The sequence below is a fragment of the Camelus bactrianus genome, chromosome 7 (genome assembly GCF_048773025.1).
Source record: "Camelus bactrianus isolate YW-2024 breed Bactrian camel chromosome 7, ASM4877302v1, whole genome shotgun sequence".
Classification (NCBI taxonomy): domain Eukaryota; kingdom Metazoa; phylum Chordata; class Mammalia; order Artiodactyla; family Camelidae; genus Camelus; species Camelus bactrianus.
Window position 1 is genome coordinate 82,563,474 of NC_133545.1, and position 71,718 is coordinate 82,635,191.

At 41.5% G+C, this 71,718-nt stretch overlaps 3 protein-coding genes across 4 annotated transcripts; 1 reads left to right on the forward strand and 2 right to left on the reverse strand.

Moving 5' to 3' along the window:
* Nucleotides 1–22,926: 22,926 nt before the first annotated feature.
* C7H7orf25 (chromosome 7 C7orf25 homolog) lies at nt 22,927–25,716 on the reverse strand. 2 transcript variants are annotated; one of them, XM_074367701.1, is made up of 2 exons: nt 25,568–25,716; nt 22,927–24,574 (listed from the first exon to the last, which is right to left on the reverse strand). In XM_074367701.1, the coding sequence occupies exon 2, from the start codon at nt 24,551–24,553 to the stop codon at nt 23,282–23,284; it is 1,272 nt and encodes a 423-aa protein (XP_074223802.1). In that variant the 5' UTR covers nt 24,554–24,574; nt 25,568–25,716; the 3' UTR covers nt 22,927–23,281. The 2 variants fall into 2 exon arrangements, with proteins under 2 accessions (XP_074223802.1, XP_074223801.1); XM_074367700.1 differs by having other exon boundaries at nt 25,487–25,680.
* A 4,579-nt stretch (nt 25,717–30,295) lies between these two features.
* PSMA2 (proteasome 20S subunit alpha 2) lies at nt 30,296–40,257 on the reverse strand. Its single transcript, XM_010969556.3, has 8 exons — nt 40,144–40,257; nt 36,430–36,506; nt 35,567–35,699; nt 34,022–34,144; nt 33,199–33,280; nt 31,808–31,881; nt 30,653–30,710; nt 30,296–30,564 (listed from the first exon to the last, which is right to left on the reverse strand). Exons 1-8 carry the CDS (start codon nt 40,182–40,184, stop codon nt 30,448–30,450), a joined length of 705 nt encoding a protein of 234 aa, XP_010967858.1. The 5' UTR covers nt 40,185–40,257; the 3' UTR covers nt 30,296–30,447.
* A 115-nt stretch (nt 40,258–40,372) lies between these two features.
* MRPL32 (mitochondrial ribosomal protein L32) lies at nt 40,373–44,762 on the forward strand. The gene is made up of 3 exons (XM_010969555.3): nt 40,373–40,544; nt 42,046–42,224; nt 44,318–44,762. Exons 1-3 carry the CDS (start codon nt 40,415–40,417, stop codon nt 44,570–44,572), a joined length of 564 nt encoding a protein of 187 aa, XP_010967857.1. The 5' UTR covers nt 40,373–40,414; the 3' UTR covers nt 44,573–44,762.
* Nucleotides 44,763–71,718: the final 26,956 nt, after the last annotated feature.

The following is a 71,718-nucleotide window of genomic DNA, read 5'->3' on the forward strand; positions in this document are numbered from 1 at the left end:
ACCCAGGAAATTTTCACTCTTTGACTAAGCTGTTGAAAGGTTCCCTAGACACTCACCATTCAAAGTGTGGTCTACAAATCAACACCACTGGTACCAGCTGGGAGTTTGCAGAAATGAAGATGCCCCACACTGCACCAAACTACATTCCCACCAGCAGTGTAGGAGGGTTCCCTTTTCTCCACAGCCTCTCCAGCATTTGTCATTTGTGGACTTTTGAATGATGGCCATTCAGACTGGTGTGATGTGATACCTCATTGTAGTTTTGATTTGCATTTCTCTGATAATTAGCGCTATTGAGCATTTTTTCAGGTGCCTGTTGGCCATTTGTATGTCTCCATTGGAGAATTGCTTGGAAAACAGTACGAAGATTCCTCAAAAAAGTCTAAAAATGGACTTACCATATGATACAGCAATCCCACTTCTGGGCATATATTCAGAGAGAACTCTAATTCGAAAAGACACCTGCACCCCAGTGTTCACAGCAGCACTGTATAGAATAGCCAAGACGTGGAAGCCACCTAAATGGCCATCGACAGATGACTGGATAAAGAAGTTGTGGTACATTCACACAATAGAATACTACTCAGCGATAAAAAAGAATAAAATAATGCCATTTGCAGCAACATGGATGGACCTGAAGATCATCATTCTAAGTGAAGTAAGCCAGAAAGAGAAAGAAAAATACCATATAATATCACATATGTGGACTCAAACAAAAAAAATAGGACACTAATGAACTCATCTACAAAACAGAAGCAGACTCACAGATGTGGTGAACAATCTTATGGTTACCAGCGGAAAGGGGGTGGGAAGGGATAAATTTGGGAGTTTGATATTTGCAGATGTTATATATAAAAATAGATTAAAAATAAACAAGTTTCTTCTCTATAGCACAGGGAACTATATTCAATATCTTGTGGTAACCTTTAATGGAATGGAATGCGAAAACAAATGTATGTTTATATATGCATGACTGGGACATTGTGCTGTACACCGGATGCATTGTAACTGAGTATACTTCAATTTGAAAAAGGATTTGAGACTCGATTAGAGTAAAAAAATTAAAAATAAAAATATAAGATGCCCCATTCCATCCCCCGAGCTTTTGAATCAGAATGTGCATTTCAAGGAGATCCCCAGGAGACAGGTGTGAACACTGAAACACACAGCAGGTGTGTATGGATGGAAGAGACAACTTTGAATTGGCACGTACCTGGAAATTAAGTTGCATGGTTCTATTCTGTATCACCCTGGCCAGAAAAAGGCAAAATTGCAAAATCAGGCACACAAATCAGTGTAACCAGCTCTGCTTTGTTTTTATATCTGATTGCCACTTAAGCACCAGTGGCCCAGAACACATCAATTAGTTCTTTCTCCCTCTATTAAGTATTAAATGGTCTGCAAATGAGCTCCTAAGAGGATGCCACTTAAAGAGACCCTGTGGTCTTTTTGTGATGTGAGTCATTCTGCCCTTTATTGTTTCAACTTTGCAAGACAGATGTTTATTTAGATACGAATGTTAGGTGTACTGTGTAGTCATGTAAAAGGCAATCCTATAAGAGAAAGGTTATGTCCCCTTCAGCAAAAATATTCCAAGCACTATCACCTCCCCACCCGATCCACACATCCACATATCCACACGCACGCGCGTGCACACACACATCCACACACATCCACAGCACTGCTCCTTGCCTACCTGCCTTACAGGGTGTTGTCCGTGGCAGCTGTCAGAGCACTTGGCTCCCTCTGCAGGGATTCAGCAGGGGTATCTCCAAGGGGTAAGACCATGTTGTAGGCAAATGAATGACTTACAAACTCTTTCACAGAGGACTAGGGTGGCGTGGGAAATCTCATGGGTTAAAGGAAAGTTAAGGAGTAAATGCATACTATTTACTGTTCCTAAGACAAATTCGAAGGACACTGGAGCAGATAAGTGCTAAGATCCAGTCAAGATCCATCACTTTGTAACCTAAAGAAACATAACTAGTTGTTAGTTTTTATGGCTGAGTAGTATTCCATTGTATAAATATACCACATCTTCTTTATCCAGCCATCCATTGATGGACATTTAGGCCGTTTCCATGTCTTGGCTATTGTAAATAGTGCTGCTATGAACATTGGGGTGCAGGTGTCTTTTTGAAGTAGGGTTCCTTCTGGATATATGCCCAGGAGCAGGATTCCTGGGTCATATGGTAAGTCTATTTCTAGTCTTTTGAGGAATCTCCACACTGTTTTCCACAGTGGCTGCACCAAACTGCATTTCCACAAGCAGTGTAGGAGGGTCCCCTTTTCTCCAGTATTTTTCATTTGTGGAATTTTGAATGACGGCCAATCTGACTGATGTGAGGTGATAACTCATCGTAGTTTTGATTTGCATTTCTCTGATAATTAGTGATATTTAGCATTTTTTCATGTGCCTATTGATCATTTGTATTTCTTCCTTGGAGAATTGCTTGTTTAGGTCTTCTGCCCATTTTTGGATTGGGTTGTTTGATTTTTTCTTATTAAGTCGTATGAGCTGCTTATATATTCTGGAGATCAAGCCTTTATCTGTTTCATTTGCAAAAATTTTCTCCCATTCCGTAGGCTGTCGTTCTGTTTTACTTATGGTGTCCTTTGCTGTGCAGAAGCTTGTAAGTTTCATTAGGTCCCATTTGTTTATTCTTGCTTTTATTGCTATTGCTTGGGTAGACTGCCCTAGGAGAGCATTTTTGAGCTGTAACGCCATTTGCAGCAACATGAATGTTCCTGGAGAATGTCACTCTAAGTGAAGTAAGCCAGAAAGAGAAAGAAAAATACCATATGAGATCATTCATATGTGGAATCTAAAACAAACAAACAAACAAACAAAACATAAATACAAAACAGAAACAGACTCATAGACATAGAATACAAACTTGTGGTTGCCAAGGGGGCGGGGGGTGGGAAGGGACAGACTGGGATTTCAAACTGTAGAATAGATAAACAAGTTTATGCTGTATAGCACAGGGAAATATATACAATTTCTTGTGGTAGCTCACAGCGAAAAAAAATGTGACAATGAATGTATGTATGTTCATGTATAACTGAGAAACTGTGCTCTACACTGGAATTTAACACAACATTGTAAAATGATTATAACTCAATAAAAAAAAATGCTGGAAAAAAAGAAAAGAAAAAAAAAGAAACATAACTAGTAACAAAATGTGACAAAATGCTTACCCTCAACCATAATCTTACACAATCCCATTTTCCCCAAGATATCAGTGTAAAAAGAATTTTTCAAAGATAACCCACATCTCACTAAGGTGTGATGAAACAGATATTCGTACATATGTGTAATGGGGTCACAATATAATATAAAATTTTTATGAGTAATTGGACAATTTGTGTCACCATCTATAACAATATTTGTACCCTTTAATATAGAAATTCCACATCTTTAGCTTTTTCATACAGAAATAATTCCAAATTCATTTAAAAATCATATGCACTAACCTATTTATTATGGTGTTATTTATTAATCAGAAAAATGGTTAACAACCTAAATTTCCAAAACAGTGCATTTAAATATAATTATAATAACTATGTAACAACATAATGTTTATGACATCATGTCAGGTTAAGGAAAACCCGATATTGAAAACGTGTAAACGGTACTTTCTGAGATTTCATCAAGTGTAGAAAGAAAGCAAAATGCTCACAATAATCATATAGATGATGAGATGATCATTTATTTTTTGTCATTATTTTCTAAAAGTATTATGCAATTTGAATATGCTATTTTAAGACAAAAACAAGTCTTTCTGAAGGAATCTTAAACAGATTTCAGTGACCATTAAAGAAATTTCTTTAAGCGTTCATGTAACAACACTGCCTTAGGAACTTAACATTAAGAAAAAAAAAAGTCCTTGCCCTTAGTCGACTAAACCAAGAATACAGTGTAACATATGTGTACTTACCTCTGTAGTATACACATATATGTGTGTACATAGCTCTGTAGGGATCCAGTAGAGGAAGCTAATTCTGACTGTTAACAGTGAGCCTCAAAATATATTATCTGCTCATCGATGACATGACACACAAGAATGCTTCCAATTGCATTCATTTCGTCCTTTGTGATCTTTTTTTTTTTTTCTCAAAACGCACAAGAGTGCTGGTCACAAGCCTGATTTCATACACAGATGGTTACATAAGCAATCGTCTTAGTTCTTCCTCTGGGGATTTCTGTCAATGTGAGAAAAAGGGTCCAAGAACAGGAGCCTGGAAAGTTAGGAATCTCCGCAAGGGATTGGTGGAGACTAGAAAGATAAAACAGTTGCGGAAGAGGGTGCCTTCCCAGAGGGGAATAAACATGACCAAACAGGATCAAAGATGGCGCCATGTTGGAGACGCTCAGAAACCCATCGTGTTCTCCAGGGCTTTTTCATCTGGAAGTCGCCTTTCCAGACAAATTCTTATGAAATGGACTCTTGCCTGGTTTCATAAACTGAAGGCTTATTATATGCTTTGCCCCTAATTTGTCAGGAGATGAGAAGTGGAAAGGCATTTACCTTAACCAATTTAAAGACAGAAATTATTTTAGACCTTGATCTAATGGCGAAAACCGGACCAGTGAACAGCTCATCTGTTCCTTGTTTTAACTTCTTCCTCATTATGTGTTTTCACAGCGGCATGATGCTTGATTTAATCGGAAGTCTGGTATCTAATTACTATCAAGGGTTAAAACGATCACCCCCCCCCCATTTACTGCTTTAGGGTGTGGGGTAATAGTCTATGTTACCGTGTATCTGGTTCTGCACTAGGCTCTTTACAGGTTATCACTAGGCTAGAAAAGATCATCTATTTTCATCTCCGTAAAAATGCATTTGATGGATATCATTGATTCCATTTTACAGATTCAGAGACTGAGGCTCAGTGAGTTTAAATACCAGAACTTGGCTCAGGGCTAGGAAGCGGCTGACTTTTCTGTATGATCCAATCCTAAGCTATCCACATACTTGAGGAGGGGGACACTGTCACTGTTTTACAGAAGTATTCCAGCGAATGAACAGCAAAAGGATTGGAGTATCCTTATTTTGCAGCTGCTCACTATTAATGAATCTAGGCAATGAATGATCAGACAGATAATTTGCATCTAACCAACCCTGTAACTCTATAAACTCTCAACAGGTATTGCAGGCGATAGGAAAGCATGTGAAACAATACCACCGGAAGCCAGTAGCAAAATCAAAACTGTGGGAAATCCTCCGGGACGAAAAACCCAGTTTATTCAACAACAACACAACATATAAGAGACATAAAAGAAATATCAATGCATCACAATGTATGGACTATATCTCGATTGTGATTAAAACAAGCTACTAAAAAACTTACAAGACAATCAGGAAACCGTGAACACTGACTGTGTATTTGACACCCAGGAATATTAAGGACTCGATGTTAATTGCTTGGGTGGGATGTTAGTGGCACGATTCTCTGACCTTATAGAGGTACCTAATGAAATAGATCAAATGAGGTTTGGTCTGGATTTTGGTTCAGAGTAACACTAAAGAAAGTATAGTTGGAACAAGGTAATTGCAGGTGCCTATGAAATTCATGTACAAATACGGATCCGGTTCACTCTATTTTCTCTATATATGTTTGAAATTTTTAATAAGAGAGCTCGAGAACTACTATAAAATAGCGCCTTCTCCCCCTCCCACACTTGCCGACAAATGATGTTTCCTGATCCTGTAAAACAGAACATAACGCAGTCTGGAACTTACTGGCAAATTTAACTTTCTTGAGCTTCAAAGATGACCCGGGACACGCGGGCCACTCTGGCAATGTCTGCATTGTCTTCCTACGTATCTCTAAATTGACACTAACTTTCCTTGTGACGCGGGCCATGTCCAATGACCAGATTTGGTGGTCTTGTCAGAAGAGGGGTCACCCATTTGGTTAAAACCTGGTTCTGGTCCCGGCGCCGTGGCCGCGATTATGAGAAGGGAGAATAGATACGCAGAAAAGGCCTAAAGCGCCCCCGTGTGGCCAGTGCTGGTTAAAACAAGCCGCGCCTTTCTTAACGCCCCAAAGTAGCGGGGACCTCCTTTTCCCTTCCGATCTAAGACGTACAGCCAGAGATCTTGTAAGAGCGCTCCCTTTGCCAGGTCTGATACTCTCCTAAATGTTAATCCTGATCGCCCATCCTGATAGTGATCAAAAACAAATCACTTTTCTTTGGAAGAGAACAACTGAAGAATCTTCAATCATGGTATCTCTAAAAGGGTCGGCGATTCGGGGTGTTTATGGTCTTAGGCCTTCATCTTCTGCAAATGCCTTAGGTGATTTCCACTAAACTCTTCGGCATAGAAAAGGGTGTCGACACTTTGTTGTGCTTTGTAGTAAATTATTCCTGTGTCCAAACAGAAAGGGAAGAATCCTTAAAAAATTAAAACGTGAAGAAGTGGCTTTCTCTGAGAGGGCACTCCATCCTCAAAGTTAAACGGAGCAGGCTCAGGCGGCAGAGAGAGCGCGGCTTGGGACTAAGAAAGGGCAAGAGGGATGCACGGCTCTTGACTCGATCCCCAGGGCAGCTCCAGGGGGCCAGTGTTTCCATCTCTGTGTAGAGAGGCGGTGACTGGCCCGGGGACACGTGGCCAGCCCAGATTGATTTACCACAGCCATCTCCTTTCTGTTGCTCCTGCCTGGCGAGCGGGTTATGACCACCCTCAGCCTCCATTTCTTTTCCTGCAAAATCAGAGCATCTGGGCTAGACGATCGTAATGTTCAAAGGCTAACCCTTTAGCATTTCTCTAATGGATTCACTTAGTAAACACTGACAAGGTTAATACCACAATGAGAAGCGCTGGTACTGGGGGTGTGGGTTCCACCCAGGTCCCCCTTAGGGCTGTGGCACTGATTACCCCATTACTCAGTGTTGGAGGACGGTGAGTACAAAGATTCTTTGCTTGACCAAACTTTGATCAGGCTCCCAAACCTTCTCCTAAGCCCATCTGTGCACTTCCTTGCAAAATCCAGTTTTAGCAAGAATTTCTCACCCTTGATATCCCATCAGGTGCCTCAGCCTCCACCATCCGATCACCCTGGTCTGCCCCCAGCAAAGATCCTGTTCCGTTGGCTTAGCCAGAATCCCCCTCATTCCTGACACTTCCTCTCAGTCACTGTCCATCCTCCGGCCCCCACTCTGCTCCTTGGCTATAAATCCCCATTTGCCCTCACTGTATACGGAATTGGGCCTGGTTCTAGCCTGAGGTCTCTTCTCCCCTTTTGCAGCAATCGTGAATAAAATCTGCTTTGACACCTTGCTGTCCAGCCCTGACATGAGCATCTCCCCTCAAATTGCTCTGCGCCAAGGGGAGCCTCCGGCCCAAAGTGGTGTCCCTCTCTGGGAGCAGATGACACCAGGGACCCAAAGAAGGGCACAGGGACCCGGCCCCGATGTCCCACGTAGGGCATTTCTGAAGGGCTGCCCCTGTGCCAGGCTCCCCAGCCTCAGTTGTGAGTGCATCAGATTCTAACTAGTCCCTCTGCCCAATCCTACTTCCTTCACTCCCCGCAGTGTTGACCCCAAGGCACCACCCCTCCAAGGGACTGCCTCAGGCCCGGAAACTTCCATCTCAGAGGGAACCCATCAAAGGCAGCACCGAGGGCATGAAAGCCAGGCTACCGGGTCCAGGAGCCTGGGGTCTTAGACCTGTATCTCCCTGGCAGGGGTCTGCATCTCCCAAGTGGGAGTAATACTCGGGTGTGAAGTTTCTCGAAAGAATTAAATAGGACCACATTGTAAGGGGGCGAGCACAGGAAAAACAGCTCCATCCCTTTTTCGTTCTTACAGTATGAGGATTAGATGTTTGATGATGACAGTGATGATCATAATGATGGTGAATGGAAGTGAATGGCTGGGTGCTCCACCCCATCGGATTAACGATTTCTATGCTATCAAAATGAGATCTAACCCAGTGGTTCTCCAGTAGTGACGCATAGCAGGACCCCTGGGGAGATGGAGGGGCCCAGAGGAGTGAGGGAGCTGAGTGCAGAAATGCAGATACTCAGACCTACATGTCTCTCCCAGTGGGTGCAGACAGCCAGGGTGATGCGGGGGTCCCTGGACTACCCTTTGAGAAGATTGTCTCACGCACATGCCCTCCTCCGGCTGAGACCACCTGAGCCCACCTGCAGACTCAGCTGCCCCGAGGGTCTAATCCTGACCCTAATCCGAAGGCATCACACTGGTGTTTCCATACTGCCCGCCGACAGACAGCCTTGGGTTTCATTCTAGAAAGTGGGCTTCCACGTGATTCCCAGGCTACAGTAAAGAGAAAATGCCCTAGTTGACAACGTAGTTAAGGACCTTAACAGGGTGCAGTCACTCGAGAGTTCACCTATGCTCATTCTCTGAGATCCAGAAATCCCACTTCCGGGATGTGCCCCACGGAACTCTCCTGGGTCCGTTCTTAAGCACATCAGGATGTTTATTCCAGAGTTATTGGCAGTCATGGGAAGTTGGAGGTGACCTGGGGTCCAGCCCAGGAGAACAGAGAAGTAAATATGATGGATGCATTTAGAAGCGATAACCCAACGTGACTAACCGTATTCTTAAAAGAGCACTGAACGAAAACATTAGGAATGAAAACAAAAGCCTTCACATAATTTTGGTCATATTTCCTAGAAATTCATACACACGGCAGACAGCATAGCGGAGTTCACCAGGAGTCCCACGGACCATGAGAAGGGTGATGTGGGAGGGACCCGGTCTTATCAATAATGAGCTGCAAGATTAATATTTCCAATCATTGCCATGAAAAAAACCCCAAAGTTTGTCATTCTGGTCTGTTTCTCTCCTTCCCACCTTGTAACACTGGTTTCCAAACGATCTAGTACATCAAACATCGTCTAGAGAGGTGATGAGGAAAAGGGACGGCGGGGAGAAAAGAAAAATAATTGATTGGTTGATTAAAATAAACCAAGAAAAGGGTCCCACAGGGACCAAGATGAGAATGACTTGAGGAGTGTGATCAGCACTTATCTCTGTGTTCGTGGCTGGAAAGAAGAGATGGGAGGAAGGAGGGAAGACATAGTAGGGGTATTGGACCCCAGGATACTTGAATCCCGCCTCCAAGCAATGAGAGTTTACTTAACCTCCCTGAGCTGGTTTCTCCAGCAAGAATGGAGAAACACCCGCTGTGCACCGCCCTTGTGGTGGTTCAGGGCGCCGACTCTGGAAAGCATCTGGTACTTGGTAGGGGTCCAGCGTTAGTTACCATCTTTCTTCTTCTGAGCCTGGGCCACCGCCTCCTGCTTCCGGATCCTGGGTCCCTGTCTAGCCAACCTACCCAGCGAGACTCAGAACAGGCTCCTCCCAGCGTGGTCCATGGCCAGGGAGTAGGTGGGATTCAATGCACACAAATGATGTCTTCCGCCACCGCAGCAGGGTGACCTCTGCTGGGTGCCCCCGCGCCCCCGGCCATCCCACTGCTCTTTGCAACATAAATGACATGGGTGTCTCTTTCCAGGCTACCATTCAACCTGCATCAGAAGTATCTGGGGTGGTTTTATAAATGCAGATTCCTGGGTGTGGAGCCCAGGAATAAACATGTTTAGCCAACTTTCCAGATGATTTTTGATGTACTGTAGAGTTTGGCAACCAGTGTTAGAGATTGGGAAGGAGAAAAATAGACTAGAATTACAAACATTGGGGTTTTTTTCACCCAAATGTTTGAAAAATATTGATTTTGCAGCTCATTTTTTTTGCATTCTTTTTTATTAAGTATAATCGGTTACATTGTGTCAGTTTCTGGTGTACAGCATAATGTTTCAGTCATACATATACAAACATATGTTTGTTTTCATATTCTTTTTCATTATAGGTTACTACAATTTATTGAATATAGTTCCCCATGCTCTACAGTATAAACTCGCTGTTTTTCTATTTTATATATGCTAGTTAGTATCTGCAAATCTCAAACTCCCAGTTTATCCCTTCCTGCCCCCTTTCCCTGCTGGTAACCATAAGTTTGATAAGAAATAATTAAAATATTATATAAAAAGCAACACTGGTCCACAGTCCTTTATCTGAAAGTCTAAAGACCCACAAGCCCTTAAACCACATCAAAACACTCTCATGTGGCAAAAAAAAAAAAAAAAAAAAAAAAAAAAAGCAAGAACAAAAAAAACAAACCTGGACTGAACTGAGAAACTGTATTATATCCTTTACATTCCCGATTTAATGTGACTTTTTTATCTTTCACTGCTGAAATATTCATGTGTTTTTTTTAAAAAGAGCACTGCCCAGATGCCACTGGAGGATACAGAATATGAGCAATTACGCTTTTTCCTAAAATCCAAAATATTCTCAAATCCAAAACACATCGGACAGCCCTGATTGGAGGTGGGGTTGTGGGCTTGTACTAAGAAGATACCACATTGGTGTATAATTTGTCAGCTGGGCTGTATTACACCTTGATTGATCCTGGGTTCTCCCCATGCCTTTGGAAAGATCAGGGGCCCCATTATGGAAACAGTCACCTGGAGCTGTGCTTTGAGAAGCTCCTTCAACCCAGCGACCTTGTAGTGTGTGGATTCCCCTCCTTTGGTTTGCACACCTGTCGGTGACACCTGTGGGCTCACTTTTATTTTCCGCTGAGTCTCCGAGAGAATGTGGCCCATGAGAGCTTTCAAAACATTTTCCCAGAGCTTATCAACTGTCCTCAGCAGAAGGCACTTTCTATAAAGCCAATAGGAGAGCAACCCACTGCCCTCCGCCTTGGGCTTCTCAGACCCACAAAGCTAGAATGTCAGGTGGGGAGGGAGGCAGCAAACCTGAACACTGCTCTGTCTGCTCTCCGCCCCAAGGACCCTCGCTTTTCCCCGGTGGTAACACTCCTTATGGTCCATCCGTGCCCTGGGTTGGGGATTAGGCACGCTCAGCCCCTGGTCTGAGCACTAACTAGTAAAAACAATACAGATCAGTCCAAACGTGCCTTTTCAAAGGCAGGCCACCTCCCAAGCAGAATGGGGGAGAAAGAAGGCTAAGAAAGGAAGTAAATGACCAAACAGAAAAGAAAACAGACTCTAGTTAATCTGAAGAAAGACCATGTGAATGGAAGGGATGAAATGTTAGAAAAGCAGGGCAGGGTTCAGGATTTGCCTCCCATTCCCCTCAGGGGAGCAGTGGGAGCAGTTGCAAGTGCCCAGGTGTGGGACAGTCAGTCTCTGAATTTAAAAAAAAAGTTTCTTCTGTATAGTACAGGGAACTATGTTCAGTATCTTGCAATAACCTTTAATGAAATAAAATATGAAAATGATGTCCATCAACAGATGACTGGATAAAGAAGAGGTGGTATATTTATACAATGGAATACTATTCAGCCATAAAAATGACAACATAATGCCATTTGCAGCAACATGGATGTCCCTGGAGAATCTCATTCTAAGTGAAGTAAGCCAGAAAGAGAGAGAAAAATACTGTATGAGATCGGTCATATGTGAAATCTAAAAATAAAATAAATATGAAAACGAATATGTATGTATATACATGACTGGGACATTGTGTGTGCACCAGAAATTGACACATTGTAACTGACTATACTTCAGTTAAAAAAAAAAAAAAGACTAACACATGAGATTCTCTGTCGTTGTCATCTGGTGTGTTTTGATGGTGGTAATTCTGCCCAGGCTCTGGCCCTTGCCACAGAAGAGACTGAATTTACAGATTTATGGTATTGAGACCCAAACCCAAAGAGATGTGACAACCGCCCCTGGGGCCAAGCTGCCTTCTTTACTGCATCAGGAACCACCTACCTTGGTCGGATTTTTCAGTGCACTCCCCCGGGGGCCTTTCTCGAGGTCTTACTGTTTTATTTTTGTTTTTAAAGCTCTTTAATGGATTTCCCATCACCTTCAGGAGTACAATTCAAATTCCTTAGCATAGCTTGGGAGATCCTTCCAGATTTGCAACCCCCCTGTATTTTTTTATTCACTCATTTACATACAATATGAGCCAATCTTACCAACCTATGAGTATATGTGTATATACAGTGGGCCAGATATATTATGCAACTCACATACTGAGTTTCAATCTTTTTCATTGAAGTATAGTCAGTTTACGATGCCTGTTAACTATGAAATCTTGGTTAAAACAAAGAAAACAAGAGTATTTTCAGGACAGATTTGGATTTTCAAACACGGGATCTCTATTACTATTACAATGTTTTTAAATATGACAGGAATTTAGAAACTGACAGAGCCGTAGGAACCTATAATTAAGAGACTAAAGGAGAGGCATCTTTCCAGGGAGTTTCTGTATTAGGAAAAAAAAAAATCTAGCTAAGTCTTAGAAAAAACAAACCCTTGTCTAGATAGTCATCTCAAGTAAACAGGAGGTGTCACTTGGTGAAGTCTTACATTCTTGGTGAATTTCCTGACTTGAAGACACATTTTTATAATTCGTGAAGTGCCTATGTGTTTTTTAACTCAAAAATCTCTGGAGCATGTGTTCCCATCCTGCCTGGTTATACCTATATTCAGCAGAGCTGTCTTAGGAGCAGAGCGGTGTAGTGAGCAGGAATGATCGAGGAAAGCCCGCCCTTAGTTCCAGCCACCTGGCCAACGACTTTGTTGCTGTGGGTTTGTCACTGACCCGCCCACACCCCCAGCTTCCTCCCCTGAAAACTGAGCCGACAATACTGAACCCCTGAGCGCCTTGGCTGTACATCCCACATCTGTTCCAGGGAACCGTCTTCACTGGTGACCAGCGGTGTGGCCGTGACTTCTCTGTCCCTCTCCCTGAGAAGTGAACCAGGTCAGGGGAGCGTGGAGAGACCCTGGGGAGCAGATAGGACTCTGAACAAGCTTTGAGAAAATGCTTCAAAAAAAAAGAAAAAAGCACGGAAACAAGAAAAGCCGCAGAGGGTAATGATGTCATGTGACACAAGGGACTTTGACGGATGCAGAAGGAGAGACCGGAGAAAGGAAAAATGTCCTTGGAGGAATGTGTGTTCGGCTGCTTTCCCAAAGCCATGGGCAGTTGCAGGAATAAAGAGACAGCTTTTCACAAAGCAGTCCCCATCAAGCCCAGCGATGCTCTGGGGCAGGTCATGATGTTCGGGGACAACTGGGGTGGAGCAGTGGCCCGTGAAGCTCCCTGGTGAGGATCTTCAAGAGGCCCACTCAGAATGCCCAGTCTGGCTCCTGCCTCCTCTCCATGACTCCAAGGGACCGCGGGACCTGATGGGAGACTCGGGTTCACATGTAGCTTAAGATCTGGTGCCTGGTTCCTCAGACGCCCTACTCAAATACTGTGATCAGAAAGTTGCTGGTGGGGAGCTCCAGGATGTAGCGATGTATTTTCCCAGGTGCAGGATGGGATCAGAGCAAAGAGAAACATGAAACCTTTCCACAGAGCACACTGGGCTGCTCATGGCAGGGACATCTCCAACCAAAGGGTTAAAGGGTTGCTATTATGTCTGCAGGGCAAGACAGGGCCCCCAACACCCCCGGAGACCCCGGAGAGGGATCAGATGCACATCAGAGCCTGGGGACGTCCAATCATCTTTCAAAGGAAAAATAAAGTGCTCGTAAACCAAATTCCCTCACTCACATTTCCTGAATATCTAACCCAGATGGCTAATGGGTGAGCCACTTCACAGAGCCTGTCTTCATGGCTTTTGCCTTTCCTTTTGTTTATTTAAAGATGCCTGGAATAATCTTTCTGCAAGCAGTCTTCTCCGCCACAATCAACCGGATCAACTAACAACTTCACAGGCTGAGGGACGGAAGGATCGGTTTGAATAAATTATTTTTGGTAGAACAACAATTCTAAATTCATTTGAAATGAATTCGTAGGGATTTCTTTGAATGTGTGTGACAAAACAAACAGTCTGGGATGTTAGCTCCCTTTCCAGTAAAGTGAAAAATATTTAATAATCACAGGAACACTTATTTCCTAATATTACACATTTTATGGAAAATAGGTTGTTACTTTGAGGCAGGACCGCAATATTTCAGCCCTTTTTAATGGTCTTCTAAAATTTCAAGGGAAGAAAGCTAATAAAACTTTCAGAAATGTGCACCCACTGGTCCTTAGGGTGGTGGTGGAGTCTGTTTTCAGGAAAGCCCTTGTTTTATCTTTGGTTCAGCCTCATTATCACAGAGATAAAAGGCAGATACACTCTTGGCATCATCAAAAGGCTGATTCCCTCCAAAATTGTTCTGTTCCACAATGTAAAACATCTTCTCTGAAAAGGAAAAGGTAACTTGCTAAAGAAAAAAAAAAAAAACAGGGAAAAGGTACGTGTCTACAGAAAATAGACTTTCTTTTTTTTTCCCCCCCTATGGAGAAACTGGCCCTTTGCTCTGGGATGTCTGAAGGCAGGTTTCCGGTGCTGAAATGACTGGTACCCAAGATGCAGGTGTTTTCATGGGCGCTGGGATGCGGGAAGCTGATTCCCAGGCAACGTCTGTGGAGTCTGTCCCTTTTGTGATGATGACGTGGCATCTGAGATGAAAGAAAGTATCCAGAGGGATGGATGACCCAGAGGTGGACAGAGAGCATCCTTGAGGATGACACAGAGGCTCTTATTTTATGTATTTCTATAAAGCTTCCCTTTCTGTCCCTTGGATGCTGCTTCTTAAAGCCCAGTGTATCTCTGAGCCTGGACCATTGGGCCCCTTGGGTGAGAGAGGCCACCAGGTCCAACAAGGACCCAGGAAGGGTGCCAAGGGCAGGACACACAGGAGGATGGGCTCACTGCCCTGGGAGGGCGGCCCAGTTGCTGCCGCCAGGAAAATGCTCTGGGTGCTGGGAAGGGTCCAGACCCCAGGCGGCCTCAGGGATGTACCCAGGCAGGAGAAACTGCGAACTAGACTCAGGAAGAGGAGGGGATGGAGGGAGAGCTCAGAAGTCATGCCCCGTCTCCCTCCCTCACATCTCTGCCTCCCCGAAACATACTCACAGACAGGACAAATTTGGAGGGGGTACCCCTGCCCAGCTAAGGAAGGATGGAGGGGAAGGTGGGTGATTAATGAGTGTTGCACTGGCTAAAGTCACGGACGTTATAAAGGCAACACAATATTAATTATCAGTGGCCGGAGCAGGGTAATTCACGGCAGTGGTACCTCCAGCCCCCAGCTGATGCCTCGAGTGTTTCTACCTGGGCACTGGAATTGAGTTGCTCCCTGATTTGAATTTGAATTTTTTATTTCCTAATCACCGTGAACTCTTTAGAGAAGCTGATGTTTTCAGAGAGAATGAATTTATGCTCCAGTCTTTTAAAAAAAAAAATCATAGTCTTTTATCCTGTAGTTTGCCTTTCGGCAGCCAGACATCTTAGCTTGGATTTTGCTATGATTCTGAAGGAGGCAACTTTTATGTTCTATACTTTTCGACTGATAAAATTTCTTCAATACGACTTTGTTTCCTCCTTAATGAAAATTCTCTTCCTGAATGGAAAATTTATTCTCCATGTTGCTGGGTTTGCCTTAAGTCCCATCCCTGGCTAAGCACAGAGCATTTTCGTCATTTAAACCACTGTTTGGATAGATTTGAGCAAAGAAAAGCAAGGATGGTAAGAGAAATTACTTTGGAAATTTAACTATGTTAAATTATGGGTGGACGATTGTGTATTTCTGTTGATCAGTTACAGGAAAGTTTATTCCCCTTCCCGGGACGCATTCAAATACAAGCGCAAATCATGCAGGGAAAGTATGTTCCCCACATTCAGTACATCATGCAGTTTAAAAAGCTAAAGCTCTAAACATTCTTAGAAACAGTGAACTGTACATACATGTAAATTTTAAAATATGTGCAGTATATTGTGTATACATATTTGCATGCAATATATTGTATATGTGCAGTCAAATTATAACAATTCTACCTAATAAAACTGAAAAATGAAAAAAAAAAAAACCAAAAAAGAAAAAGATACATCACGCAAAGCAGAAAGAGTAAAAGGGCAGAGCTGAGACACCCAAGCACCGTCTTAAGAGGCAAAACTGAATTTACTTTCTGGTCCCCGCTCACACAGTGCCCGCTTGTTCTTCTTTTGTAGACTAAGATCACAAGAATCCTCAATGGAAGAAATGCCAAGAGGACTAGAATCTCACCAGATGGTGGCATTAATAATGGAGCAAACTAGACCTGATGACAAAGACATCACGTCTGAAAAATGGCACAAAGAATATAAATACTGTGAGATGGCTGCCCCTCCTCCACCTCCCAAATTCCACCTACTGCCAAAAACATTCATTTCTCTCACATTATTCACGGTAGAATACGGAACACAGAATCACGCATCACACCCCAGACTGGTCTGCTGGTGACCCTGTGTGATTCACTCCTTTCTGTCATACATGCCTTTAAATAATAAATTGATGGTTATTAAAATCACAGAATATTCAGCTGGAGATTATTTTATGCATATTACCACTTTGATTCAAAAAAGGATTTCAGGTGGTTTAGAAAGAGAGAAGAAAAGAGGGTAAACAAAGGCCAGGACTTGCCTGGAATCAGAACTGGAGTAAATCTTGAGGAATTAATGCCACGTAGGTCTCCTCGTCCCGTCTGGGTGGCTCCAGTGTGCGTGGCTGAGGAGGGGCTGCGTCATCGCTCCCACCGCCGTCCACCCCAAGGGCTCACGTGTGGTTGGAAAGAGGTGAAACTCAGAATGAGCTGACAGGTGGCAAGATGCATAGATGTGGTCAAATGGCCCTGAATCTGGGGACCAAGATCTGCTCGTACATCCTGGAGTCTCTGCTTTTGTTTTTGTTTAATTGGCGTGTAGTCGATTACAATGTAGTGTTAATTTCTAGTGTAGAGCATAGTGTTTCATATATATTCCTTTTCATATTCTTCTCCATCATAGGCTATTACAAGGTATTTTTTATTGAAGTGTAGTCAGTTTAACAATGTTGTGTTAATTTCTGGTGTACAGCATGACAGATCAGTCATACATATACATACATTATACGTTTTCATATTTTTCATTGTAAGTGACTACAAGATACTGAATATAGTTCCCCATGCTATACAGTAGGACCTTGTTGCTTATATATTTTATATACAGTTGTATCTATAAATTCAGTCTTTGAATTGTTTGTCATCCATGTTGAGACTTCCTTCCCAGGGACAATTCTCCTGCCCACAATAGTCCCAACCTCCCCACATCTCCACACCTCGCACCCCCTCAAAATACACAGACATATAGGAAAGATATCCCAACCCGTGTGCTCCCCATCACAGAAATTAAAATAACCCTCATTAAGGTGGTTAGGGTACCTAACACCTGTCCTGTCCTGGGAGGCACGTGGTCATGGAGTGTCATTCTCAGGGTCCTCTACTTGCCGAGTCTGACTCATTGCCAGAATCGTTACCAGGAGCCAAGGAAAGGGAATTCATTGTTTTAGGATGCAAACAAAAATCAGAAGGAATTGAAAGTCTCAAAATGAAGCCTAGTTGAGGTGCAAAATAATAGAGCGTCAAGTGATGCAGAAGAAAATGTTCCGGAAATGTGTGTGTGTGTGTAGCATGCGTAGTAAATACAAATGTATAAATTATTCCAAAAAGAAATTATCAGCATGAAAATGAAAAGAAATCATATGTAAAAAGTGTAGAAAGTATAAGCAGCAAGAACTGACGGTTACTTTATTTTGTTCCAGATTCTGCTTTAAATGCTGTACATATAGCGTCTTATTTCATTTTAATCCTTACTAACAAACGTATAAGATAGATACAAGTCTTATTTTTATAGATAAGGGAACTAAACTTGGAATTAACTGCCATAAAAAAATTCCTTTTCATGAGGAGGGTATAGCTTAAGTGGTAGAGCGCATGCTTAGCATGCACAAGGTCCTGGGTTCAATCCCCAATAACTTCTCCAAATATAAATAAATAAATAAACCCAATTACCTCTCCATAAGGAAAAAAAAAATTCGTTTTAGAGCTGAATACTGAGAGATATCTAGGTGAAATAGGGTGTCTGTAATTTATTTAAAAATATTTCAGAAAAAAAAAAACCTAAAGTAAATAGTGCAAAATAATAAAACTTTCTTTTTAAATCCAGGTGCTGGGTACACAAGTGCTTATCATCTATTCTGGTTGTTTCTTCTGTACTTTTGAAAATTGTCTTTATTGCTTCTCTCCTATTTTGTCTATTCTTCCTTTGGGGGACAAATAAACCTAAACATCCGTTAGAAATATTTTCTGGTACTTGTAATGAAAAGCCAGCTGCTGTGGCTTAACTCAATCGGGGTTTTAATTTTCTCTCAGCAGGGGGTCCCGAGGGAAGCTCCTGTCAGCAGGAAAGTCTGCGACGTCCCCTTGGACCTCCTCTCATCCTCAGAAAGTCATTTTATTCGGAGTGACGCAGTGGTGATTCCCCGACTCCACCGTTTCCTTACAGCAAACCTGGCCATCACCCATGTTAACTCAGGAAAATCGATGGAGGACGAGGCAGCATTAATAGACTCCCATCCGTGTCCCATGGGCAAGGACTTCAGCCCCTTCTGGATGAAAGCAAGGCTGGGAGAGCAAGGATTTGGGTGTGTCCGCCCCTGTCATCAGCTGTGACCTTTGTGGACCCCACTATTTGTCTGCGGGGTCTCAGCCCCTCGCATTTTCCATTCATTTTACTTTGAGGAATTCTGGGAAATGTACTAAGTTGTATGTTTCAGTTCAGATGTGTTTCTTTAGTTTTGTCTAATTGACTTTTCAAAAATTATTTTATTTTATTTTACTTTTTTGGGGGGAAAGGGTAATTAGGTTTATTTAGAGGGAGGTACCAGGGGTTGAACCCAGGACCTTGTGCGTGCTGAGTAAATACTCCACCACGGAGCTATACCCTCCCCCCGACTTTTTAAAAGTTTATTTCTGAACTTTTCATTTTAGTAAGCCATTTTCTATTATTAGAAGTCCTAATGGCTTGGTTTCCCTCCTTGTGGTTTCCACACTTCGACCTTCTTTAGACATCTTTTAACCGGGAAGTTATTTTCAATAACATGTAATAACCTATAATGAAAAATAATATATATATGTATAACTGAATCACTATGCTGTATGCCAGAAACTAACACATCATTGCAAGTCAACTAGAATTCAATAAAAAAAAAATTTTTTTTTTAGTTCTTTTATTTATGTGGAGATGGATTTCAGATTTCCATGATGGCGGGAGGCAGGGGGAGTGTGGGGTCCCTCCCCGCAGTTCACTCCCAGCCCTTCTCCCATTCTGGGAACGGAATCATTTACTGGAGCACCCAGGATGCCTGGCTGACCTCTGCCCTTGATCCTCTGGGGAACAAACTTCCCACCAGTGAGCTGTTCTCTGCGCGGGACAAGCTCTCCCATCACATGCCCAGCACTACTTCTGCCTGGGTGGGGAGCATCTGCCTAATTCTGGGCTTCAGCCCACTTGTCGCAGATACAAACCACATTTTAGCTACACGCAATGTTCTGTCTCAAGTGCCTCCGCCTACCTCTTTGATTCAGTCCTTTTTTTTCCCCCCCGAACATACACGGAGAACACATCCAAGACCCCAGTACTTATGACACTATCAGATTATTTGGCTCTTATCTTATAGTTCTTGAGAAACTTTGTGTTGCTGACTCACTAGAGGCTGGAAGGTTTCCTCGTGTTTTCACAGCGTCTCACTGAAAGATCACCCAAGCACGGCTCCGTTTTCCATCAGACTCCGTGGGGCTCGGGGAACTGAAGTGTCCCCAAACCCCAATGATGGATGCTTGCGTCTGTCAGGTGTCTGAGTGGCAGTACTTACCCAGGACCCATTTTTAGCCTAATTTCCCACTCCTGGGCCTTCCCCTTGATGCTACTATCCGAGAACAGGCTGGGCTTGGCTTCTCTCAAGCTCGTTTTCTTCCACTCAGAGCATTGCAGTCACATTTCCTTCCTGTCACCCTGGGCGATGTTTACAAGAGCCTCTCTCTCGGGGACCACGGCCATCCTGAGGTTCCGGCTTCACGCAGGGGTCCTGGGTTTACCTCTTTATCTCAAAGCGGGCAGTACGCCTCGGATTCTATCCAAGGATGGAGGCTCACCCCCAAGCCCCGGATGGATATTCAGGCTGGGGGCCTGATCTCTGCCTTTTGTGCTCTGGGAAAACTGATTCCCACAGGGTGACGTGTTCTCTGCCAGGGACCCATTTTACCCGAGATGTTTGTGTCTCTATCCTTAAACTGAAATTCTGAGGCAGCTTTCTTTTTTGGGGATATCTTGTTTTTAGTATCAGAGTTATGCTTATGCAAGATGAATTTGAAAGCATTCCTAATACAGACCTCTTATACAAATTAGGATGCAGCCCTGCGGCTCAAAGCCTTCACCCCACGGCCCTGCCCTCCGACAGGACCAGCTGAAGTTCTCATTTTGAGGCAGGGGAGGGCGAGTAAATGGAACACCACATCCTACTGTGTTAAATATTTCCACCCTACTCGCATGGTACTATTTTTTTTTTTTTCAATTGAGGTGAAATTCACAAGACATAAAATTGACTGGAAGTGAAAAATTCAGTGGCTTTAGTACATTCCTAATGTTTATAATTATCACTTGGATCTAGTTCCAAATCATTTTCATCACCCCAAGTTGTTCCAGGCAGAACTGGCATGATACTTATTTATTCATGTAACAAACATTTAGCAAGTGCCTGTCGTGTGGCAGACACAGCATGTCTATATAATTTAGAACAAGGGGACTGATATTTAAAAGTAAGCAAAAACTTGCTTAAGGACGTTAACTGGATCTGGACATTTTTTGGAGGTCATGAATTAACTATTTCAACAACCTTTTCAAAGATTGTCAGTTAAATAGGTTTTCTAGTTCTTTCATTCTAACTCATGTTCCTAAGACAATCATCTGTTTCACTGAGATTTCTAAACTTACAGAAATAGTATACAGCTATTGTATATTTCCCTATAATTAATCAATCTTCTCCAAAGCTGTTTTGATATCCTTTTCTGTCTTATACCTCTCTGGTTATGCTCTGTGTTTTTTTGTTTTGTTTTGTTTTGCAGGGGGGAGGTAATTAGATTTTTATTTATTTATTCTTAATGGAGGGACTGGGGATTGAACCCAGGACCTCGTGCATGCTAAGCACGTGCTCTACCATTGAGCTGTACCCTCCCCCCATTCTTTGTGGTTTTTATGCTTCCCTTGAGAATTCTTTTGATTAATTAATTAATTAAATTTATTTTTTAATTTAATGGAGGGACAGGGGGATTGAATGCAGGACCTTGTGCATGCCAAGCACGTGCTCTACCACTGAGCTATTTCCCTCTTATATAGATCACATTTATTCTCCATCCTTGTCTCTCATTTCGAAGTGATTCAACTTGGCTTAACTTTTAGTATCAGTTAAATTTTCTGTTTTGATTCCCCCAAATTATTCTGCTGTTTTTCAGTGCCATGCTGTGTCTGACACATTTCAGGCACTGGATAACCTCTGCCTTGAACGAATGCAGATATGGCCATGACCATGGTTCACCATGATGTTCTAGTCCGGGCCATCCTTACAGTCCCATCTTCCCTCCCTTAAATTCTTCCTCTACACGACATGTTCTTGTTTTCCTAAGAGATCTGATCATGAGCCATCCTTTCTGAAAAATTACCAATGGCTCTCTCTATCGTCCAAGTCTTCACTGAACTTGACTCATTTTTCTAGCTTCACCTCCGGTTTTACATCTTCAGTCTGTCCCTTCCCAACCCCACGTCCCGTGCACATTTTGTAAAACCTCATGCCCAAACCCCTCAAGTGTCACCTCCTCTGTGACTTCCTGACCCCACAGCAAGAATCACTCCCTTATGCTGTTCCCACAGTACTTTGAACATAATTCTTTTAGAAAAAAATTAGTACATTATATTTCAATTGTGTACCTCCATTTCAGACTAAGAAATCCTTAAAGAGCAATTACTCATCTTTTGTACAAATAACTGTTACAATAATCCTCGATACTTCATAGAACCGAGCACTTTAGTTCCTTAATGGGTGCTTGAGAAGGCTGAAGCCAAATTTCTAACACTAGACGTTTTCCGTTGCAGTGAAGCTAAGTCTACACCTCGAAATTGGAACCCCGATCACAGCCTTTTCCCCTAGGAAACGTGCTGAGTTAGTAATAGAATCCCTTGCAAGAGAAACACCCCATATGCTGAATTTCACATTTCATTTCAGTGTTTATGGGTCCCAGTAATCAAACTCACCTTCTCAACTAACATCATGGCTGGAAATTGAAGTTTCCTTACTCATAAAATAGGGGCTGGCACAAGTAGAAAAGTCAGTGTGTGGGTTCACAAAATCAGGTCCTAATACTGACTCCTACGCTTTGCACAATCCTTAAGCCTTAAGACTCAATTCCCAATCTTTTCAATGCAGAGAACACATTCTCTATTCTGCGAATTTGTCTTCGATGCAAATTAAGCACAACAGCACAATATGGACATATAAATTCCTTTCTAATTACAAGGGTCTCATGCAACAGGCATGGAACCTCCCTGCTACGATTTCACAGGACAGACGTAATGAGGTAACATGGCTGTTTCTTGTCACTTGCAAAATGAACAGGAAAAATAGTATTTGCAATCCGAATACTGGCAGTGTGAGGGTTGTTTATCCTTAAAAGTAAAATCTGAATTATTTTTATTTTTCAATATATTCAAATCAGTATTTAACCTTTAATGTTTTAGGTTTGTGGTAGTGTGACTGCTGTCTTTTCAAAACGGAGTATCTACAGATTCCCGGGGCTCCCATGATCAGATTCACTTTCTTTTTTTCTCTAATGTACGCTTTGTAAACATACCTACCAGGCTGCATGTGACACACAGCAATCAAATAAGCTTTTCATTAATAATGGCCATGATGATGGAATCAAAACTTAATGATAACCTATTAGCGCCCAGCCTCAACCCATATCAATTGATAGACCAACAGAATGAAAGACAAGCTTCAGAGTTTTCTCCAGATATTTAATGCAAGATGCAAAATCACCAGAGTCCAAGAAATGCGATTACCATTAGCTGGGCTGTTGCCCTAATGAAATCAAACACAAGTATTGGGAAACAGCTAAAAGCTTTAGACAGATGTATTTCTGTTCTTAATCGCCAAGTGTAGACAGTCCGATAAACAAGTCTACCACCTTTGCTTTTTCTCATTTCTGTTATGTATTTTGTAGATGATCAACTTTACTGGTTTAAGAGTTCTAAGTGTTATTTTTACTCTAGACTTTTTGTTTTTCCCCAATTAAGATGGGAAGCCCCAGCCTTTGGTATAAATAACTTATTTCCATGACAATACATAAAGGATATCATGCGTGTTCCTTGTCAGCTGTGCAGTCTTTTGGTAAGGGGGTGGCGAGAGCCTCTTTGCTCTCAGTAAGTGCTCGGGGCTGATGGATGAACACGCTAAACTTAACACCCTGGTTGTTGGCCGCTCTGACAAACCCACTATTGGCAGTCATCGTGATGGCTTTTAAGGTGTCTCCTGTGCCAAAGATCGTTAACGAGCGGCTATTGATTTTTGAACTGGCCACTAGTCTCAAGGCACGCTCAGAAGGCTGGTCGGGGACCACATTAATTCGCTTAATTAGCATCGTGGCCCTCTCTCTCTCCCCAGGTCCTCCTAAAGTATCTAGAATAGACTGGAAATCCTTGACGGCGGATTCACAAGCAAACAACTCCTTGTCCTTCATAAATGCCTCCAGCTGCGGGAGAACCTGCTCTCTCCTCTCTTGCTCTGCTTGTTCCGTGAGCACTTTTTCTTTGAAGATAAAGTGGCAGCCTCCGTAGCTGAGGGCAGAGACGTACGTAATTAGAGTCGTAATGTCCAGATTCACTCTCTTGCACACGTCGACCTTGATCTCCGTGGGAAACGCAACGCTGGCTAGGATGTTTTCCCGGTCGACTCTGGTCACCTGCAGGAGTTCGGGGCCCTCGTCATCGTCGGACTCACTGTCACTGGGCTGGAGTTCTTCAGGGTGATCTAACAGAGAGTTCACCGCCACGATGTCCCCTCTCACGGATATGCCCATTTCTCGCAGCTTCTCTGCCACGGGGCTGGAGACACTGTTGTAAAACGCAAAGATGATGTGAGGGTTGCTATACTGCACTGGCTGCTGGTGGCTGGCCTGGAGGAAGTCTTCTGCCTGCTCAATGACGCTCTTGTCACCATACTGACCCCTGCCCAGCCAGATGTTATGCAGAGCTTCAGCCTTTCGGCCGATGGCTTTCACCCAAGTGTGACCACCGTTTGCAACAACATCGACCACAAGGGTCTGCTTTTCTCCCAAGCTGTCTGTGTAACCAAAGACATGGAGAACGCTGACAACTTCCTCCAGGTTTTCTGCCGATTCCACGATGGCTCTTAGGTGTGTTAGGTTAGTGCTCTGTAAGTGGGACTCCTTAATAGCGACTTTCCCAGCTTCTACTTTCTGTAAGAATTTTAATTCTGCCTTCAGTTTGCTGCACAGCTTCGCCCCGCCTTCGATGCCACCTTTTCTTGATCTAGAAAGTGATTCTGCTCTCTTGATCAGTTCCTTGGCTATGGCAATTCGCTCACAGAGCATGGAGTGTGCAGACATGCTGACAGCATTATTCCTTTCCTAGGAAAACAAGAGCAATCAATGGTAATCAGTTCTTCACTCAGGATTTTAAAACTTCAATCTAACAACAAAGATTATGGAGGCTGGGATTCCGGGATCGTCTATGAACCTGGGATTCTGGAGTGACTCCTTCCTCTCAGAGCTAAGGAATGGATGACAGCTATACTTCTGAACTCCTCCTTATGTATGCTGGATTCTGACACACTTTAGACCTTCGTTTCTTCAGCCTGAAGGTCATGGGGCCCCAACATATTCCGGGTTAGGATAAAATGCGGGGCTTTGGCAATCTGCTACGTAAGAAAGTCCTGTATCAGAAGCCTTACTGTTTGGTTGGAGAGAAATTTTAGTAGAAGCCTCAGAAAATCAAGATGAAATGACGAAAATAAAAATACCCACACAAACTAGCTGGTTAACTAACTGCCCAAAGCAAGAGCATCTCTCTCTTAAATTGAACATTCCAAACCTTTCAGGCGTCTCCTTCAAACAGCTGCCTTGTGATTTCCCAGGGGCACAAGGCACACAAGACAAGAAATCAAGACTGCCTCGTTCCTGCGTTTGACGTCAACCCCGAATATTTCGAAAAGACCGAAGGAGCCCACCAACTTGGCGCCCGCTCCCACGCCGGGAGAAAAGCCCGGCGATGAAGTCCACGGGTGCAGCCCCCGGCGGCCTGGAGGTCGGCGGGGCCTCCCGGGCGGGCGGCGGGCGCTGCCCGGCCCCCCTGCACCGCCGGCCCCGCCAGGCCGGCTCGGGCTCGGGCAGCCCCGCGGCCGGCAGCGGGGTAGAGGCGCGGGCGGAGGGCGCTCGGAGGGCCGGCGCCCGCCACCCTCCCCGCCCGGCCGGCCCGGCCCCTCCCGACCTGGGAAGCGGCGGCCCGCTCCCTCCTCCCGCGCCCCCTCCGCGGCTCCTCACCGGCAGCGCCCAGGACCGCGAGCGCGAGCAGGAGCGGGCGGCCACGTGCGCGCAAGGCCGGGCCCGGCCCGGAAAGCTCACCGGGCAGCCCCCCACCCGACTCCGGCCTCCGCCGCGGCTCTGCCTGCGCGCGCCCCGCCGCCTCGGGCGCCTCCCGCGTCACGTGGCCCGGCGCCGGGTGACGCCGCGCCAGCGGTTCCCAGGCGGCAGCGCGACCGCCCGAGCGGGGCTGACGCCAGGCCGGCGGCCATGCTTGTTGAGGGCGCCCGGCTTCTCCCAGCCCCGCCCCGCCCCGCCCCGCCCCAGGGCGAGCCGGGGGGCGCGGGAAAGGGGCGGGGCGGGGCGGGGGCGGAGCTCGCGGGGCCCCGCCTCTGCCAGCGGGGCGCCACCGCTGGATCCCCAGGGCGCCGGGCCGTTGGAAACGCGCCCTAGCGCCTAATCACGGTCGGACTTTGCCTGGGGCGGGCGTCGGTGCGTTTTGGCGGAGAAAACCTCCCGGTTGCGCCCCCACTCGCCTGCCTGGGCCAAGTACACCGTTTTGCTATCAAGCTCAAACCTCTGCGGGAGTGCCAGGCGATGGTGGTAGTCCTAGGAAAATTCTGGATCATTTTAACGGAAGAGAAAACAGGCTGGAGAGGCTTGTCAGAGGTTACACAGCTCTGTGAGTGCTGGTACTGGGACTTCTGACCCCAAGTCAAAGCACTTGCCACTGCACCATCACGGGCTCGCCCTAGAGCGTGGTGGTACAGAGATGTGCTGCCTCTCCGGAAAGGCTGGGGAATTTGTTAGCCTAGTATAGTGTCCAGAGTCACCCAAAAGGCTAATTTTAAAAATCAAAGAGTACTTTAATTTAATATTAATCCTATGTATGCCCACTCCTTTGCTAAACTTTACTTAAATGACTAATGAAAAAGGAATAAACTCACAGAACTAAAAAGAACAAGAGGTTGACTGCACATGAGATACGCCAATACGTTTTTGGAAAACAAAGAGCAATAACACTTACTCATTCCTTACTATATGTCAGGCATTATTCTAAGTGCTTTTCACGTACTAATTTATTCAATCCTCTTAACCTAAAAGACTTATTTTAAAGGTAAGTCCACCAGAGAGAGGTAATTTGAACCCACGAAGCCTCTCTGCAGATCGAGTAGCATCAATGATTCACACAGCAGAACCCCAGAAAGGCTTTGGAACTACAGATGCCTGGAAGGGAGGCGAGCAGTGACGCAGGACTGAAGATGGACACTGCTTACAAGTTGTATAAGGAATAAACACTCAAGTCCTCACCCTCACAAAACTCTCACGGGTGGCAATCCTGCCCCACCCTTCACCACCTCTCCTCCAAACCCTTGTTTTTCTCCGCAGAAACACAGCACTTGAAAAGACCACAGAGAAGTGATTTCTAGACGCTAATATTCAGTGTCCCCCAGTGAGTAGGTCTGGGAGTCACTCACAAACACAGCACTTCCAAACATTTTTCTGTTTGGAATCTGAAGGAAACAAGGCGGAACAAAATTTTTTGTTTTTTGTTTCGTTTTATAGATATCTTTAGCATCCTCCGATAAGAGATATTTCAGCCATGAATCAAAGGATTTTTTTAAGGAGAGAGAACGGAGGATAGGAAAGAGTTCTTCAAAATTAAAAATGATATCCCAAATCTTAAAACATCAATAGAAAAGTAGGGAGAGTGGGTAAAATCTACTAGAAAGTAGAATAAAGAGACAGGTGAAAAATGTAGCAGAAACAAAAGGGTCCAGTATGCTATGCAATTAATAGTTTTAGAAACAAAAAGACAATGAAGAGGAAATTTCTCACAGTTATGCTAGAAACTGTTAAGATCTCAATTTCTACAGTCAAGGGCCTACTGAGTGCTCAGTACAACGAACATTAGTAAGAAACCCACAAAAAGGTACGTCATTGTGAGATTTCAGAACGCTGCAGGTGAAAGAAAAGATCCTAAGAGCTGCAGAGGGGAGAAAAGGTAAAAATAAAGGACTGGACACCCCATTTGCAACAGCATTAGGCTTCTCATCAGCAAGAGTTGGGTGAGAACTGGCAGATGACCTGCTGTGTGACCATGAGAACAACAACGTGCAGAGGGTTTTACAGTCCTGTTGCGGGGGAACTGGCAAGAATTAGTTGACAACTACAGAGAAAACAAAGCAAACAAAAAAATGAGCCAAGATCGTCTCCGGGAAAATTATTCAGGAAACGTAATCATAGTATACTTACATACACGTAGTGAAAACCTTTTAAACTGAACACTGTGATCTAATTAAACTGAAGCAGACGGAAATTGAGGGTGGTGTTAATAGTTCTAAATTCTCATCTTGCTGAATAAAATGTCTCCATGATGGCTAACCTTCAGGAATCCAGAGATAACTCTGTAAGCCTACGATCTGAAATACAAGGGGTGAGCACCTGATGGAATGCCTAAAAAAGAAGGGAGTGATGAAACTCGGGGACAAGGCCTTTGATGAAAGGTTAGAATTATCTTTTAAAACAGGCTCATGCTTTGGCAGCCAGGTATTGCTGGTTCTATAAGGTCCGTGAGGGCCGGGTCAAGTCAAGGGATTCGTCTGAACTGAAGTGACTGTGTGAGGCAATGCGACGTTAACACAAAACTACCAGACTGGGTTTTAGGAAATTAGAATTCTAAACCAAGCGAGTTACCGACTCTTACACGTTCTTGGGCAATTTACTGATTGTCAGTTTGTGTTTCTTTACAACAGGGCCTCAGGGATGGCCTGTGTTAGCCAGGAGACACCTGATGGAGAGATGACGTTAACAACAGAGCTGGCGGTTTGGGTCCATGAACGTAACTGAGCAACAGATGAGAACTCCTCTGACCGCCTGTGTCACCCGATCAGTGCCCAGTGAGTCAGCACCCGTAATTACAAAGATCAACATTAACTTTTCTTCCTTATTCCTCCTTCCTTTTCAACTCCTTCTTGCCCCAACCTTGGTGAATTTTAAACATTTCCGTGCTTCACTGCTAGTAACTGTTTTGCAAACTTAAATTCCTGGTCCAGTGAGGAACCAGAGGAGAAAGAACAAGTGTGGGGAAAGTTTTTAAGAGAATATACAAAAAACATTAAACCTAAAATGGAGAGGGGAATGTACATTAGGAGCATTGGAAAGAAGCTAGAATCCACAGGCAAGAAAAGACAGGAGTTTGGGAATGTTTTGGGATGCAGCCAACGGGGTGCTAGATCCAAAACTTGAGTTTCCCAAGAACTGGGACAAAGGGGAACAGCTTAATCTTAAGGTCAATGAAAAGAACAAACTGAGCACAAAGGGAGAAGTGTTCTGGGCAGCTTCAAATGAACGGGGTTTTGCATTTAATGAGGGAAGAGGCAGAGAACAGACTCTGGATACAGAACTGCTTTGGCTAATTTTTCCTTTTATTCTGTGGGACCTATTCCATTAGTACCCAGTTAAGAACCCTCACGTGCCTTCCTGCTGTCCTAAATATAAATGCCTTTACTCTTCCCTCTGATTTTGTAGACTTTGGGCATTCCTCTGGTTTCCAGATATTGACATTAGAGAGGGTCTCAGCAAATTCAAAGGAGCTAAAGCTTACGGAGCACCTGACCTTTCACCTTGCCAGGCCTTTCCCTTGCATTATCAGATTTAGGCCCTAGAAAGCCCCCTGAGATAGTGACCCTGTGCAGTCACTCAGCCAGTTCAGTGGGGGAGCCGAGACCTCACTCCGGAAACCATTCCTTTTATCTCTAAGTTCTGTTTCTAGGTGCTGGATTCACAACATACCAAGAGCCCATAAGGAGAGATGGTTATGATAAATGAGGCCCTAGAGACAAGCATCTTGAAAGAAGAGGTCAAGTTGGCCACTCCCATCTCTCGTAATAATGCTTCTGCCACTATAACGATAGGGTTGTTACAGGGATGGTGGGCAGACCTGGGAATCCCGACAAAAATGCTCCAAGATAAGGCTCTTTCCCCCTAAAGCTGGCTAAGTCTTAATCAAAATCTTTTGAGCTACGTTTAAATATCAGGAATGCCTCCTGTGTCTTCTTTGGTAAGAATAGCAATGTTCATACGCTCTACGTTCTGTGAGCAAGACTGACGACATGATTTCTCTTACCCTACTATGCCTTAAAAAAAAAAAAAAAAAACAAAGCAGCATGCCTTCATATATAATAAAAATAGAGTTGATACCCCATTATTTGCTTGCTTATATGAGCCTTAATTTGCAGTAAAGGTTCTGATTACACTGAGATACATGAATGAGGGAGAGACTTAAGCCGTCATTTTGACATTTATGTATTAGTATTTTATTTCCAGCACTTGTGTTCATTCTGGAGTTAAAAAGATCTAGTAGACTCTAGGGGGCTCTTTTTAGATGCATTTACCTACTTGTGATGGAAAAACCAACAGGAACTAGCACACCATTTTTATTTATTTACATAGTATCTCCTATAGGAGACTATTTGGCTTAGACTCTTGGCAGCTCCAGTGCAATCTCACGGGGTTTCACTGCTCCACACCTAAGAGTGCCTGAAACACATCTATGCTTCCTGCCTTGTCTCAGAATCCTTGAAAGTCTGCAGATTCTCCCAGCTCTAAAAGCAGTGATGTTTACCAAAATCCGCCTTTTGCTTTACTGAAGCACAGACAACATCTGATAGTGAAGAGGTCACAAGATTTGACTTAACCAAAGTTGCATGAAGACCAAAGAGTGGTTTCACCGTTCTGCTTTGCAATGTAGTTCCCAGAAATCAACTGTTGATAAAAAGCAGGAGATAACTATGCTAAGATTTTACTAACCCCTAAAAAAGCTGGAAGTTGAATTGAACAGTTTATTATGATTTATAAGTCTCATTTTAAAAACATCAGTCCATTCAACCATGTAGAAATAAGTATGCAAAAAAAAACATACTTTAAACATGTTTAAGTTGAGATTATCTGAAATTCCGGGTTTTTCAGTCACTTCATTATTATGCGATGGCAGCCAAGTAGTCCTTAACTTCAGTGGGAGTGAGCCTCCTAAATCCGGCTTCATTGCAGATGCCAACTTCTATGTTATCTTCTGTCATTTGCCCTTCAAAGCTTTCCTAATGGAGAGGGTAGGGGAAAAGGTCAATTTTCCCAGCAGTTAATTATAAAATCATTACAAATCCAATTGTTAGATAGTGAACTGACCTTCAGGGTTAATATGGCTGTATGAATGGCATCTTCAAGTTCCAGATCTTCATTATATCTAAAAAAGAGGGTTTTTTTAAAAAAACAAACAAAACAATGATTTACAGCATTAACATTATTTATGACTTGTAAACACAGTAATAGCAACAGCATAAGATTTTTTAAAAATCTAAAATACTCTTAAAAACGTTAAGTTTCAGATTAATTCTTTTAGTCCCCTCACTGAGCAAGCTGTCCCCAAATAAGAAAGTGACAATTATTTGGTGCACATTCCCAGCATCATGAAGAGTGTAACCCTAACATGAACTTATGTGACGTATAAATATTTTAATATAATTGGAGTATGGTGGCATTATTATCTTTTCTAAAAGTAAGGCAGAGAACTCAGACCTTTGCTAAAATTTCTTTTGTTTGTTCTTATAATGTTTGGAAGACTCACTGATAACATGTCAAAGGGAAAGGACAGTGCTTTAAGATCCTAAGATTATTTAAGTTTACCGGGAAACCCCAGGTCTAAGATTTTTAGTAACCTTAACATTATGTGAAAACGTACTGAGAAGGTTCACTTGTTAGTTAAAATCAATCACAAAGTTTTCCCATTCAAAACGCAGGACCTTTTCCGGTGAACTACAATAATGCCGAGTCCAGAACACAGCTGGCAGTGAGCGAGAGCAGTCAGTCGTGCCCGGCGGGGACACGTTTTTACCCAACAATGCACTTTTTATCAAGCACATATATCACATCTTTATCTTCATTTTGTGTGTGTGTGTGTAATTATCATAGTGTAAACTGTTTACCACTTCAATCATTCAAAATTTTTCCTCCCAATTTTTTTACTCCAAATCCAATGGTCTCTTTTTTTGAGATGGTAGGAAAGATGAAGTCAAAAAAATAAATAAATAAAAACAACATTTAGGAAATGACCATGAGAATGTGAGGATGTACAAAGAGAAGTTCTTAAGAAATGAATAATATTGCTACTTAGTATAATGAAGGCTGGGGAGCCAGGGTTGAGAAAGGGTTTTGTTCGTTCCATCAGTAACTAGGCTTGAATACCCAGTAATACTACAATTTTGTTTAGATTCATGGTATTATTTAAAGAGAGCAGAAGGCCGTAAAGCAAGTTTGCTAATGCATCTAGTTTTATGAGCCTACCTTTTCTCCAGGAATGTCTTCCCATTCACATAGTTCTTTCCCATTGCTGTGGCTTTCCAGGCAAAGTAAGCTCCCTAATCAGGAATGGAAGAGGAAAAAAACGCATTTTGAGTTAATCTAATTATATATGACACTTCCATTTATTTCTTAGCTCTATAATTTGCTTCTAATTTCAAAGGTCACGGCACATTTATTGGAATGCAATGGAATATGTCACAAAATATGTTAAAAGGTTCGTGGAACAAATAAGAAAGAGGCATGAAGAACCTTTTAGAGGCTATGGAGTTCAGAATCCTGATTGTGGTGATGGTTTTCTCAGGTATTTATAGACATTAAAACTCCTCAAATTGTACACTTTAAATATGTGCAATGTATTATACAAAATTTACATAAAAAATAGAAACGGAGGTTAACATAAAGCAAATAATCAAAAGTAATACTGTAGCTTACTAGGATTGAACGGCTCTAAAAATCTGTCACATAGATCTGAAAAATGGTACCACCCTTCCCCATCATTGGTGACTAAATTAAAAAGACAGTTTTGCATTAAAAATTTTCAAAAGTGTTGATATTTGGTAATCTAATGTTAAACCAAAGCAGCAGCAACTATCATATATAACATGACCTCATTCGCTGACAAAATGCATAGACACAAATAAAAGAAACATATTTTACGACAAATAACTGCCTTTCAGATATAACAGGAGAAAAAAGGACCCAAGATGCAAACTGGACGCCAGTCACGGTGGCTCACTACCCACGGGAAAGGAAGGGAAGAGGACGTGTCACTCAGCTTCAGAAGCTCAGATATGGGGTAACAGACACAGTCAAAGTTCCCCAAATTCTTAATTTTTCTGATTTAAATAACAAACAAAATATTTCTCTTTGGCCTTTTTAGATTACAAAGTTTGATCATTAAGATTTGAATTTAGTGAATGTGCCATTATCTAATGACCCATCAATTACGAAAGATCAGTTCCTAGTTGATGATTTTTTTTCTTCCGGGTCTCCTCACAGCAAACGTGTGTGACTGTATGTATGACAAACACGTATGACTCCACTACGTGGAGTAGTGGTATCCTCTGCAGACACCTGCTAACTCGGACACCAGTCTGCTGCTATACAGCAGACAACTCACCCATTTTGCAAAACACTGGTTTCAAGGCAGTAATATCGATGTTTGTCCAGGAAGAGTCACACTCAAGTCAGTCCCAAGATTAAATGTACAAATGAATATGTCCTACTTCTAAAGCCCAAATGAAAAACAAAAACAAAACAAAACAGACAAAAATAAAATACTGCTAATTTTAAAACTATTTATGGCTTCCATTTTTATTAGATATTCAAGGAGCACTTGAACAAATCCCTCAGATGCATCTAGGGAAACTTACAGATGGATCTGACTGGAATAAATACGGTCGTCCCTCATTCCAACCACAGATAAGTAGAGAAACTCCAAACGGACGAACACCACTGAAGAAAGAAAAATGAAAATTACTTGGCATCTTCATGATGTTAAAGTCAACCAAAGGTAAGAAATTTATTAATAGTCTCAAGTCAAGCAAATTAACAGGCGAACCGAATTAAACTTCTAAGTTCATTAAAAAGTACTGAACATGTTTCGAAACAAACCAATTTAAAATGAATTTTCTTTATGGTACCAAGGAATAAGGGATCATTTTCGGAAAGGGACTGACACAAATATTGGGGTTAAGTGTGGGGTAACGCTTTGTTTCCCAACAAATACGACAGATTTCAACAAATGCAGCTTTTCCATTGGTTTTATGTATCAGCAACTGCCTTTGCACCACACCATCCACGTTCACATCCAAACTCAGAAACACTGAAATTAAGCTGAATATGGATGCCGAAGAGTTACTGCTTCCATCATGTGCTTACAGTCACTTCTGGTTAGAAAGAAATTTGGAAGCAGCAGTGACTGCCCATGAAGAAATGTTTCCAACCCTGGCAAGAGGACTTCATCCAGAAGCTGCTTTCTGCTGTTACATGAACCGCAAGAAAACATTCCCATTTTCTCTTTAAGAAAATATTCCAGATTCAGGTAAGATCAGAAACATTCGTCATAGTGATTTTCTTAAGGAAATACAGGAATATTAAGTCCTCTCTTTTTTTTTTTAATAATACATCTACTCTTATAAAATGATTTTTTTTTTTCTAATTCATGACACATTTCAAGTACTAAAACCAACTCACCCTGACTGGGTGTATTCTTGCATCACAGAAGCTACTCTCTGTACCAGCTGAGCTGTGGGAATGGGTTCTTGGTAAACGAGATAGTACTGTTGGGCCAGTTTTCGTGCTCTGTGCACAAGGACTCTGGCAAAAAAAAAAAAAAAAAAAAAAAAAAAAAGGATTTAATTAAAATTAAGACACTCTACTATCTAAAGAATCACTCTCCTTCCATAAGCATGTATCTGTCGCACAAGTCTGACATGCATCTCTTTTGTAGAAGCTGAACTCGGCTCAAAGCCAGTCTTGTTCTTACATCTGATTCTAGTTAATTTCCAAGCAAATATCAGAGCACCGCCGAGGAGCTAAACCATAGGAGATGGACAAGAACGAGGTAAAAGGAAGGAAATTGTGGACTAAGGGTACCAAACAGCTCAGCAGTGACAGATGTACACACGAGAGCTTTATCTCTCACCATGGCTTCAAGATTGTGTCTGTCCCCCCTTATCCCAAGGGCAGTCACTTCATCTTTTCAACATCTCACACCAGGCAACATATTAATAGGCACACGTGTGAACACACACACAAATTCAAGCATATTTTTCTCACTCTGCCTCATATCTTTTCCATAGACTGGACTTCAAAGAGTACCCTTTGGAGATTACGGAACAGCAGGAAACATCAGTAAGACGAACAGGATTTACCGTGACCTGCTCATGTACTACTGATCTGAACTATCCACACTTCCCTCTGAACAACACACATGCCGTGTCTCTCAGTTTATTCTGTCAGTGGACGCATCCATTGCAGTCTCCCTTCTGTCCAGGGGTAACAGGACCCACTGGAGTGAATCCTGATCACATTCCAGGGACACCGCTATTTTTTCTGACTCATGAGAGTGAAATCTTGGCTCTACCTCTCTTGTTCCACAAAATTAAGAATGAAGTAATAATATTCCTTTTGCTTGTTAAATGACAAACACAGAAAGCTGTCAATCTCTTTCAACTTGCTGGCACCCCGATGTAACAGGATTACTCTCTCTTCCTGTGAAACAGAAAAGGAGGGGTGACATGAGCATCCAGATCCTGACGGGATTCAGTGGCCTTTCCAGAATTTTGTCTCTTTGCTACAAACATAAATAAATAAAATGAGGTTAACCCTGGATGGTGCCCTTTCTTTTGCTGTCTGACAACTTTTTCAAAATACAGTTCATTCCAACATGCATTGCTCTGATTGTTTTTAAAACACGTTAGAGAACAGCAAAGCCCTTGAGGCGGAGCCCTTCGAAGGTAGAGAAGGGAAAACCACTGGACAGAGATGGGAGGAATAAGACCCTATCCATCTCCTCCTTTACAGCTGAGTGGCACTGAGTCCTCCTTCAAGTGGCCCTCAGTCTGTCTCACGTTAGCAAACCAACTGCAGCTGCCAGTGATGCTGCTGTTGGTAAACTAAGAAAAACGGGAAGTTTGAGAGGTTCAAGGGAAAACATTCCCCGGGTTTTTCTGCTCAAAGGACAGATTACAAGCAATCCATGAGATGGTGAGAAAAAGAACAGACAGGACAGGGTACCTGTAGTCCGGGCCCATGCCGCTGTACACCAGACCTATGTGCTTGGTGATCGGCTCCACCTTGTGGACGCTTCGCTCATCATACAGGATGGATTTCTGTTTCTTCTCAGTTGCCAAGACCACACCATTTGCAGCTTATAAATAAAGTTAAAAATATATGTTTTTTAAAAACACCTAAATGTTGAATCATTGAAAGACTCTGCTTCAACAGTTTTCTAATTATGGAAGCATTTCAGCCAAACTCCTTTGTTTCTTATTTATAAAACCTTTTCTTCTGGACGTCTATATTAAAATCACCCAAGAAACAGTAAATCAACTTTCCCTGCTGGTCATCTGAACGCACTAAGAAATCCCTCAGCTAAAGGTATTACATAACTTCTCTTAAAGTTTTCTAGGACGCCTGAGAATCCATGTACTTTAAAACAATGGAATTCTGCCTACTTGGCCTACTGTTCTTATAATTTAAAGTTTAAAAATCAATGATACATTTTGAATCAGGTATCTGTAAGTTTTATAATTAACCTTTTCTAAGTTGCAGAAAAAAGAAAAACTGCCAGAGAATAGTGAGATCTATAATCAGTGGAAAAACAAAAGAATACTCAGTTCTCTGGACAGGAAAGACTATTGGTGGGTTATCGCAACTCAAAGATAAAGGTGTTATGTTTATTTGCAAAAAAATTAATCGTTTTTTTTGGCTTACTGACTTAGATTCTTTAAACTTCAAAATACTGTAAAAGAACAAAAAGAACTGTTAGAAATTATGCTGCCACAGCTATTTCTTTTTACATTACTTACTAATTAATCCCCAAAGAACATTAGGACAGCTAAAACCAGGAATCTGAAATGAATGAAGCAACTAATTACCTTTAATTCCCACTGAAGGGGCTCCTCCAGCTACCGCAGCCAAAGCATATTCGATCTGGACGAGTTTGCCAGACGGGCTTAAAAAGAAACAAAGGTACTTGCTAAATCCACACATTCTCAAATATTTATTATAGGAACACCTCTGAGAAAGGGCAGATACATAGGCCAAAACCACTAAATCAAGCACCAAGGAATAGCTGGGCTCTGAAAATTTATCATGAAGTTGTACAGAAACGAAGTTCACTGGGTGCTTTGAACACACTCATAGTGAAACACTAATCACTTTCCTTTGGTTGATCTTTCTTGTTTGCCACTTAAAGCAGCATCATTCCTGCTGCCTTCCCCCACTTGCTAGCCTTGTGACTTTGGGTAAGTTACTTAACCTCTCTGGGTCTCAGTTTTCTCATCTGTAAAATGGGGGTAACAGTAGTGCAGTAATTCCCCACTTCAAAGGTTGATGTGAAGATTAAATGAAGTGATGCCTTTTCTGCCTGCCACAAAATTAGCAGTAAGTAAACACCAAACAGTAATGTTATTAAGAACATGTGTGTGTCTATTAAATATCAAATAATGGTATATATTCCATATGGGTGGAGTTAAACATTTTATAAAGTAGTCATGGCCTAAGACATAAGACCTAGATATAAGTCACAACAAAGTATTTTCTGTATAATGTAAAACTATTTCTAGAAGCCATGAGCTGGTTATACTCAACAAACCTGGTTCCATGAGTTTAGCAGCCAAATGCTAGGCCCAAACTGGCTTTTTAGGTTATAGTTTATTTCAATCTATTTGTTGAGTTAGAGCAATCACCACAAACATCTCCAACCTTTCTATTCTTATAGAGAAAAGTCCTTGAATGAAAGTCATTTGTCCAAAGGGACACACGACTAGGTCCGTATCTCCAGGCTACTATTGAAAACATAATCTTGAGTTTCAGAAGGTCATCTGTTTTATCTTCATGAAATTGTAAGACACTCTCTTTGTCACTGAAGTCTCAACTCCCACCATTCCCCTTGCTCCAGACACACAACTACTCTCAGAATTCAAAAACCCATTCGACAAGCACAACCCTCGGTCTGCAACGCATTTCACTACTGTCTGGTCAACGCTTTCCTGATCACCCTCCAATCCTTAGCAGAAATGTCACATCCTCAGGGAAGCTGCCCTGACCACCCAGATTAACTGAATCCCACACACTCAAGCCTACAGTGTCCTGTGCTTCCTCTTTGGCTAAGGTAAGACTCATCATACTTGAATTATTTTTACAGTATTTACAAAGTGTAAGCTCTGTGCGGTCAGCATTCCAACACATAACCTAGGACCAGGAGACCACAAACGTTTGGCTGACAGACAGACACACATCTAGACCTATTGAAGGCACGAGCCTAGGGGCAGCAATCTAAAGACTGTTAAATGACAAAATTAACTGACTTGAGTAGAGTAACATCAATAAGCATTTAAATTTTAAAAATTAGGCTGTACTTGTTTTTCTTTAATGGTCACTATTTCAACAGTCTTATCATGCATGACTTTCTGGGTCCACCCAGTTTTCAATCATTCTTCAATACCTAGTTCAAATGCCTCTGTGGGATATTTTAAAGCCTCAGGTTAACTTAAAGTTACCCATTCCTCTGCAGCCATAATCACGTGTACATTTTTTATCATTGCACCTTTCTGTGAGAGAGCTCACTGACCTGTGAGCCCACTGAACTAATCACCAATCTTTGTATTCAATTCTGCCATGACCCAATTCCAAAGTATCAGCATTTCTACCAGCAATAACCAAAATAGCCTTCTAACTAGTTTTCCCCTTTCTACTCTTACTTCCACACCCCAGCCCAGAGTTACCTTTGTACCATGTCACCCCCTCCCCTTAAATCCCATAATAACATCTCCGTTCACTTATAATAGAAGCTCCTTCCTAACTCCCTTGCTCATTACACTCTAACACATTGGCCTTAGATCAATTCCTCTAAGAGTTTAAGGTCTCTCCCAACTTCACCACTTTCATACAACGCTCCTCCCTGTCTCCAACTCTCTCTACCCCTCAATCTTCAGTTGGCTCCCTTTCAACTTCCAGCCCCCCAAAGCACCCCTAAGCACTGGACTTTACTGGACTACCCAATCTAAAGTTACGTTCCTTCTTTTGCCCCCTCTTTATAAAAATTCCCAAGTAAGAGAAAAATCTTCTTCAGAATGCATCAGCAGGCATCAATTGGTTTACCCACTTACTGTCAGTATCCCCAATAAATGTAATCCTCAAGAACACTTTCTCGTCCTATAGTATTGTCTCTTGTCACTTCCACCATTAATAGTTTAATTCTGATTACAACAGGCTAGAAACAAATGCTTTTAATCTAAAACAGAACTGTGCCATCATGTTAAAAATAAGTGTAGTTTACTAGGAATTTATTATAAAGAGTCAGCCTCTGATAATAATTAGTTGTTTTATGTTCCACCTCCACTAGGATTACACTTTCTTAAAGATAAAGGGCCAGGTTTGCTTTCTTCACCAATAGGAACAGTGACTACGGGGCAAAAATTGTTTTCTATCATTGTATACGACGAGATCTTTAATTAAGGAATGAAATTAATTTCACTCAAAGAGGAAAAATTTATTTTACTTATTATGGCAAACTGCCAAGAGTAAGGAACACATTTTCATATTTAAGAAGTCATCATATGGTAATGGAAAGTGTATTAATTTTGTCCTCAGGAAGCAGCCAGTTTGAATGTTAACTCAGCTACTCGTTTACGATCATGCACAAGTTATTTCATTTGTCTGAGCTGTGGTTTGCGCATGTGTAAGATGCTGAGACAACATTTATCACACATGGTAGTAGAAAGAGATGGAGTAAGCTGTACCCACACAGAAAGTACTCAACAAGTTGGATCCCGCCCGCCTTTAGCAGCGAGGAAACACACTGCAATTAAATGGGGTATTACTGATCCGTAGGAAAAAGGTCAAATTGAATCCTTCCCCGGTTAATTTCTTAAGTCTTTTGGTGATGGTTTTCTTGAAAAATGTACTTACATCCTAGTTCTAAAGTAGTTCAAATCCTACAATCTTTTTTTATTTTAAGTCAACATAGCCTCCTTCCAAAGTAACAGCCGAAACACAAATGTAGCCTAAGAGTTTGGCGCCCACAATCACTAAGGGATAGAAAGATCAGCGCTTTCATTTTCAGTCCTTCAGCTTCTAATAGGGCCATCGAGAAAACCGAAAGCGGGAAGAGGTTTCGAAAAACATTCCAAGACCAAATGCAAACTGTAAAGTTGGAGCTTTCCGAGAAAAAAAAGGGACCCCAGAGATCTGACCGAGATTCCGAGCCCCAGAGGCTCCCCAGTCAGGCCTACTTGGGTCAGGAAGGAAATCCTGAGTTCTGAACGGGACACCCGGAGACAGATAATGCAAAGCTGCCTTCTTCTCTAGCCCCCAAAGCGAAAGCAAGTCCCTGCGTGAGGGCCTCATCCTCCCACAGCTCCAAGGTCGCCCTGGATCCCCCAAATCGCGTTCCCATGACCCCCGGCACCACTGCTCCCCAGGCCGCGGGAGGGCCCTGCAAATGACTTTGCAAAGTCGCACTTCCAGCCTCATTCCCTATTGGGCCCCCCGGAGGCACCAAGCCAGAGACCAGGATGTAAAAGACCGGGTCAGCTGAGCTCCTACAAACTCGGCTAAACGGAGGACCTCAGGGGCCCCTTCCGTACCTGAATGTAGTCAGCGAAAAGCTGTAACCACGCTCCGCCATCTTTACCCGGAGACCCAACGCACATCCGCACACACGCGCACTGCGGCCTGAGTCGTTTCATTTCCCCTCCCCGAGCCTTTCTTTCTCGCTCTCTGATTGGAGGAGAGGCAGAGACGCTCCTGGGGCATGCTGGGAGTTGTAGTTCCGTGCCCGGCTAGCCCCCGACTTTGCGTTTGTGCGCATGCTCGAGGTAGGGGCGACCCGGTGGGCGCGGCCTTAGGGCGAGCAACATGGCGGCCTTCATGCTGGTCTTGGTGGTTTCGCCGCGGCCCGCAGCCCGGGGACTACTCCGGAACTTTTGGGAGCAACTGCAGCGGAAACTTCAGCTGAGCCGGCCAGGCCTTCCCCGTTCTCCATGGGGTACGTAAAGGAGGTCTCCGTGGAGAAGGGGTTGGGTGAGGGGCCCCAGGCCGCGTGGTGGACACCGCTCTTACGCCGCCCTGCTCCCGCGGTCTGATCTTCCGCCGCGCGTGGGGGCCGTCGTCCGGGACACTTACTTAGGAACAAGAAGAGACAGCTGTCTCTGCCCCCCAGTCTCCTGCGAAAAAAGAAAAGCCCTCCAATTGTCCCATTCGTTTACAGAATGTAACCCAAGCGCATCGCTTAGCCTCAAGCGACACCACGATCCAGATCCGCTTCTCTTTTCTTTCCAGTCGTCCCACCCCCTAAAGCAATTTGTCCTCTGTGCAGTTGAATGTTGATCTTGTTTCCCCCGAAAACTAAATTTAAATGAAAGCATCCTGGGTGTTAAAACTGTCATGGCTTTGACATTTACATTCTACTCGATTTCGGAGGTATCCCGAACATGATAATGATCATGCCCAGGCCGACTGAACGAACAAAGAGCCCACTGTATGTCGAAGCCTACATAGGCTTCTGAGATAATCGCCGCCACAATCCCATTAGGTGTCTCCCCTTCTCAACTGAAAAAGTAGGCTCCGAAAGGACCCAAGGTCACACAGGCCGTCCAGATCCTGTGCTATTAACCCCTGGGCTATGCTTAGCAATTCTTTTAGATATACTGAAAAGGAATGCCAGTTGTTAAGTGTTAGACACCTTGTATATTTTTAAGAGTTCCTACAATCAAAAGAGGTATTGCAAGTCTGAGGAAAAACAGCAAGAAAAAAGTAAAGGAATCTATTTGAGTTTATAAACAGTTCAGAAAAAACAAAAGGGAAACGTTGGTGGTCACATAAGTAAATTAATATCCTACAAAGTGTAATGAGCTAGCTCTTTTCCTTAAAGAACTGAGAGGAATCAAGATTAAATATTTCGAAGGACCAAGTGATGGATCTACCAGGTTATATGACAGAGGATCTAACTCAGTTTGATTATAATAAGAAGGACCAATCAACAGTTATCTCCGTGCCAGCGGGAAATGGCTTTTGGAAATCTCAAGCTTGGATTTAGTTGTAAACGTAAATCTGCGCCCTCAAGTGGAATGTGCATATTTGAGTGTGGGTTTTTTGTTTTGTTTTGTTTTGTTTTGTTTTGTTTTGTTTTTTGCCTTGATTGTTTTAAGTTAGATGTCTGTCAGACATTTATTCATGTTTACTAGTGAACCCGTGAGTTCAGTATTATAAGATGAGAACATCTTGGTAGAATTTCACTGATTTTTTTTTTTAAGCAGAGGCCTCTAAGAAAAAATTTTGTGTTTTTTAAAATTACTTTATGTATGAGCTTTAGTATAATTTTGGAGCTACTGAGGTTGCCTGTTAAATGTCTACTGAGGGTAGTATTTTAAATTATATATATATGTGCCTGTTGGTATATCACTGTAGACCATTAAGGGGACTGGTACCTGTAAATAGTCATTTACTAGCTAGGAACCAATTCTGTATCTCCATGTTTTATTTGGTAGGGCCAGCATTAGCGGTCCAAAGTCCAGCTACACTTACAGAATCAGGAGGTGATGCCAATGGCAGTAAGATTTCCAGCCTTTCGGATAGTGTCTTTTGGATGGCAGCTCCCAAAAACAGACGCAGCATTGAAGTTAACCAGTGTAGGAGACGAAACCCGCAGAAGCTTATTAAAGTTAAGGTAATGTGATCATTTTTGTGGGTGTGCTTTTTCTCAACGTCCGCCACTGCGTGTTCTCTTGGTATGTTCATATAGCCTGCGGGTAAGTTATTTTCAGATCTTATGTGTCTACTTTCCTCTGGCCTAAATTAAATACAGTATTCTCATGTATGTATGTGTGTCTACTGTCCTGTAGCCTAAATATTAGGAACACAGTCAGGGAAGGAGTTTTAGAGTCTGGAGAGCAGACTGGGTTGTGAAGAGTCCACGTGACTTTTCTACTGGGAGCTGTGCCAGTCCTGAGCTGTGTGATTTTGAACCATATATGAATAAACATTTTAACTACGACAGAGCCTAAAATTAAAGTCAGAAGCAGTAGATCTCTTGGATATTGAGGTTTTCCCTTACAGATTTATTCTGTTCTTTACTGTGTCCACCAAAATACTGTGAAGGAAAGTCCTTAGATAAGTAGTAAAAATAGCTAATTGTGAAGTGCCTCTGATGTAGCTAAGTGCTTTATGAATTATCTCATCCCCACAGCAGCCCTCCAGAGTAAATATTGTTTTGCTCAGTTTTGGGAGGAAGAAACTGAGGTGGAGAGAATTTGCCTGTGGTCACAAACAGGTGGCAGAGGCAGGAGCTGAGCCCTGGCCGTCTAATTCTTGAACTCACATTCTTGAAGCTTTTTTTTTTTGTGTATATGTTCCCATCCTCAGATAATTCCAGACCTCAGTGATCCTTCTCCCCCATGGGTACACTTTATTCATTGATTGAGTAACAAAAAGTAGTGTTTCTTACCTTTGATCTGTTAATTTGTGGCTTTAACAGCCATGCTTTGAGTTGCTATGTATTTCATGGCCTCCCCAGCAACAGGGCAGTGCAAATGGACCTCCAGAGCAAAGAATTGACTTTCATAAGCCTCCACAGTCAGGGTTAAACCAAACCCAGCAAAGCTTAAGACTCAAAGTATTACCCAGTCACAGTCGGACCTAGACTTAAAACGTGGAACTGAAAAATACTTCATTAACTGAGACAAGAATAATTCGTACAGTTCGGTTGAGAGAACTGCAGATTTTAGGAATAATTACATGATTCTATTACAGGATTTCCCTGATTTTCTTTATTCAGAGGGGAAAGAATAGCTTTTATCCTGCACGTTCATTTTCTTCATTGAATTGTTTTCTGCGACGTACAGTACGTTATGCTGAGCGCTGTGTTAAAGGTATCAGCTGACTGTGGGCATCTTTCGATGCCACGGCCAACCTCGAGTTGAACGTGCAGACCAGTTTTCCACGTATCAGAGTAAAATGAGGGGTTGGGGAGGCAAGTAATTTACAAGGTTCTTTGTTTCTCTCAGATAATGAGATTCTTTTTGTGATCTGCCTTACAAATATTTGTATATTCACCTGAGGACGTGTTTAAAGTTGACTGTTTACTCCTGTTTACTATTTCTCTTATTTCAAATCTACCTTTAGAAGATGATGAAAGGACTTCTTCAGAGTTTATAATTGTCTTATTAAAGTTGGCTAGACATACAGTAACTCAGAAAAATACCCTCAAGTTGTAACACATCAAGACTTTTACATTAAGGAGTAAACCAGTGCTCATTGATAAAAAGAAAAATGATACTGTATACCAGCTTACACTTCCTACAGGAATTTGAATTACACAGTGATAATCAGGGAAAGCTAATGAGTAGCGTGTTTATCACCTTGTTTTTTCCCAGGAGAGCTTGAAAGAAAAAGTGCCCTTTCTCTTGGTCTCTTATTTAAGATACTGGTTATATGGGTCACCCCAGCCTTGCTGATGGAGTCCTTATCAGAGGTTTAGTTTCTGAAGATGGGGGAGTGGCGTGCCGTCTCACATACTATTAAGTAAAAATGTACCAGGTTCAAAGTCGGCAGAGTCTTGGTCCCGATTTTTCTAATAATTCGTATCAGCGTCGTTTGTCCTCAGTTCCCATGTTAAAACGAGGTTGATCCCAGTGGTCTGTGACCTTGTGCGGCATGAACATTCCCAGAAAGTTTGAATAGAAGCCTCACCCCCATCAGTGAGTATTTGTGCATTATGTTGCCTCTTATTAAAATGTCTTTGTTCGCTTGTTTGTTTTTAAGAACAACATAGACGTTTGCCCCGAATGTGGTCACCTGAAACAGAAACACGTCCTTTGTGGCTACTGCTATGCGAAGGTGTGCAAGGAGACAGCAGAAATCAGGCGACAGATAGGGAGGCAAGAGGGGGGCCCTCTCAAGGCTCCTGCGGTGGAGACGGTGGTTCTGTACTCCGGGGAGACGCCGTCCCGGCAGGATCAGGGCAAGAGGATCATCGAGCGGGAGCGGAAGCGGCCCTCCTGGTTCACCCAGAACTGACACCAGAGGTGTTTTCGAGAGGATAGCCTCACATAAGACATTTCCCCTGGAAACGAGGAAGATTCTTTGTTTTCATGTTGCTTGTGTGCTTTTTAAATCACCACTATAATTTAAAACATTCTCTATAAGCAGTTTTTTTATGGGTACTATGAAGAATGTATCAAGAGTAAAATCTGAAAATGTTCGATTACGCAGAGGCTCAGTGGATTTATGTGTCTGTTTGCATTAAACTATCAAGTTTTAGTAAACGTAAAATTTCCAGGACAGGAAAATGAAACAAATAATTTAAAATTCACAGCCAGAAGTACGCATTGGGGCTCTGGTTTTGTCTGTTGGCCGGTGGTTCTTCTACACAACGATACTTAGGCAAATGCTTTTGCTTAAGTAGCCCCTGGAAATGGGCTATTAGTTAAATTCTGGGTATTGTATTTGGTATTGTTTTTGGCACGGTAGCTGTAACAGTAAGAAGAAGTTTGTTCTGTTTGGTTTTTTTGTTTGCGTTAGCAAATTAAAATTGCCTTTGCATGGCACTTTATTACATTAACTTACTTAGAAGTAGTTCCTCCCATTTTACATTAAATCAAAACCACATACAGAATTCATTAGGTGGCTCATGAAATTTGAATTTATAGTTTGGGGAGAGAGATTTTTTAAAAGGAGACGTGAGTGAATTCAGTAGCACACAGAAAATGTGCTAAGGGGGTTGCCCTGGCATTTGCCTTCTAGGAAATCCTTTCAGTTTATTTTATGTTTTATCATTTTTATCTCCATAGCAATGGCCTTTTCATCTTAACCCAATTCATTTCGTCTTTCCCACTGCCTCCCCCATTCCTGTATCTACCTTGAGCCCAATGTTTGCTATTTTCTTTGTTTCCTGCCTCATTCAAAAAGATAATTGAGACGCATACTGGCCTTTTTTATCTTCTGGAAAATCTTTCCTCTTACGCTGTGATCTACAAGTTGATAAAGTATGCCTTTGTTTAAAAAAAAAAAGATAATAGTAAAAGTGAAATAGCTTATTAAATTACAGAAGTAAGTAAGGGAATTGTAGTTAAATGGAAAATCAGTAGACAAAATAAGATAAAGGCCAGGGATGTATTTAAAACAAAATGCATAAAATAGTCTGACTACTTATAAGAACTAGGCAGTGAATTGAACCCTAAACTCTCTTTTCCTTGGAAGGGACTTCCGTGGATAGGTCTGCACCAGGTGAGCCACATCATCCAGCGGGCCCTCCTGAGGCTCCTGTGGCAGGGTAATCCACGTCAGCATGCCTAGATGTAAAATTACTAATTTCCTGAAGTATAGTAGAGACCAGTGATACGTGAAAGAACAACGGAGTAAAAGGAAATCCTTAAAACTTCAAAAGCACTCAAGTCTCAGTGTACAACTCTTTTGAGGCTTGGCTCGACCCCCAGCATTAAACAAATTGAGATTCTGGAGGAATCGGTTATCTGCATATTTTTGTCAAGGCAATGCCCTGCAGATAATTCGTTTTTACTGTCAAGTCAAAGAAGTGCTCTGTGTCATACTTCAGGTAGATAGACTTGAAGCCATGATTCACGAAAGCTAAGGCTGACCAGGTACATACCTGACTCTCCCACCACCTACTCAGCATCTGAGTTGACTTAACAGGTTGCAAAGCGCAAGTCTGGGTCGACGTTGCAGAGGGCTCTCTATGCAGGTGCACTGAGTGAGAACGTGTGGGCAGGATCACTCTTCTGTCTGCTATTCGTGGACGGATAAACGTTATCAAAGGCCTCCCCGAATTAGCAAAGCCAGATGTCTATTTCGTGTCAGAAAAGCCATGTCATAGGGGAAAGTGGTTTATCGCCTGTTTTGGAGAGGTTGTCCCCCAAAGTTATAATACATTTTATTGCTAAATGCTTTCAGTTTTTACTGTCAGAAAAAAAAAAAAAAGCATCATGAGTTTGAATTGAATCATTTACATAACCAGTTCATTCATGTTCTGAACATTAGACGTGAACCTCATCCCTGCCTCCCCCCATCAGCATCGGGCTGTTGAGTGAGACCTTCCACTTTTGGAGGTGGAGGTGGGGGTGGGTGAGGGGTGACGTCCCCTCTGAGCTTGGTAGCAGTCCCCTCCATCTCCCTGTGCTCTTTAGCCAGGTGCTGGGAGATCACCAGGTTCTGAAAATCTAAATGTCTGACTTCATTGCACCTCCCTGCCAGTGTCCTCATTCCGACCCTAACCATCTCTTTCCTGAGCTGTTACAATGCACTTTCCAATGATTAATTTCCAGTCTTCTCATATTTCTTATTAGCTTTCTTGAATAAAATTTAAATTGCAGAAATGACACAACATTGTAGTTAATGAAGCAATGCAAAGTATATAAGCAAAAGGTAAAGGGTCATTTTCCCACCACCACACGTGCCACACCATCATGGAGTCTGCTTCTGAGTGCCACCCTGCTATGTGGTGGATCCTGAAACAGTTCTGATCCAGTCACTCCCTGATCAAAGCCAGGCTCCTAATTAAACCCTGTCTGGTGTCCTCATGATCTGTCCAAGTTTGTGGTCACCTCCCTCCAGGGGGCAGTCCACACCCCACTCGGGTGGTTCACATCGTAATCACGCGTAGCAGAGATTATGACCGCCTTCTCAGTGCACATCTCTCCTCCCACCGTCTCCATTGGCTTCACTGTGCTCCTACCTCACTGTGTCTCCCTCTCAGATCCCCTTCCTCATTCCTCCTCTTCCCCCCAACCTCTTCAGAGGGCCACGGCTCCATGCTTGGTGATGCACTCCGTGTTACAGCTTTAAATAGCAACTGTATCTTGATGCCTTCCAAGTTGGTATTTCTGGCATTGGCCTCTCGCGTTAACTCCAGGCTCACGTTCAGCTGTGTAGTCGGCCTTCCGGTTGAATGGCTAACAGATGTCTTGACTCAGTATCTCCAGCTCTGAGTCTCTTCTCTCCTGGTCCTACAATTCCCCCACTCCCCAGTCTCCCCAGTGTCCCCAGTCTCAGTTGATGGCAACGCTATTCTCCTAGTTGCTCAGTCACCCTTGACTCTGATGTCTCTCTGTCTCTCGCTCACACCCAGGCTGTGAGCACACCTACAAATCCCACGGGTTCTACATTTAAAAGTGACTTACATTCTGACCATTCATCACCGCCTGCACTTCCACCACCCTGATCACAGCCCCATCGGCTTCTCTGGAACACCAGTCCCCTCCATCTGGCCTCCTCTAGTCTGTTCCCAGCACAGCAGCCAGAATCCCTTCAAAACAGGTCACGTCTCTCCTCTTAAAATTCCTTTACTCAAAACCTTAACCCAGATGAAATGTGCGGATACGTACATGAGGACTTTTGCCTTACATGAGATATACATACACACACACACACACACACACACACATGTGTGTGTGTGTGTGTGTATATAATTTGTGAATAGACTGAGCTTTGATAAATCAAAAAAATTTAGGTATACTATAGATAACCTCTATTTAAAGAAATTGTCAGAGACTTTTTTAAATATATGGAAATTTTTTTTCCTATTTTGCGTAGTGCGACTTTTAAATTCAAGATTCCTTCTTTTAAGAAGCACAAAGATACATCCCCGGTGTGGGGATCATTTTAACACTCCCGCCAGAGAACTAATCCTTGTTCCTGCCCCCACCCTCCCACAGGCAGTTGTTATGTTTCAGGGACAGGATTAGTCCCTCCACATTTCTAAATCTGTGCTTTGGAACCCTGCTGTCTATGATTAGCGTTTCTTTTCCTGGCACACGCACCGAAATAGACGCTCCGTCTTTAGCTGCAACTGGGAAGCAGCAGTGTCATCCCGTGGCCTATATCCGCGCACTGCATCTTAATTGGTGGGAGTCGCCGCCAGGGGCTGTCTTCATTCGTCTCGACAGCAGAGGGCAGCCGAGAGCAGGTTCCTGGTGCTCTAAGGGGCTGCCCCCGCCCACTTTTCAATCAGGCTGCTTTTACCGCGTTGGAAACACTTGCAATGATCCTGCCTTTCTGTCACCCCGCCCCTCGTCCTCTCCTGTCTCACTGGCGTCCTGTGATGTCGCTAGGTTGTGTTACGGATGCCATTTGGAGCACGGACGGGAGGAAAGCGAGAAGGCCAACCTGTTCTGGTCTCCCGGACCCTTGTCGCGCTCAGAGCCAGCTTGGCAGTTTCAGCCCGGACACCGAACCCTGGAAGTGCCACAGTTTCCCGGACATCCCGAGCCGCCTCGCTAGGGGGCAGCAGGTGACCTGTAGTGACTCATTCCAATGCAATAAAAACCTAACGGGTCCAGCAATGCTGGAAACATTTCATCTGTTTCTACCAAAGTCATCCGCGCGTGGAGAGCAGACAGGATTTCTGCAGGGGAGACAGGGCTGTCTGCAAGGCTGAGCCAAGGTGCTGGCTTCTCGCCTCTGTCCTGGGCTTCAGCGATGCTCTCCCGCGGCGGGGCTCCCCTCTCTAATTTCCCTACCCCACGCCCTTTGGGTGCACGCAGCCTGCTTAATGATCACATTCTTTCCAAGAGTTTTTACAGGATAATAGCTCAGAATGCTACCTCTTTGTAACTATTTCGCCAATATTTTCAAATAGGAACATTTCAGTGGCTAAAAAGAAGTACTGAATTTCTCATGACCGTGACTCTAATCCTGTAGTTCTCAACCAGGGGCGATTCCTTTCCCAACCCTAGGAGCCTGAAATGTCTAGTGAAAATTTGGTTGTCACAACTAGGGGAGGGGGAGAGGAGTCCTCCTGACTCCTCGTGGGTAGAAGAGAGGGATGACACAATAAAATACGTGAAAAGAAAATAGTTTAGTTTCTAGAAGTTTCACTTCCATCGTATCTTTTCCATACTTTAAACTCACATCTCTCAGGTCTTGGCCTCTAGGTGTAATTTTTCCATTGATCTCCAGACCCATATATCCAAAAAAAAAAAAAAAAACACCAGAGATTTCCATCAGGATGTCGCTTCACAGCCTAACAACTCTTCCAAATCTTTCCCCCTAAATTTGCTTCTCTGGTAGCCCAGCTTGGTCCCTTACTCATTCAACAAACATCAATCATGTCTAATACTTATTTCCAGCTATAGCACACTCCTGCTTGGCTAATTGACATTTCAGGGTCAGCACATGGAAAACTATTGATCACCCCTCCCACCCATCCCCATCAGCCAAACCTGTACCTGACCCGAACTTTCCCACCTTGATTAAAGTCATTGCCTCGTGCAAAGTTGCTCAAGCAAAACTCTCGTCATTCTTGATTTCTCTCTTTCCTTCTCATCGGACATAAGCAACTCCTCTTGACTTTAGCCCTATGTCATCACTGAGACCTGAAGCAATTGGTTTGGGGCCATAGGCAGGGATGCTGCAAAGACAATGATTGGAGAGGGGCAGGAATGCATGCAGGGAGACAGGCCAAGGGTCTCTGGCAGTAATTGAGGCCAGAGATGATACAGCACAGACCAGGGTGGTGGCAGTGGACGTAGCAAGAACTAGAGGATGTTGAGATATATTTCAGAAGCAGAATAGGGTGATTTCCAAGTTTCTAGCTTGAGCAACACAGGAGATGTGAACAGGAAGCCCATGTGAGGTGAGGGCAGGTTGTGGGGGGAATAAAACTACCCATTTTTTGACAAGTTATATTTGAAAGACTATTGGACATCCCAGCTGTGATGGCAGGGTGGCCAAGAGCCATGCAAGTGTGTAAATTCGGAAATGGTCAGCAGATGGAATGTTTTTTAAAGCCACGGGAATGAATGGAACTATTCAGAGCAGGTGCTCAAGAGAGAAAGGAGAACCCTAAACCAAGGAGGAAATCAGGAGAGGTTGTCCTGCCACAGATTCCAAGAATAGGGAGCCTCCGTTCTGTCTAACGTGGCTGGAAACAGGATCGATCGAAAAGGACCCAAGGATGGTGGTGGATGGAATTCGTTTGCGACGTGACAAAAGCAATTTCCTTTGAGTGTTGGTGGCAGAAGCCAGATGGGAGTGGGCTGAAGAATCGACGAACTGAAGAGGTGGAGGCAGCGTTCCTAGACAGGTCTTTGCAAAAGCTTTCCATTCAGGGGAGCAGGGAAGTGGGGCCATAGCTAGAGGAGGGTGGGAGATGCTGGGGCCTGGGTGTGTGTGTGTGTGTGTGTGTGTGTGTGTGTGTGTGCGCGCGCGCTCATGCTGCAGACTGAGAGAGCAAACGTGTAAATTTATGTTCATGGGAATTATTCGGTAAAAGAGGAGGCTCTTGGTGAAATGATGGAGAAAAGCCAGCCAGACAGCCAGACAGAGGGAGCTGTCTTGAATGAAGGGAGAGGACAGAGCCCAGGGCTCGCTATTTTTAGAAAAAGGAATTGCATCCAAAGCATCCTCCTACCTGAAGGTTACTGAGCACCTGAAGGTTAAACCCGGAAGAAGACCTGGAACAAAGCTGCATCAAATATGTGTATCAAACAAATGGTTTTGCCCATTAAAAATAACAAGTAGAGAGTAATGGTGGTACTTATGGGGAGAGACTAAAAACTGGTTTTAAAAAAGAAATAACCGTTTCAGCCTAATTTATTTTTTTTCAGTCCTCAGGCTGGTAGACAGATGTATGATAACTTTGCTTTGGAATTTTTTATTTGTATTTTTTTATGGTTATAAATTTATTCCCTGTTTGCCGGGTTAACAAAATAGTGTCCTTAATTTTTCTATGATTTTTTTTTTTACGTGCAAAGTTTTAATCCCTCTGGGATTAATTTTGATATATTTTTAATGGGGGGAGATAATTAGGTTTATATTTATGTATTTATATTTATTTATTTTAATGGAGGTACTGGGGATTGAACCCAGGACCTCGTGCACGCTAAACATGTGCTCTACCACTGAGCTATTCCCTCCTCCCTGAAATATGATATATGGACAGAATGTAACATGATTTTTTTAAATTGAAGTATAGGTAATTTACAATGTTGTGCTAATTTCTGATGTATAGCATAGTCATTCAGTTACACATATATTCTTTTTCATATTCTTTTTCATTATAGGTTATTACAAGATATAGTTCCCTGTGCTATACAGTAGGACCTTGTTGTTTATCTCTTTTATAAATAGTAGTTAGTATCTGCAAATCCCAAACTTATTATGATATTTACCTGCATTGCCGCTTTCCCTAATACCGTTTAACATTGACACACATTTACAGGATAAATTCTTACATATGCTAGGGTCTGTCTCAGGCTATTCACTCCCATTTCTGTTCGTGAACCAGGACAATGCCATTTGAATTACTGCAACATTGTAATGCATTTTACTGCATGGTGAAGAAAGTATCTCTTTCCCACTCTTCTTTGTTTCAAAAAAATTAACTCTATACTTATTTTTCAGAATAGACTTTAGAAGCATTGGATCCAGTTTTATATTCACTGGGATTTTGCTGGGGATAATATTAACTCTTAATTTGAATAAATTTGGCATATTTAGTCTTTCTCCATAGTAACATGGTATTTTTCTAAATTTATTTCATCTTATTTCCTACCTTTATTTAAGAGGCTCTAGTTTTCCTCACATGGGTCTTATGCATTCATTGCAAGGGTCAGTTCAATGCCCTTGACCCAAACCGTTGGCCATAGAGAGGAGGCTGTGTCCTATTAGTTAGTCAGCGTGACTTCCTCCTCCATCAGACACGTCTTGTTTACTAAAGTAGGCCCAGAAGCCAAAAGAAACCTGAGAAGCCTGATTCATTTTCGTATTTTTCTGGAATCCACCTAAAAGAGGTCTCTGAATCTGCCCTCACAACAGCTCAATCTATAATTTTGCTTTTCTCATTTTCCTGCCATTAGACTTAGATGAAGCAAACAGTTTCATCTGGTCTGATGTATTGATGACTTAATGGCCAGTGTTACGTGTCATGTGTCATTCCGGAGGCTTAATGGTTATTTTTGCTGATACAATCTTCGAGAATATGAGGACCAGGGACATCTAAGTGTATACTTTGAGCTAGCACGGGATGTGGTTTATAGAAGTAAAAACAAGCAGTAGGAAGGACAGATTCTCATAGCTTTAAAAAAAAAAAAAGTATTATCTCCAGCTAACTCCATCATTCAAAAACAAAGTCAGTCTTCGTATTAAACTCACAACCATCTTTCTTCAATGCAATAGGGGGCATTTACTGAATATCTATTGTATGTTGTATTGCATATGTTATAAATAATCTTAAAATAACATTGTGGAGCAGATATTTATAATCCCAGCTGCTGTGTTTAGTGGATAAGTCAGACAAAGACAAAATATTCTGTGTTATCGTTTATATGTGGAATTTAAAAAATAAAACAAACCAACAAATGTATATAATACAACAGAAGCAGATACGCAGATACAGAGAACGAACTAGCGGTTACCAGCGGGGAGAGGGAAGCGGGGAGGGGCACGAGGGGCATGGGGCTAAGATACAAACTATTCTGTATAAAACAGAAGCAACAAGGATATATTGTACAGAGCAAGGAATATAGCCCTTGTTTTGTAATAACATTAAATGGAGTATAATCTATAAAAATATTTAATCATCACGCTGTACGCCTAGAATTAATATAATACTGTAAATCAACAATAGGTCAATAAAAAAGGCACTCAAAAAAAAAACATCACTGCTGCTGTTTGTCGAGTGTGTACAATACGTGAAGCCCAATGTTTTCCATAGATGGCTTATTAAATTTTTGAACGGTATTTACCGCTTTAAAATTTCAACTGACTTTTTTTTTTCTGTGATATTTCCTTGTATCTGATTCAGAAAGCCAGAGCATTTTAGTTAATTTCTCAAGGAAGGCAATACGGAGTGAGAGAAAAAAGAAAGCTTTTGAAAATCCTGGCCTGTAAGGGAGAAAGCACAGAACCAAAGCCTTGGGGAAGGCACCTGGTAGTAAATAGGAGTCCGTGCTCCAAGGACTCATCGCCACCTAAATGTCCAGCAACCTTCTCTAAGGTCGTGCGTCCTGCAGAGAACCTTTGATTCCTTTCCCCGTCTCTCTGATCTTCTATTCCTTCAAGGCTCCTTCTTTCAATAAACAGTAACATCACTCATCAGCTGTGCATCCTTCATCCTTGGAGTTATCCTTGTCTCCTCTCTCGCCCACCACAGATCCAGTCTTTCAGCAAAGCCTGTTGGCTTCACCTTCAAAGTATAGCATGAGCCTGACCTTGTCTGTCTCCCCTCCACCACCCCCGTCCTGGTCCAAGCACCCATCATCCTTCACTGACTTATTGGGACAACGCGTAACTGGTTTCCTGGTTTCTGCCGTTACCCCCAATAGTCCGTCCTCCTCCCAGCTGCAGTGAGTGCTTGGAACCAAAGGTCAGATTGTGCCCCCTCAGCTCAAAACCCTCCAAAGGCATCCGCACTTCATCAGAATGAACTTTAAGCTGCCATTTTTGGTCCACAAGGCCATGTACGTAAATCTGTCCATCAGCTACCTACTCTCAACCACTTTTCCCATCTCTCCCTGGGCTCCAGATTTTGTGTGCTGTCTGTTCCTCAAACATACCCACTCTGTTCTGTCTTGGGCTCCTTGACGTGCACTGTTCCCTCTGCCTGGAAGGCTGCCCAGGGCTGCAGCTTTCTCTGCTACTTCATTCGGGTCTCTGCCCCATGCCATCATTTTCAGTCTTCCCGACTCCTGGGACCTCAATTCCCTTTCCTGCCTCACAAGCTCTTTGCCTAGCATCATGCCCCTGGATGTACACATAGACTGTTCACTGGTTTGTTATCCTTCCTGCCCCTTGCTGAGCCAGGATTTTACCCATCATCTCACTGTTGTTGCCCCTGGACCTCGACTGGTATCCAGCACGTAGAGGGCACTCCGTGGACCTTGTTTGAATGAATGAATGAATGAATGAATGAATGAATGTCATCACTCTGTACTGTGAACCACAGTGACTGAAATGATAAAAGAGAATAAAGACCCACAATAGATCAGCTTAATAGCTCTTCTTTTCATTCCCTGACTGATGCTAGAAAATGAACATTTCTGGCTGGTCAGTGCCATGCACCACAATTCTGATCAGAATCAACTCATCAAACTATGGGAGGCGCATGGCATATCTAATTGAGTGGGTGCAAACTAGACACAAACGTGTAGTTTGTGGGTTGGAGTTACTGCAGAAAAATGCGGTAAAGAAGTAAAGACGAGGGAGCAGGGACTCATTCTCTGCCCTGGCCGATCTACACGCCGTTACAGGGAATGAGGAATTTCATTTCTGGCAAAAGAGAGAAAAGAATGAGATGGAGAGGGCACGGTTGGCACCACTTACATATGTGCCTTTATGTTTTACCGCCGACTTGTGACCCAAGGTTATAAATGAAGATAATAAAAGCTACTAAATGCATTGCCTTAATCCAACCCCCAGGGGAGATAAAGGAAGATTGAAAGAAGCATCAAAACAACCCTCTCTGGCAGAGATGTCTCATTACTTTTTATTTCACTTCCCGGCATCCGGAGACAACGGTGCCTTTTTTTAACTTGTCTGGGAGGCTTACAGAGGAGACAGATCCTGGGGTCGGATAATAATTATGGAAGCCACAAAGAGGAAATATCTTTTAGAATGAGAAGTTCAGAAATGATGAAATGATGATGAAAACCTTGTGCTCAGGCCCTTCGTGCTCAAAACGCAGCTATCTGGGGTGCATGGCCGGCTCGTGGACAAGAATGAGTGTTCCTAAAGGCTCCATGTTTGGAGGTTTTGATGGAGGGGTCAGAAATTTAACCAAAGTTGGAGGGAGCTAGTCTCCAGTTTAGCAGATTCCTTGCTAAATATCTACCCCCTGATGGAGCACAGGGGATTTTTAGGGTAATGAAATTACTCTGTATGACACTATAGTGGTGGCTCCATGTCATTATGCATTTGTCAAAACCCACAGAATGTACAACATCAAAAGTGAACCCTAATGTAAAGTACGGACTTTGGTTGATAATAATGTGTCCATGATGGTTCATTGATTGTACCAGATACGCCACACTGAGGAGGGATGCTGAGGGGAGGGGAGTATGTACGTGTGGGTGGGGAGGGCTATGGGTGAACTCTGTATTTTCTGCTCAATTCTGCTATAAACCTGAAACTGCTCTAAAAGAATAAAGTCTCTTAAAATTTTTTAAAAATCTACCCCTTGAGGTTCTACAGCCAAAAGGAAGGGCATTCTAGACATTTAGCTTTTCCCTCTTTCTTTATTAAAATGATAGAGATATTTTTTAAAATGATACTCATGGGATTTTCTCTACAATAGATGAAAACAGGCTTCTAACCCCAGAGATGTACTCATAAGTCATTTTGTCATTAAATATAGGAGAGAAAGGGGTAATACAGGTGACCTCTTAGACTCCTTCAAAAGAGGAAATTTTAGGCTTTTATGAAGTCAGAAAGTGACTCCATAAAACTAGCTCAAGCAAATCATTTCTATCTGTGAACTTTCTCCCAAGCTTCCAACGAACAGTAAAACCCACACCAGAGTCGTCCTCCCTCGGTCCTGCCTGGGCTTCCCTTGGTGAAGTTCACAGTCAAGATGGAGTAAGATGGTCAAAACTCTGAGAAGAGGCAAATGGAGAAACCAGGACCCAAATAATGCACAAGCCGGAGCGCCCACTTTGGAGGAAGCGGGAGTCAGCTGAGGCTCGTGGGTCTCCTCCTTTTTCAACAGCAAGAACAGAGAGGACCCCCAAACAGGGACCACTCTCTCATTCATGGTCAGCAGGCTGATGATGCTGGGAGAAGCAGACCACGGGGTGGGGCGTGGCCTGAGTCCTGGCTCCTCCCCTGCTTGTTAGTTCAGTGACCATGAGCCTCAGTTTCCTCATCTGTCAATTAAATAAATTGTCTAATTAAACAATGCCTAAATGTTCCTCAGCTGGTGCCTATGGCTTAGCGGGCGCTCCATAAATGCCTGTTTTCTTCTTTCCTTGTTACTTTTCCCAAGATACAGGATGAAGAGCAAGGTAAATATATCCTCAATACGTCATAAAGAACATGACTAGTTGTGCTAGAAAAAGACCTGAATAGGGAGATTTAAAGGAGGAGGCATGCTACAGGAATCAAAGGAAACTTCGAGAAGGTCGTTTTCCAGAAAGCAGCTGGGGGCCTAGTACCTGATCTCTCATTCACATCCCCTCGCCTCCCAAACTCCAAGTTCAGCTTTCGTCTTGAACTGGGTTCACCTTCACTCCCCTGAGCATTTGATCTTCATAAGGGTCCTTTACGGACTCTGGCTTCTCCCACTGCCCCATCCTCTGGTTTCTCCCATCCCCCAACCTGAGAGATCCAACCTCACTCTGGGCACATGGCCCTGCTACCACCCTCCCTTCAGAGAAAGTCATCTCCCCGAGTGGCTGGATATATACAGACAACTAGAAGAATTGGGTATAATTGAGCAAATCGAGGCTTCCGCCACCTCAATCATGAATTTGCTTTTGTGTTTCCTGCCGTGGCCCCATGGGTGTGAGACCCCAAAAGTAAACACCTTATTAGGGATGGGAAGGATTTTTATTTCCATAACTAAGTCTTAAAGATGCGATTTGAAATTGTCAGGGTCCTTTGAGTGCTTCCGATTTCAAAAGGCATTCTATTAGAATCTGGTCATGGTGACTGAGGCACGGGGCTTATCTTCAATCAGATGCAGAAGAATCGATATCATTACAGTTCAAGCATGCAAAACTGTGGCAAGTCAGCAACTTTTCAACTGTCTCAATTTAAAAAATTAATTCTATTCTCAGGACCTGTAAGGAAGATAAAGAGAGTAATCTTGCTTTGGGAAGAAACTGCTACTCAACATTAGATGTGGTAATGAGTAGGCGGGAAAAAAGGCTGCCTTGGCAGATTAAAAAAAAGAATGAAAATTTGCTATTTGCAACAGCATGGATGGACCTGGAGAGTATTATGCTCAGTAAGTCAGACAGAGAAAGATAAATACTGTAGGACTGTATATGTGGAATCTAAAAAAAAATGAAACAAAACTTGTGATAAAGCAAAAAGAAATAGACCCACAGATATAGAGAACGATCTAGTGGTTACCAGTGGGGAGAGGGAAGGCGGAGGGGCAAGATGGGGTAGGGGATTAAGCAGTACAAATTACCAGGTATAAAATAAATAAACTTCAAGGAGATATTGTGCAACACAAGGAATATAGCCAATGTTTTATAATAACTATAAATTGTGAATTACTATGTAATACACCTGAAACTTATGTTATATTGTAAATCAACTGTACCTTAATTAAAAAAAGAACTGCCTGGCTGAGCAGCATTAAATAATTTACAACACTGTGCTCATGCAGTGGGAGTCTGTGTGAAACGTGTATTTTTTTAAGCCTAAGGAAACTTAGTGATTAACATAAACTCTTAAGAGATTCTCCCTACCCAATATCAAGAAAATAACTCAACTTTCTAAATAAATCTCTATACTGAGAATTAAATGTGCATTGAATTAAAAGCCATGGAGAATCTGCCTCCGGCACTGGGCTCTCTCACCTTCCTATACCCTAAGATTCCTGTACCCAAATCTATGTCCAGAATCTCTGGTCCTCTCACCAAAGCATCCTAACCCAAGGTCTGAACCACTGTGGCAGTTCCATCTACAGACCAATAACCCTCCTGAACTCCAGATCAGCTTTTCCAGCCACTGTTTGAACTTGGACTGCAAACCACACTCAAAGTCTACCATGGGAAATCTCTTCCTAAAACTTCTGTTTCTGCCCGGATGCTGACATCTGCCCCCTTGCATAGCACCAGAGTTGTGACTCTTGGAGCATTTTTGGTAGAAAAGGAGGCACTGTTAGTTTCAGTCCATTTGGGAAATTCTCTGTCCCCTAAACCCACAGATCCTTTGCTCTGACCATTTCTGAGTCACACCACTGGGGGCCCCCAGGGAAAAGCCGTGGCCCAGCCACTCCCCACCCCTGATTATTTCACACCTGCTCTTCAGTTCTCAGAATATAAATAAATCCAAGAGACCTCATTTTTCCCAGTGGCTGTATATTACATTCACTGACATTGTCTATTTCAAAATGGTTTATTTTTAGAATTCTGAAATACACACTCTTAGAAATAAAAAGGCCAAGGTATTTGGGTATGCTCCAGTAAAATATTCCCCAATATAAATTTTTGGAAGACTGAGTACTTTTCTCTAAGTATCTTCTTTGCAAAGCTCCTTTTGGTTTCCTAGGATTATTCGTATGTTAAGAAAAGGATCAGTCCCTAAATGTCATAATTGGTATAAAATCTAACATTTAGGGTTTTTTTTAATCTCACAGATTATGCATATTTTCATTGTTTTCCAGTTAAAATTTGAACTTTTTTTGCCCTGTCTAGTTGTGAACTGACTAATGTTATATGAGACTATGTACTTAAACTTAAACACTGTAAGCACTGTAAGCACTGGGCTGAATTCCAGCAAATGAACGCTTAAAACTCAGTAACTCTTAGTAGGAGATGGGAAATAACCAAAAAATACATGTAAGACCGAGAAATCCCAATCTAAATCCGTTTTCTCTTTAACATCTTTAAATACACAGGCCACTGATTGAGAGTGAATTCACTTTCTTTCATCAGTAGTGTTAGTGGGGAATTTTCTTTTAATTAAGTCAAGAAGAAAAGAACATTAAACATTGAATAAAAAACAAATAACTTTTCTTGCATCAAAGTTAGAAGTATTTTGAGGGGCAGGGAGGGTGGCTGGAGCACTGATACTTCAATGATTTTTTTTTTTTTTTTTTTTTGGCTTTAGAACTATTTTAAACATCAAAAAAAGAAATCCCTAATAAACGTTACTTTGTGTTAACCCACGTTTAATAAGACTGGAGCTACTGAAGAATGACCTGTAAGAAGATGCTGAAATCTGATTTTGATCAGTTGCACACTTCAGCGAGGTAACTAAGAGCATCTCTAAGTGAAATAGTCAAGTGCGTGATTGGTATTCCTAACAATTCGCTCACGAGGACACATTTCTACGGGTAAGAAACAATCTCCCCGCAAAGAAAGTGGAAAGTGCCGCATGAGTTATGAAGAGGCTGTCTCCACGTACTGCTCCTTAATCGTATCTGATGGAATCGGTGCTCTGGAGACCTCCTAATGCACTTGCTCCTGAATTAGTAATAGGTTTCCAACCTCAACGCGCCTCCCCCCAACGCTCAGCCTTTTATTGTACAGCAGGCTGAGTCGAGATAATATGACCATCCTTTTTCTCTATTTCCTTATTTTTTTAAAGAGTCATCAAAAAAATGCAACGTGAATTTATAATGAAATGTCTGCTTACCGTGCTATAGCATGATGGGACACGTTTTTTAATTCTCCCCTGAAATCCTACCTTAAATTTATTCGAGCCTTAACTAGACAGATAAAACCCCTTTCACTGAACCTCACTGTATTCGGGTTCCTCTCCCGTCTCAGTTTGCTTTTGAAAAAATATCCAGATGAAAGTTGAGAGGGAAAAAGCTGATTCTTTTTTAATTTAGAGGGGGATACAAGTATCGGCTAAAAACAAACCAGACTTTCAGAGCTTGAACATCGAGCATGGGCATTAGGTTGTTCGCAGCAGATCCTGATTCCAGAAGGACCAGGGAATCACCTTTGGAGTGAAAAGAATGTAGGAATGCTCTGCCCACCTTGAGATGCTGACTCAGGAAACACCGAATGTGGCTCAGGCATTCAACTGAGGATTTCTATTTTTAAAAAAAGACAAGCTGGCTATTCTCAGAAGAAATAATTTCTTTTCCTCTCAGAAAGCTACGGGGTGACATTCTGGAGCAAATAACTATTGCTTATAGGATGGTTTGGCTCAGGGGCCTCTGCTCGTTCAGCTATCACTACTTATGTCCAAATTAAAATTCACCTGTGTGGTAGGATACAGTGTCTTAAACAAACTTATTTATTTGTCCTTAAACTCCCTCTGTCTTTATTTTTTATTTTTTTGCATTGCTTCTTTTCTTTTATTGAAGTTGAGTCGGTTCACAATTGTTAATTTCTGGTGTACCAGATGTTTCAGTTATACATACATATATATATATATATATATATATATATATATATATATATATATATATATATTCCTTTTCATTTTTTTCATGATAGGCTATTTATTATAAAGTGTTGAATATAGTTTGCTGTGCTGTACAGTAGGAACTTGCTGTTTATTCTCTGTGTCTTTAAATCAATAAACACAAATCACTTTGGTTTTATATTTCTATTTTCCCCTATTCTGTACATTTGGCAATATAGATATTGTAACTGGATTCTATAATTCTATACCAATTTTCTGTTCTGTTCTTTATTTCCTACATTTTAAAATACCATTTTTGGCTTCATATTAGTGATTTGAAATGCCTTTTTTTTCTAGTTTATCTAATCAAGCTCCTGAACCTTCTGGGATTCTCTGTGACATACTGAAAAAGTTTTACAGAATAGAAAAATTTTTATAAAGTTGGGGAAGGGAGTATCACCACTCCGTGCTGAGGATTAAGCCTCCATCACCTTTCTGATTTCTCCGAGGAAACTAGAGAAAGAACAGATCACCCTTCACGGTGGTAAATGTCATTATCTTCCAGGATTTTCTGTTCTAGTCCTGGATATGATATTGCAGCAAAGTTATGAACTTAAGCAGCTGCCCAAGACAAGAGGGGATTAATGAGCCCCACACCACCAGAATCTGCAGGGTAAATGTTTCCCAGGCCACTTCAACCTCGATTGCAAAGAAAGGTGAGAAAGGAAAGTCCTCTCTCAGGAACACTGGCTCTCTCTCTTTCTATTCAATTTATTTGCACCATGGGAAATGATACAAAAAAAAAAAAAAATGCAAGAAAGTCTGGAGCTCTGAGGCCCTAAAATATTTCCCTTTGATGCTCAGCATATTTACTCAAAGGACATATGTGTTTTAAGCCCAGGTTTCTGAAAATGAGTGGCAGCCAGCCTGCTAGATGCATGCTCGATCCCATGAAAAGAAGAACTTGATTGCTTTACCTTCCTTTTATTTTATATTTCTATTTCACTTTACTGAAACAGCTTACTCGGCTCGCGCCCCAATGACTCTTACGCATCTGTTTATGAAATTACCAAGGACCAAACTCAGATTAATATTTTGAAACATCACCTGACTAATGCAAGCTCCTTTCTCAAAGCCTTCACTTTGTCCCTATTACCTCTGAATGGGATTCTTCAGAGTGCGCGCCACGCTATTGTAAAGCCGCTCTACGGGAATTCCTTTCTCTTCCCGTTACTCCAAGCACGTGTTCTTTTTTTTTTTTTTTTTTTTTTTTTTTTTTTTTTTTATTCCCCCCACAGGCCTCCTTTAGACTTTGCTCATATTTTGTTTCTCTGGGATCTCCTTTCTCTTAGATCCATGTATCTAAAGTACAAACGTAAAATTCCTGATTAAAATAATGCCCATGAGAGAGAAGAAAAAACCCTTTAACGGGAATTTTTGGAAAATACATAAAAATCCAGAACCAGTTAATGCAAGTTATTTTTTTCTTTACTTCAGTTCTGATTTTTTCATTTAAGCTCTGTTGATGTTTTATGTACCAGTTAAGCCACCTTAAATAAATTTTGGCAGGAGGCAAGAAAAAAAATATACAGTGTATAATTATAAGAGAAAACATTTACATAATATTCAATACATGCCAGTCGCCAGTTCTCTATACATTAACTCACCTAGCTTGCTACCGCCTTATAAACGAGGTGCAATCATTATCTGTTTTACAGATTATGCAGAGTTCAGAGCCGTTAGTGTATCACACTGCTAGTAACTGGCAGAGCCAGGATGTGGACCTGAGCCATGGACCTACCTTTCCAGTATTGCTGCTGTTAAACACAGTGCAATTCTGACCCCTAATCCTTTATATAAGCCCGTTTTGTTTGTTTGTTTCCGGGAAATTTTATCGTCTTTTCTTCACCTCTCGTGTTCTGAAATTTCAAGAAATGTAACTCGGTGGTATTTTACAGGAGCCCTTGTGATCTACAAAACCGTGTTCTCCCATTCTGTAAAACTGTTTTATTGTTTCTTTGCTAATATGTTCCCATCCACTTTGTCTCTTTTCTAGTTCTGAATCTACTAACCGTTTAATGCACGGAATCTCTATCTTTATTTTGTTTTCTCTTTCTTTGCCTTTCCAGGAAATATACTGGCCACTTCCTTGTCTTCTTTGCAGTTTTCAGTCTTTACAGCATTCCAATGTATAAACATGTTACAATGCATGAATCCTTTTTACTGTTGATGGATATGTATGTTAAACATATATGGAGAAGTGCAATTTCTGGGTCGTAGGGTCAGCCTAACCTCACTTTAGTAAAGAATATCAAAGTGTTTGCCGATTTGTTGGCCCAATTCCCACCCCACTCAACACTGTGAGACTTTCCAGGTGCTCCTCACCCACTCTTAGACTTGTCCGTCTTTCTAATTTTAGACATTCTAGGAGTGTGAAATGGTAATTTATTGTGGTTTTAATGTATATTTTCTTGATGACAAATGATGTAAACCATTGTTTTCTGTTCACATTGAAGATAAAACTCACTAGAAACTGATACTGTAAATGGTATGAAGGCAAGATCAAGCTGTTTTTTTTAAATGAGGATATGGAATTACCCCAGAGTTATTCACTGAAATCTGTCTTTGTTTCCCACCTTGCAGCATTACTTTGATTATAAATCAAGTGTTCATGCACACGTACTTCTGTTTCTGGGCTTTTCGTCCTTTTGCATTGGTCTGTGTGTCTTTCCATGCGACAATTCCACTCTGTCTTAATCACCACATCCTTATTACGTCTTCATATTCCGTAAAGTATTCCCAAATTCTTCCTGCACTTTCATAACAATTTTGAAGTCTGCTTGTCAAGTTTCACTCATGCATACACACACAGAAACAATTTCGTGAGGTTTGCATTGAATCATAAATCAGTTTGGGTGAGGTATTTGTCATGTTGTGTCCCCCATTTCATGAACACAATTTGTATCTCTGTTTAGGTTTCTTATTCCTTCTCAACGAGGTATTATTAAATTTTTGCTTAGAAACCTTAAAAACTATTTAAAAATTAATTCCTAATAACTGCTTAATTTTGATGCTGTTGTAAACAATGGCTTATTAAAATTTAATTTTTCTATGAGATGTTGCTTGCATATGGTGTGGTTATATATATTTTCCACGTGGGCTGCTAGTATAAGGAGATACAATTAGTTTTTTTATATTGGCCTTCTATTCAACAATCTTTCTAAATTCATTATTGTTTCTAATAACTTATCTAGAGATGATTCTGAATTTTCTACTTATCCAACCACATCATTAAGTATATTAGCTCTAGGAATTTGTGGATATTCTTTATCAAACTTAGGACATTCTCTTCAAATTTTAGTGTGCTAAGGGTTTTTATTATAACAAAATGTTGGATTGTACCAAATCCTTTTCATGTGTTGTATCAGTCAGCCTTTGTCATCATGGTGCCACGACAAAACTCAGTGGCTTGTGACAACTGAACAGCTGATCTAGACTGGGCTCGGCTGGGTTTGGTTAGTCTCAGAACTGGCTGTGGGCTGGGCTCAAGTCTGTTCCTCATGTTTCTCATTCTGGGAACAGCAAGCTTCCTGAGAGCGTAGTCTTATCATGCTGATGGCAGAAGTGATGGAGGACAAGTCCACCTGCTCAAGCAGTTTTCTTGTATCACATCTACTAATATCATCTTGGTTAAAGTAAGTCACAAGACCAGGCCCACAGTGTGGCAATGGCAAGACTGTAGCTGTAACTAATCATTAGAGATGAGTAAAGAATTGAGATCAATAACTCAATCTACAATATTCATTTATTGAGATTATTACATGATTTTGTTAATGTGGCAAATTACACTGATTGGTTTTTCTAACGTTCAACTATCTTGGAAAAAATAAAGTTAATGTTGCTGTGTTATATTTTTTATATTTCACTGAATTTGGTTTGCTAATACTGTATTTAGGATCTTTGCATTGATGAACATGTGTGACATTAGCTTTTTTTTTTTTAATTTTTAATTTTTTTTTACTGAAGTACAGTCAATTACAATGTGTCCATTTCTGGTGTGCAGCACAATGTCCCAGTCATGCATATACATACATATATTCATTTTCATATTCTTTTTCATATTTTTTAAGAGATCATCACTCTAAGTGAAGTAAGCCAGAAAGAGAAAGAAAAATACCATATAATTTTCCTTTCTCATAATGTCCTCATCAGCTTTTGGTAAGATAGTTTAGTTTGCTTCATAAAATGAATTGGAGACTATTTCCTCCATCCCTGTATTCCAAAAGAGCTTACATAAGATTGGAATTATTCCATCCATAAATGTTTGAAGAATTCCCTTTGAAGTCATATGTGCCTTGTGATTTGTTATGAAAGTTTTAAATTTCATATTCAATTTCATTAACAGTTACAGAATTATTCCTATTTCTATTCCTTCTTATTTCTGGTTTTTTTTTTTTAAGATGAAACTTAAAAAAATAACTTCTCATTACATTTAAGATTTGAACAACATTCCATCATTACCTTTATTTTCTGGGATTTATGGTGATGTTGCCTTTCCCTTGACTTTGGCATTTCTTGTACTTGTTCTCTTTTTTAATTTGATAAGCATCCCCTAGGGATCTATCAATTTTATTCATCTTGAAATGAATTGCTGTCCATTAATACAAATTAAAAACAGAGTAAATTAATCTACGGTGTCAGAGGTCAGGCTAGTGGTTTCTCTAGAGGAAGTAGACGGTGGGGAGCACGATGGGGCATCAAAGGTCCTGGTGGTTACTCTAGAACTGGGTGTCGCTTACAAGAATGGTCACGTTGTGAAAATTCATTGTGCTAAATATGTAATAACTTTTCTGTATGTATAACGTGCTTCAATAAAAATCAACTTCATGTGTGTGAAATGTTTGAAAACTGGAAAGCACTAGAGAATTTAAAGAATCTTTCCTTTAATAAAAAAAGTTAAATCAACTTGAAAAACAACTTGGTTTTGTTGAATCTATTTGTATATTTATTTTCCATTTTGTTAATTTTTGCTCTTGTCTTCTTTTTATTGAAGTATAGTACGTTTACAATGTTGTGTTAATTTCTGGTGTAGAGCATAGTGATTCAGTTTTATATATATATATTCCTTTTCATATTCTTTTTCATTATAGACTATTACAAAGTATTGAATGTAGTTCCCTGTGTTATACAATAGGACCCTGTTTTTTGTGTATTTTGTATATTGCTCTTGTCTTTATTACTAACTTTTCCCACTTTCTTATGTGTATTTTGCTGTTATTTTTCTGATCTCTTGATGCAGTTGCTTAATCTTTTCTAAATTTAGAGCTAAAACCTTTCTTTTATACACAGTTTTTTTTCCTCACAAGTTTTGAGATGGTATATTCATTAACAATTAGCTTGAAATATTTTCTGATTTTTATTATTCTTCTCTTTTCAATTTCAGTTTGATTTCAATTCCTGACTGCATTTCTTTTTTTAACCCAGAGATGATTTATAAACTTTCTCTTGATTTCAGAACCTGATGTTTTGCTAACTATATTTAAAAATTTATTTTTATCTTAATTGCTTTGTGGTCAGAGAAGATCCTTATGCTTTTAAACTTTTGTAATCTGTAGAGGCTCATTGCTTTATGACGCAATATGTGATCAATGTCTGTAAGTGGTCCATTTGCCTTTGAAAACAGTGCTCATTCTGCAGCTGGAGGCAGCATACTACGGATGTTCCTTACGTCTAGTTTGCTGATTGTATATTCAAATCTAAATCTTCACTGATATTTTGTCTTTGTTTTATCATTTATCACTAATTGTCCATTTATCTTTACAATTCTCCCACTTTTCCTTGTATGTATTGTAATGCTATGTTATTAGATGTTATCAGACACATACATGCTTAGAATTGTTATATATGCTGGATAAATCAGATATTTCACCATTTTGAAGTTCCTCTCCTCCTATCTAGTAATATGTTTTAACCTTGAAGTCTACTTTGATATTAATACTGCTATTTCATTTTATTTTGATTTGTGTTTGATTATGAAATATTTTTATATTCATTTATTTTCAATCTCTCTGTATCCTTGTGTTTTAGATGTGTCTCCCCTAAGCTACATACAGGCTTTTTCTCGGTCTTATAATTTTTACTTTTGAATTTGAGATATTATTCTTTTATATTGAATATAATACACAAGTATATTTGTGTATTATATTACATTTGAATGTAAATCTATGACCCATAGACTATTTTTCTTACTTATTCCATATGTCTCTCTCTTCTTAACCTTTTCTGGGTTAAAAATTATTTCATTTTTTTGGCAGTTCGGAAGATACACACTTTTATGATTCTTTTAGCGAATCGGAGATCACAGCATGCCTTCTGACCCATCAGCGTCGAACATTACTCTGCACTTTAACATCCTTCCTGGGCAACGCAAGGACATGAAAACACCTTAATTCAGTTATCCTCTTCTCATGCAATTTTAATTCTGCCCACAGTATAAGCTTCATGAAAATAACAACACCCAGCCACGATTTGTTTTGCTTAGGCTATGTTTTCATTATTTTCATTTCTTTCTGCATCTTAAACTTTCCATTAGGAATACGTCTTCTCCACCTGAAGAATATACCCTTTAGTTTTCTCTGTAGGTCTGCTCTGCTAGTGATAAATTATTTTCAGATTTTATTTGTCTGAAAATAAATTTAATTCACCTTCTTCTTGAGGGACATTTTTTTTTGCTACAAAATAGGATTGAGAACATTGAAGAGATTGTCCCATTAACATTAGGCTTCATTGTTCTTTTGAAAGTATTTTTTTTCTACTTCTATGATTTTTTTTTTTTGCCTTTTATTCTTTCTCCCTTCTCTCTCTTCCTCCCATTCCGCACCGCCCCCAGTGTTACTCTGGTATTTTTAGATGTGGATTTCTTTTTATTGTTCTGGTTTGAGTTTTCTTTGGAATTTTTGAATCTGCAAATTGCTGCTTTTCATTCGTCTGAGTTCAAAGCCATTATATATGTTAGAAGTTGTAACTGTATCTCCTATGTTTCTTATTCTCTCTGTTGTGTTTTCCATCCTTTCATTTTGTGCTTTCTTATGGATATTTTTCTTCTGATTTTTTGTCCAACTCACTAATTCTTTTCTTCAAATTTTTCTGATCTTCTGTAAACTTTAATGTTGAATCTTAATTTTAGTTGCTGTATTTTTAAATGTTTTTGTATAACTGCATGTTTTTTCAAAGACATATTATTTTTTTGTTTGTTTTCTAGTTCCATGCAGAAATAGTCAGTCCTGTGGTTTAGCTCCTAGACCATGATAAGAACAGTTATTTTGAAGTCTGTGTCTAATCATTGCAATGTCTGGAGCTACAGTCCGTTGCTTCTGCTGATTCTCCTTCATGTAGTATTGACTCCTATTGTGGTGTATTTCTTTCTTTTTTTGTTTTTTTGGGGTTTTTTTTGGAGACAGAGGGGGTTTTCCAAGAATTGTATTTCAAAATTTGTAGAGGTAACTTGCAGCCTGGAGTCATATCAGTTTCCTCCAAAGACAGTTTCCATTTGCTCTTGCCACGGCCACGTAGGGTCCTCGCCATCCAGATGATGGCATCTGATTTTCAGAGTTTGACATTTCCTGGACCACTCAGAGGTTTTGAGGCTAGTATGCAGTGTGAATGAGCACTAGCTGTCTTACAATTCTCCCTCACTCCTAGGTTCAGCCTTGTAGGACCAAAACCCAGAGTATGTGGAGTTTACCAGGGACCTCAGCTTTATGATCTTCAACTCTTACTTTCTCTTGAGCTTTCTTCTCTCAGACTCCACAAGGCTGTGGAAAATGCTGATTGGACTGTCAGCCACCTTTTCAAGACTGGCAGTTGTCCCTGGGCAGAAAGATATACCAAATGACAGGCTTATCTTTCCTGTTTCTGGTTTTAGTTTTTTGTTTGTTTGATTTGGGCTCCCTTCTCTGAGACTTGACCTAGTAATCCGTATCTTCTGGTCAGGCATCTGATAACCTCAAGCAGATTTATTTAACTCTGGTAAAATATGCGTATCATGAAACGTACCATTTAACCATTTTAAGTGTCCAACTCAGTGGAATTAAGCTCATTCACACTGTTGTGCAGCCATCACCACTGTCCCTTTCCAGGCATTTTTCATCATCCCAAACTGAAACTCTGAACCCATTTAACAATAAGTTCCCACTCCATCCTTCCCCCCAGCCTCTGGTAACCACTGTTTTACTTTCTGTCTCTATGAATGTGACTATTCTTGGTATCTCATATGAGGGGAGTCATTTCATATTTTTCCTTTCATGTCTGACTTATTTCACTCAGCCTGTATCTTCAAGGTTCACCCATGTTGTAGCATGTATCACAATTTCATTCTTTTTTAAGATTGAATAATGTTCCATTGCATGTATATCTTATTTGGTTTATCCATTCATCCATCAATGGACATTTGGGCTGCTTCCTCTGTAGATATTATAAATAATGCCTCTACAAACACGAGAGTGTAAATATCTCTTTGAGACTCCGTTTCCAATTTTGGGGGGGGAATATACCTGAAATTGGAATTGCTGGATCATGTAGTAGTTTCATGTTAGTTTTTGAGAAACTCCCATATTGTGTTCCACAGTGGCTGCACCAAATTACATCCCCATCAGCTGCACAGAAGTTTCAATTTCTCCACATCTTCCCAACACTTATTTTCTGTTTTAGCTTTATTTTTTTTAAAGAATAACTATTCTAATGGATGTGAAATGGTCATTATGGTTTGCACTGCCATTTCTCTAATGATTCATGATGTTAAGTATCTTTTCATGTGCTTTTTGGCTATTTGTATATCTTTGGAGAAATGTCTATTCAAGTCTTTTGCCCTGTTTTGAATGAGTACATTTTTTGTTGTTGTTCAATTTTAGAAGTTCTTTATATATTCTGGTTATTAATTCCTTATTATATATGTGACTGGCAAATACTCAATCCCATTTTGTGGGCTGCCTTTTTATTCTGTTAATAGTGTTCTTTGATACACAAAACTTTTTTTAATTTGATGAAGTCCAATCTATCTATTTTTTTTCTTTTGTTCTCTGGGCTTTTGGTGTAATAAACAAGAAATTATTGCCAGGTCCAATGTCATGACGTTTTTCTTCTCTTCCTTTTCTTCTTTAAGAGTTTTATAGTTTTAGCTCTTGCTTTAGATCTTTGATCCATTTTGAATATGGTGTAAGGTAAGGACCCAACTTCATTCTTTTGCATGTGGATATCCAATTTTCCCAGCACCTCTTGTTGAAAGACAAGATCATTCACCATTGAATGATATTGGCATCCTTTTCAGAAACTATGTGTATGAGGATTTATTTGGTGGATCTCCATTATATCCCAGTGGTATATATCTTTATGCCAATACCACACTGTTTTGATTATTGTAGCTTTATAGTAAATTTTGAAATCAGAAATGTGAACCCTCCAATTTTCCCTTGTGTTTTCAAGATTGTTTTTGCTACATGGAGTCTCTTGAGATTCCATATGAATTTTAGGATGAACTTTTCTATTTATGAAAAAAAAAGTCATTGAGGTGTTGATAGAAATTGGATTGAACCTGTGGACCCCTTTGGGTAGTTTTGATGTATTAACAGTATTAAGTCTTCCAACCCATGAACATGGAATGCCTTTCCATTTATTTAGTCTTTTTAAATTTCTTTCAGCAATGTTTTGTAGCTTTCAGTGTATAAGTCTTTCATCTTCTTGGTTCAGTCAGGCAGATTGTATATATTTCTATTCCAGCATTCTTTTTTTTTTAAACATTTTTTATTGATTTATAATCATTTTACAATGTTGTGTCAAATTCCAGTGTAGAGCACAATTTTTCACTTATACATGAACATACATATATTCATTGTCACATTTTTTTCTCTGTGAGCTACCATAAGATCTTGTATATATTTCCCTGTGCTATACAGTATAATCTTGTTTATCTAATTTTAGTTAGTGTAAGAGTTTGAATGACCTCTAATTTTGCATTTTTTATATAGCAACTTATTGGTATCCCATGATACTTTATTAAATCTCTGGAACACACACATACACATTTGCGTTCACACACATATATGTACACACATGCTTATGACTTTCTCATGTTCTTTGTGTTGTCATTATTTCTTTTTTTCTGTTTGATTTTGTCTCTGTTTTTAATTAGAGGATTGTTTCCTCATATGACTAATTCTCCTGAACTGTGTATTGTTTTTTAAGAGTGAAGCATGTAAAACCTGATTACAGTCTCTTTATGGGGTCATATTTTTGTCATTTGAGGGTTTCTAAGCGGAGTAACTTGGAGGGACATTTGCAGCTTTATGGAGGGCGGCTGCAGAAAGGAAGGGAGCTATTTCTGGACAACTGACCTTCAGTTCATCCAATCTTCTGGTAAAACTTCAGCGATATCCTGGGTTTGCTTTTCAGTATTGACTTACACCCAGTGATCATGTGGATTTGTAAGCAGTTTGCAGAACAGTGGAGTGGAACTGGGTTATATGAAGGGTAAAACCCGTGAGGAGAACTGGGTCATCCTTCCCCCATGCATGGGGCATGGAAACAGCAGGCTGCACGTGACCCTTTACAGAGCACTTACGTGTCCCAAGAGGCCCTCATTTCCATCTGGGCACTCAAGCTGGATTGTCCTCTGCTCATGTAATTCTCTTTCTAATTTTTTCATATTTGCCAACTTTTAATGAAAGTTTGCATCCTCTGACTGTGTCTGCCTACCTTCATATCAACCATGCTGGTGTCACCACTCAGTAGGTGGACTTTCAACTGAATCTTCCTGCTTCAGCCTGTCCCTCCTGGTTACCTCCTGGCACATCTGTTGCCTCGTCATCTGTGCTCAGTTCCTTCAGAGAATATGTTTACTTCCCTGCTCATGCTGGGTTAGGAGAGGGCAGTCTCCTGATTGTGGGCAGGGGGTCGGGGTAGGAGTTACATTTATGGGTCTAGGTATTCTTTACAAACGCTTTTAGTAAATCCTCCTGTGTTTAGTGTGCTACTCACCCATGCCTCCAGTTCCTGGGTCTTTCTGGAGTTCTGTGACACAATCTGCTTTTTTCTTGCCTTTTTTCAGATGCATAGGGTTTAATTCCTCTGCTAGGTAAGTTGCCACTTTTTCTTCCCCTTTTCACTTTTCAAAAAATGTGTTG

Excerpts from the sequence above, each read along its gene's own strand:
- C7H7orf25 (XM_074367701.1), bottom strand. The coding sequence starts at position 24,553 with ATGTCTGCACACTCCATGCTCTGTGAGCGAATTGCCATAGCCAAGGAA.
- PSMA2 (XM_010969556.3), bottom strand. The coding sequence starts at position 40,184 with ATGGCGGAGCGTGGTTACAGCTTTTCGCTGACTACATTCAG. Across the intron at positions 33,281-34,021 it reads CAAGAATACACCCAGTCAGG|TGGTGTTCGTCCGTTTGGAG; the intron begins GTGAGTTGGTTT and ends TTCTTTCTTCAG. Across the intron at positions 30,711-31,807 it reads AAGACATTCCTGGAGAAAAG|ATATAATGAAGATCTGGAAC; the intron begins GTAGGCTCATAA and ends CCTCTTTTTTAG.
- MRPL32 (XM_010969555.3), top strand. The coding sequence starts at position 40,415 with ATGGCGGCCTTCATGCTGGTCTTGGTGGTTTCGCCGCGGCCCGCAGCC. Across the intron at positions 40,545-42,045 it reads CCTTCCCCGTTCTCCATGGG|GGCCAGCATTAGCGGTCCAA; the intron begins GTACGTAAAGGA and ends TTTATTTGGTAG. Across the intron at positions 42,225-44,317 it reads AGAAGCTTATTAAAGTTAAG|AACAACATAGACGTTTGCCC; the intron begins GTAATGTGATCA and ends TTTGTTTTTAAG.